The sequence below is a fragment of the Ipomoea nil genome, unplaced genomic scaffold, assembly GCF_001879475.1.
Source record: "Ipomoea nil cultivar Tokyo-kokei standard unplaced genomic scaffold, Asagao_1.1 scaffold3162, whole genome shotgun sequence".
NCBI lineage: Eukaryota > Viridiplantae > Streptophyta > Magnoliopsida > Solanales > Convolvulaceae > Ipomoea > Ipomoea nil.
The window spans coordinates 1,713,554-1,782,177 of NW_017619590.1; the positions used below are offsets into that span (position 1 = coordinate 1,713,554).

The following is a 68,624-nucleotide window of genomic DNA, read 5'->3' on the forward strand; positions in this document are numbered from 1 at the left end:
TTGGTTTCCACCTCCCTCCTTAGCTAGCTACAACCTCCTTCACCTCCTAAACATCTCAAACAAGCCACACAACCAACCTTAACCTATGAACTCAGAGAAGGATGGAAGCAAAGATGAAATGAAAGGCTACGGTTGAAAGGTAAGATGATGAAAACTTACTGTCTTTCTTGGTGTTCTTGCAGGGGGAGCTCAAGGGTGGAATGTTGGAAACAAGGAGGCAAAGCTGCTAAGTGTCCAATTTATAGGAGCACAAAACCCTAGGTTGATTCCATATGATTGGTTGATGGCAAAAGTGTAATAATTTCTTTGGCTAAAAGATGAATCAGGAAAGGCTTTGGATGTCTAGTGGTCCACCATACTCCATGAACCAAGGGCTAGAATTCCTATTTCAAAATACTTTGGGGTTGAAAATGGAATTTTTCCAAAATGTTTTCTAGATGATCACTTGGTTTAGCCTTCTCAGAATTCTCCCGGTTTCACTCAGATAGATTTCTCAGTTCAAAACGTGGCATGCAATGTACCCGGAAAATTAGGATATTGGAATTATTAAATCCATTCTTGGTGTCAAATTAAATTTAAAATGGCTCAAAATATTTTATTCAACACCGCTTTCTTTGTATTTTTTTTTTTGGAGTGAAAATTGGCTATTTTGGGTTTCCTTAAAACCGTATTTATAAAATAAATTTTTGGGTTGTCACAGCACAGGGCCTCCAAATTTTAGAGGGCCCCAAATTTTAGAGAGTCCAATATTTAATTTTTACCTAGCTAGTTTAGAAATAAAAACTTAAAGTTTTCAATTAAACTTAAAAGGCTCCATGGAGGAATGGTAGGAACATGTGTTTATTGTATATTTCAACTTGGAGGTTAGAGGTTTGAAACTTGAGTGTTATTCCAACTTTGAGCATCTTGTAATTTATTTCAAAATATGTTTTTTGTTTTTTTTTTTTTTTCCTTTTTTTTTAAAATTCTTTTGAATTGCGAGTTTGCGCACACTATTATTATTATTATTATTATTATTTGCACCCGTGCGATGCACGGAATGTACTCGTTATAATATATGAATTATAATTTGCTTCATATTCGATAGTGTAAATTTTAACGTTGAATTAAGGTTTGTATGAATGTTTCGGAATTAAATTAATTTATCACATTATCTTTATGTGTAGTAATTTAGCTATAGAAATTTGTGTAACGGAATATATACGTAATATGTGGATATGTAACAATTTTGTTATATTGGTGCAAGAAGAATAGATATTATAACTGTTTTGAATTACACATTGTTGAAAACCTCTATGTAGACGACATTAGTAGTAATAACAGAAGTGTGTCCATCCTCATCTAGATCTAAAACCTTAAGGCCATCAAGATGAGTGACTCGGGAAAAAGCCACGTACAATTGACCGTAATTAAAGACTGGTTTTTTCAACAATAAGCGAACGTGAGTTAGTGTTTGACCTTGGCTTTTGTTGATAGTCATTACATATGCTAGCATCAACGGGAATTGTTTACGTTGTAACTTGAACGGCAATCTCGTATCAGAAGGGGTGAGAGACATTCGTGGTATAAGAACTTTGTTTCCTTGCTGCGTTCTATTAACTATTCTTGCTTCGACAATATGATCTGTCAATCTTGTAACGATGAGGCGCGTATCGTTGCAAAGACCAAGAAAGTGGTCTATGTTCCGCAGTAACATAACATGTGCACTAACCTTTATTGTCAATGAATGATTAGGAAGTCCAGACAATGTCAAGCTATTTAAAAATTCAGGAGTGTGTACTTGTGAGAGATTATCACCATCTGATTCTACCTTACACAAAGAGTCACAACTTAAATACGTCTGACCTTCTGCAGTGTTCATGTCACACATATACTGATTAATTTGATCAACATCTAAAGTCAGTGAGAGGATCGCTCGTCCTTCTAGGTGCGACTCTTCTAGCATTCTATACTTCGCTGTTGGGAAGATGCTTTCAACTATAGTTGCAATTGGATCAGGTCCACACTTCAACATAAACCTTGGTGGAATATCGATCTCAAACAAACCATTGTTTACAAACCATGTAATCCCATCTCCGATGTCTGCAATCCATCTTGAGAACCAATCAACCGTTTGTCTATCTTCGTTTGAAGCTAAGCTCTGTAGTCTCAGGTTCTTCGTGACTCTCAATACCTTGCAAATCCTCTAGAGGTATGAAGAATTAATAGTGGATCCCACAACCAGTGGTCTCGTTGCTTTTGGAATAACTGGAAGAATCTGTCTAAAATCACCGTCCAATACTACTGTCCTTCCACCAAATATTTTCTGATCACTACCAGGTATGGTGAATCTCAATATATCCCTCATGGTTTTTTCTAAAGGCTCAAAATAGTATTTCTGTGTCATCTGTGCTTCATCTCATATTATCAATTTGCTCCTGATTATAAGTTCGCAAAGGTCACTACCTTGCGAGATATTGTAGGTAGAATCTTCATTCACTGAAAGTGGTATAGCAAATTGAGAATGCGCCATCCTGTCACCCAGCAATAGCAAAGATGTTATTCCACTTGAAGCAACGTTTAGAACAATAACGGTTTTTTTTTTATTTCTTTTTCCATTTTCCGTGAATTAAGGATCTTTTTTTTTTATTTTCCTATTTTACTACTAACTTTTTTACTGATTATTATTAGTATTATTAATTAGAACGGAGTAACTTTTTTCCTTTTCTATTCCTTGGGCAAGAATGCAAGGAAGTATCATTTTGTTTTTAATAAGAGTATATATAGACTATAGAAATTTTATAAATATATATATCTTAATAATAAAACATCAATTACATCATATGGTCTTTTGTTTGTTTGTTGTTGTTGTTGTTGAATACTATCACCTTCATTTTCATAATCATCAATTTTAATTTGTAGGAAATTAGGATAATACTTCAAACTGGAAACTACATAGGAGGATTTTGTTTTTATTAATAGTATACATTATTATTATTATTATTATTATTATTATTATTATTATTATTATTATTATTATTATTATTATTATTATTATTATTATTATTATTATTATTATTATTATTAAGTTAATTCGAGATCCTTATTATTATTAATTAGTAATTTTTGATAGGATTTTTCTTGTTTACTGGTATTCTTATTATGGCTCCCTTTGTTATTGGGACAATTTTACCTTTCCTTTTCCATTTTCAATGAAATAAGGATCTTTTTTTATTTTCTTATTTTACTGCTAACTTTTTTTACTGATTATTCGTATTAATTTATCAGTCAATCTGTTTCCTTTTCTATTTTCATTGAATTACAGATTCTTTTTTATTTTCTTATTTTACTGCTAACTTTTTTACTGATTATTATTAGTATTAATTAATCAGTGAATTTCATTTCCTTTTCCATTTTTTGTGAATTAAGGATCTTTTTATTTTTCCTATTTTACTGCTAACTTTTTTGTTACTAATTATTGTTAGTATTATTAATTATTAATTACTAACTTTTTTTCCTTTTCTATTCATTGGACGGGAATGCAAGGAATAGGGATTTTGTTTTTAATAAGAGTATAGATAGACTATAAAATTTTTTTAAATATATATCTTAATAATAAAAATTCAATTACATTATATGGTTTTTACATAAAATAGAAAAACATGTTACAGTGTATAGACTTTATAGTAAATAGTAAGATATGCTAAAATAAAAATTACCCAATTAAACAAAATGATTTTCTTTCATGCCTCAACACAATCACATATTATTTTCATCTACAATCAAATTCATATTCACCTTTTTTTATACTATCATCTTCATTTTCGTAATCATCCATTTTAATTTTTAGAAAATCAGGATATCACATCAAACTGGAAACTACATAGGAGGATTTATTTTTATTAATAATATACATTATTATTATTATTATTAATTTACTTTCATATCCTTATTATTATTATTAATTAGTAATTTTTATAGGATTTTCCTTTTTTACCGGTATTGTTATTATGACCCTTTTTTTTTCACAATCTTGCCTTTCCTTTTTCATTTTCTATGAATTAAGTATCCCTTTTTATTTTCCTATTTTACTGATTATTATTAGTATTAATTAATCAGTGAATTCCGTTTCCTTTTCTATTTTTAGTGAATTACGGATTCTTTTTTATTTCTTATTTTACAACTAACTGTTTTACTGATTATTATTAGTATTAATTAATTAGTGAATTTCATTTTCTTTTCCAATTTTTCGCGAATTAAGGATCTTTTTTTATTTTCATATTTTACTGCTAGCTTTTTTTATTGATTACTATTAGTATTATTAATTAGTAACTTTTTTCCTTTTCTATTCTTTGGGCGGGAATGCAAGAAAGGGGGATTTTGTTTTTAATAAGAGTATAGATAGACTATAGAAATTTTATAAATATATATCGTAATAATAAAAATTCAGTTACATTATATGGTTTTTACATAAAACTGAAAAACATGTTACAGTATACAGACTTTATGGTAAATAGTAAGATATGCTAAAATAAAAATTACCTAATTAAAAAAAATGATTTTCTTTCATGCCTCAACATAATCACGTGTTATTTTCATCTATAATCAAATCCATATTCACCTTCATTTTTTTTTGAATACTATCATCTTGATTTTCCTAATCATCCATTTTAATTTGTGGGAAATCAGGATATATACTACATCAAACTGGAAACTACATAGGAGGATTTTATTTTTATTATTATTCTTATTATTATTATTGTTGTTGTTGTTGTTGTTGTTGTTGTTGTTGTTACTATTATTATTATTATTATTATTATTATTATTATTATTATTATTATTATTAATTAGGAATTTTTTATATGATTTTCCTTTTTTACTTGTATCCTTATTATGACTTTTTTCCCACAATCTTGCCTTTCCTTTTTCATTTTCAATGAATTAAGGATCTCTTCTTATTTTTCTATTTTACTAATTATTATTAGTATTAATTAATCATTGAATTCTGTTTCCTTTTCTATTTTCAGTGAATTACAAAATTTTTTTATTTTCTTATTTTTACTGCTAACTTTTTTACTAATTATTATTAGTATTAATTAATGAGTGAATTCCATTTTCTTTTCCCATTTTCGTGAATTAAGGATATTTACTTTTATTTTCCTATTTTACTCTAACTTTTTTTACTGATTATTATTAGTATTATTAATTAGTAACTTTTTTCCTTTTCTATTCTTTCGGTGGGAATGCAAGGAAGGAGAATTTTGTTTTTAATAAGAGTATAGATAAATTATAGAATTTATATAAATGTATATCTTAATAATAAAAATTCAATTACATTATATGATTTTTACATAAAATAGAAAAACATGTTACAGTATATAGACTTTATAGTAAATAGTAAGATATGCTAAAATAAAAATTTCCTAATTAAAAAATAATTATTATTTTCATGCCTCAGCACAATCACATATTATTTTCATCTATAATCAAATCGATATTCACCTTCATTTATTTTTTTTGAATACTCATCTTCATTTTCCTAATCATCCATTTTAATTTGTAGGAAATCAAGAAACTACTTCAAAATGGAAACTACATAGGATGATTTTTTTTTGAAAACTACATAAGAAGATTTTATTTTTATTAATAGTATACATTATTACTATTATTATTATTATTATTATCATTATTAATTTAATTTCATATCCTTATTATTATTAATTAGTAATTTTTTATTTGATTTTTTTTTACTGGCATCGTTATTATGACCTTTTTTTTTTTGCACAATCTTGCCTTTCCTTTTTCATTTTCAATTAATTAAGGATCCTTTTTTATTTTCCTATTTTGCTTATTATTATTAGTATTAATTAATCAGTGAATTCTTTCCTTTTTCATTTTCAGTGAATTGCATTCTTTTTTTATTTTCTTATTTTAGTACTAACTTTTTTTACTAATTATTATTAATACTTATTAATCAGTGAATTAAGGAATTTTTTTTCTATTTTATAGATTATTAGTAGTATTATTATTTTTCATCTATAATCAAAACCATATCCACCTTCTTTTTTTTCTTTTTTTTTTTGAATATTATCACCTTCATTTTCCTAATCATCAATTTTTATTTGTAGGAAATCGGGATACTACTTCAAACTGGAGTATGTATTATGATATGAGAGTACCATTATATTCTGCAACATTTATTATACATTAATTACACATGGGATACTAAATAATATGTTTAATGTATGCTTGGACCTACATGTGCAATAGTGAACAAACTCAAGAGTTAAAGATAGATGAACACAAGTAAATTCGAACTCATCATCTGGAAAAAAAAATCACTTTCCGATTCGGCAAAGCGCTTCGTTGCCTATGAGGAGAAGAAGAGTTTGATTTCTGATAAGGAAAACGCCGACCCTTCCTTGCTATCGGAAAATTAAGAAATCAGCTTTGTAGTCAATGTTACCAGGGTCTCCATCAACACCCAATCCATTGGATCCTTCGGCACTAAAAACACTTCAAGCTACAATTGCAAAATAATAATAATAATAATAATAATAATAATAATAATAATAATAATAATAATAATAATAATAATAATAATAATAATAATAATAATCTTGAAAACTGTAAAAAATAATAATAATAATAATAAATTACGTTTTCATGAGTGCAACACCAAGATATGGATCCACAGAGAGAACATGAAGAAGATGAAAACAGTGCAAAAGGAAAAAATTATGATTTCCAAACTCACCAATCCATTGTATTTATAGGTAGAGAATATGAAAATTAGGATTATATTAACCTAATTTACTACACATAATTTACTTTATATAATGTATGTATACACGTAAATTTATTTTACTTTAAATAATGTATGTATACACATAAATTTAGTACACATAATATATAATTTCTATATTTGTGTAATTAATTAACATACACGTAAATTTATTTTACTTTATATAATGTATGTATACACATAAATTTAGTACACAGAATATATAATTTCTATATTTGTGTAATTAATTAAATTGAAAAATTATGATATTACATAAATACCCCTAAGGTTTGTGGGGAAAATTTGTGAAGTAGGATTTTACTTTTATATATATATATATATATATATATATATATATATATATATATATATATATATATATATATATATATATATATATTTTGAATCAGGTGCACACCCCCCCTTTAGCCGAGCACATGGGAACTCTTTTTAATCGTTGATCTGTTATTTTGAATGGTCCAGATTATATATAATATCAGTACACGTGCGTTGCTTTTATTTATTGGACAGGGGCGTTTGTGTAATTGCATATATGGGGTGATTATTAAATACACCAATGTTCGTCGGGTTTGGTGCCTGTGTGTGTATTAAAAAGGATATTTTAACCATTCTCTCTCCGCAGTCAATTTTTGCTTACCGTAGACGATTCCTCTCTCGACCCTTCCTCTGTCTTCTCCGTTTCTTCTTCTCTTCGTCTCTCCGGGAGCTCTTCGATCGGCGACTGGTAGACATGGCAGGGTCTTCTAGGAGACTATCCAAGCGGCTTAGGAGACTATCAGCTTCAAGTTCCGATAATCCTCACTCCGATTCGTTGTTTTTCTTTTTAGTTTTGTTTTGTTTTTTTTTGTTTTTATTATTATTTTTGTGGTTTTCTGCCATGGGTATGTTGTTTAGCATTATTGTGATGAGTACTTCCAATCTAGGGTTTAGGTATGCTTTAGGTTGCAGTTTGATTTTTCTGTTTTTTCTTCGATGTCCGGTGATTCATTGCGGGTTTGGGGGGGGGGGGGGTGCACGGCGTGTGCGTTTGTGGTGTTGTCCGGTTGATGGGGCAGTGCATGGCGTGTGCGTTTGTGGTGTTGTCCGGTTGATGGACTAGGGTTGTTAGTTTTTTTTTTTTTTTTTGGTAAGTATTGCGGGGGGTGCGGTTGGACTGGTGTGGGTGTGGGGGGCGGAGTAAATAATGTTGGGGGGGTGGGGTGTGCGATTGATGGGTTAGGGTTTTGTTAGTTTTCCTCGTTTTTTTGTGTTTTTTGTTTTGTTTTTGTTTTTTTTTTCTTTTCTGGTTCGCCTTGGGTTGGGGATTTAGATCGTTTATGGTTGGTGGGGGTTTTGGTGGGTTTTGGGTTGATGGTGTGTGTTTGGTTTTTATGGGTTTCGGGTGTTTGTGGGTGTTGTGTTTTTTTTTTTTTTGTTTTTTTTTTTTGTTTTTTTATTTTATTTGTATTTGTGGTGTTTCTTGTTCCAGGTTGGATTTTCATTTGCAGTGGATATTGTGTGGGGTTTCATTTGTTTATCGTGTGTATTATTTAATTCTTGTGGTGTTGGTTTTGATGCCAAAAGTGTTTTTTTGTATTGTTTGGTGCCTTTTATTGCCCTTTTTTTGTTCCGTACCTTTATGAGGTGGGGGGGGGGGGGGGGGCTTAGTAGGTTGGTTTGTGCGTAATTTGCTGTGTCTGTGTGCTTACCTGTTTGATTGCATATTATATTTGTATATATTGTTTGATTTGTTGCCTTTTGTATGCTTCGTTAGGGGTTAGTGCGTCGTTATATTATCTGTGTGCGTCATACGCTTTTTATTAGTTTTTTTTTGTTGATATCTTAAGTTTGGTATTATAGCTCATTGATGTTTATATTTAGGATGTTTGGGTTCCGGTCTATGCATACGGGTGTCCCACTGTTTGTGTGGGATATAAACGGGTGGCATTTTTACGTTGTTTTGTGGTGATTGGTTAATGTTGGGGTTGTAGATAATGTATGTTTATGATTACGTTGTTTGTGATCCGGTCTATGCGTACGTGTGTCTCGTTGTTTGCGTGATAAGTAACGGGGGTGAGTGATATGGGCCTTTTTAAAATTGTGTTCATGGTCTGTGCTTATAAGTTTAACACTATATGCACGTATGGTATTCTGGTTAGTGGGAAATTGGTGCTCTGCATTGTTGGATGTTTTTGTGTCCTTGATAAAGTTTCAAATGCTGGGTTCCCGGTATATGCGTACATGTTCATTGCGGTGTGCATTTGTATGCATTTGGTTTTTTATTTCTTTTTTTTTTTTTTGTGTCTTGCGTATAATTTTTGGAACCCCCTAGGTGAGTTTGTGGAGGAGCCTATAGGTGTTGCTGTGGGGGAGCCAGAAGTTGTTGGCGATGGCGGGGTACCTGTGATGCCGCCTGAAGTTGCCCAATTGCCACCGCAGCCAGCACAACCAACTGTGGATGCCGGAGGATCGCCCGAGATTCCCGATCAAGTTGATGAGACACTTTTTCCCCCTCTGAAGATTCATGCTACTCCAACGCATTTGGTTAAACCGATGAAGAGGTTTTCTGCGTGCCAAAAGAAGGCGGTCGTGGAGTTGGGTTTGGGGGAGTTACTGAATCTGCAAGTCCGGGACATCCCGAAGTCGTTGGCCAGATGGTTGCTTGTCAATTTCAACCCCAAGGATATGTGTTTGCGTCTTGAGGATGGGGCTGTGGTAAAGGTTACGGAGGGTGATGTTCATTCCATCTTGGGACTGCCGGCGGGCGAGACTGTGATTTATAAAAGGGTGAAAGATGATGTCAGCGACGCTTTGAAGGATTGGCGTTCGCAGTTTGACAAGACCAATCATAATGTTATTTATGCTCTTGCTTTCCCACAGAGATTTTGTTTGTTTCTATTTTGCACGGCAACATTACGTTTTACACTTGTAACCCGAATTTTAGTACTACTATGTGGTTTCTTTTTTGTCCCTTCAATTTTTTAAAGTTTGTTCTTTCATGGGGGTCAGTCAGGGCCTAACCTTAGTTGAAATATGCAAGGCACACACTTTACAACCGCTATGCTATTGAAATTATCTGGTTGTTTACCTTCTTTGCTTATGTTGTGGGTTCGATTTGTATGTCTGTGCGCAATGGTCGCTCACTAAATGCGTGTCACGGTTACGATCCGTGCGTATTTGTGGCCCATCATTACGGTTTGTGCGTCATGGTAATAATTTCTGAGACATGCTTGCCTTTATAATTTTCTGAGCTGGTGTTTACTCTTATCGCTTTATTTGCCTTTATAAATTTAGTTTTCCCAATATATCTTCTACGCTTACATTGTTCAATTCTAATAATCGACTAATAACTCTATTGTGTCAAGACATCTTCTATGCTTAAATTGTTCGATAATAATTTCAAATTATTCCCATTCCCATTTTTTCCCGACGCAGTACTACCCCTGTGCGTCGTCTCGTAACGGTTTGTGCGTCATAGGAATAAGTTGTGCACCATGTTTGCCCTTATAAATTTCCGAGCTAGTATTTAATCTTATCGCTTTACTCGTCTCTATTATTTTAGTTTTCCCAATATATCTTCTACGCTTAAATTGTTCAATACTAATAATCTACTAATAACTATATAATGTCAATACATCTTCTCAGCTTTAATTGTTCGATAATAATACCAAATTATTCCCGTTTCCATGTGTTTCTACACAGTACTACCACTGTGCGTCGCCTATTATCGGTCTGTGCGTATGTTTGTATGTATGTCTACTATCACCTCAACTCACGTGTAAACTGTATTTTTTCTGCTTCAGCTGTATACTGGTTCTCGCACATGCATGCTGTTTTTTTTTTTTTTTTTTTTTTTTTAAAAAAACACAATGTAATGGTAAGAATTAAATACATGATCCAGTTGTCCAAATATAATAGTTCGAATTAAATCTTAACGAAATGACTATTTTTTTCAAGTGTAATGCCAACTTTATTTTTGTGGACAACTCCTACTATTGTGGCCGGTTGCTAGTCCACAGGTCTTGCATGTTCGTTTCTTCTTACTTTGCTCCTTCATTGCTATCTCTTTAGCAGTCCTCATGCGTTTTCCTGACCCTTTGTTGCTTGAAACGGGTGGTGGGTGCACATTGACTTCCTCAGGTTGTGGGACGCCGCAGTATGACTCCATAATCACTTGTTTGCCTTGGTTGGTGCATCACTAACAACCGGCCCTGTGTTTTTGGTTTCCTTAAAACCTTCACGTGAACAAACCATCTTTTTCCTCAAAATGGCCCCATACCTGTTCTTCTTGTCGGAACTACGACGCACATCAAAGCCAGCTATAGATGCATACTTCATATAGAATTCAATACCGTCGTCTAACTTTTTAAACATTTGACCTTGTGTCGGCTTAATGTTGGGGTCGCACTCAGTTAACCAAGTCTCGTTGCCGCCTGGTGATACGTCCATAACACATTCTCACTGCCCGACATCATCTTCCATGGGTAATGGACCTGACAAACAACATACATTAATAAACTGGTAGTCTGTTCACGAACCACTGTTAGCCCAATATGCACCAACTACTTATGTACCACGCACACGTCACAATATTATGAAATCATGGAGTTTCTGACTGCTACGAATACACCTACACGCACACACCTGTTACTACGGTTACTATGCACTCTCACACTTCCTCACGCGTTTTATCTCTTACCCGACATATGCACATTTATATGACCTATAATATCTTCCCTAATATCATGCTTAAGATTCCATAAATATAATGTCCATAATTAAACAACTAAATAGAATTACATTATGATCCTTGTGATTTCCAAATCTCATTACTTTATTACAAAATCTCATCTAATCTTGATCATTCATGGAAATGTAATCAATGGATATAAAGAGTTCTCATGTGCCCATGTGTCATGGGGTGTGCACCGGATTCGAAGCCTATATATATATATATATATATATATATATATATATATATATATATATATATATATATATATATATATATATTATAAAAATCATCCTATTTTATTTTTCCGTCCAAACTTTTGTAATAAAGCTTATTTGGTAAGTAAATCTCAAATCAAAATTAAATAAAATCTATTAATTCGTAAATAATAATAATAATAATAATAATAATAATAATAATAATAATAATAATAATAATAATAATAATCCAAACAAAACTATATACAAACTAAAATTAAAATTTAAAAAAAAAAAAAAGAAGAAGACAAAGGTGGCTCCCCTTTGTAAATGATGTAGGATCATTTTGATCCCACATTGAAAATGTTTGGAAAGAGGATCATTGCTCTTCTTACAAACATATAATTGTTTGTCCATCAATGTGGGCAAGTATTGAGAAGTCCAAAGACTTTTTTTTTTTTTTTTTTTTTTTTTTTTAAGTACTATTGACCCGACAAATTATGGTGTGGCACCGTGTCCACCTTGCAAAGTAGACACAGTTCAAAATTTGTTCATAATTATGAATATATAGTTCTATAATTATAAACATAGTGTTGTGAACATAATTATAGACATATAGTTATGTAATTATGAATATAGAGATTCAATAATTGTGAATATGATTCAAAAATTATGAATATATATCCAACCAAAACGATATACAAACATTTATAATAATAATATAATAATAATAATAACAACAACAACAACAACAACAACAATAATAATAATAATAATAATAATAATAATAATAATAATAATAATAATAATCCAAACAAAATGATATACAAAATAAAATTAAAATTTAAAAAAAAAAAAAAAAGACAAAAAGGAGCCACGGGCTCCCTTTTGTAAATGATGTTGGATCATTTTGATCCCACATTGAAAATGTTTGAAAAATGAGCTCTTGAGCTCCTCTATATTAAGTGGAGCATTGCTCCTCTTACAAATATAATTGTTTTGAGTACTATTGACACGTCAAATTATGTTGTGGAATCGTGTCCACCTAGCAAGGTAGACACGGTTCTAAAATTGCTTATAATTATGAATATATAGTTCAAAATTATGAATATATAGTTCTAAAATTATGAATATAGTGTTGTGACCATAATTATGAATATAGAGATTCAATAATTGTGAATATGAAGTTTCAAAATTATGAATATATAGCTTTATAATTATGAACATATAGTTTAGTAATTATGTACATAGGGTTTAGTAGTTGTGAATATAGAGTTCAATAATTATGAATATGAAGTTCAAAGATTATGAATATTTAGCTTTATAATTATGAACATATAGTTCAGTAATTATGAACATAGAACTATGTTCACCTTGCAAAGTCGACAAGGTTCCACATCATAACTATTCGATTCACCGTGTTACATGTAAAGCTCTTATTTAAGAAATCTTATTTTAATGACTTCTTATTTTAGTTTTTTTTTTTTTTAAAAAATTATTAGGGGGTTTGGCTAAGATTAACCCAAAATGTATATGTGTTATTTTAGTTTTTTGCAGTGAGCAAAATTGCTAAGTTATTAAATAATATTTTTGATGTTTTGATTAAATATAATATGTTAAACAGACGAATTTTTTTAAAATTTTGGAGAATTCTCCAAATAATCAAATTACAATAACAACAACAACAACAATAATAATAATAATATAATGATAATCCAAACAAAACTATATATAAAATAAATTTAAAAAAAAAAAAAAAAAAAAAAAAAAAAAAAAAACAAAGAGGAGTCACAACTCCTTTTGTAAATGATGCGGGATCATTTTGATCACACATTAAAAATGTTTGAAAAGATAGAGCCCATCTATATAAGAGGAGCAAAACTCCTCTTACAAATATAATTACTTGCCCATCAATGTGGGCAAGTATTGAGAAGTCAAAAGGTTCTTATTTAAAAAGTTCTAGCGTTGTCTTCTTATTTTAGTTTTTATTAATTTATTTATTATTTATTATTATTAGTGGGGGTTTAGAAAGATTAACCCAAAATGTATGTGTTGTTTTAATTTTTAGCAGTTTGGAGCAAATTGCTAAGTTATTAAATAATATTTTTAGTTTTTTAATTAAATATAAAATATTAAACAGACGCATTTCTTAATATTTTTGTGAATTTGCCAAATAATCAAATTACAACAACACAACAACAACAACAATAATAATAATAATAATAAGAGAAAATTTCAATTTTGGTCCACTGACTATTGCGTTTGTGTTAATTACAACACTTGACTATCAAAATTATTAATTAAGTACCTTGACTATGTAATTCTTATCAATTTTGATCACGCCGATCAAATTACCGGCCAAATGTGACCGAAAAATTTTAATACTTAAAATTGTAAAGATATTTTAGTCTTTTACATCTCTTTTTCTTTCTTTCCCATTCCTTCGATCAGATCTTCTGCAAATTCGCCGGATAAGAAGGTCGCCTGAACAGTATAGCTTTAAAAAAACGCAGATCGGTTGAAACATATTATGGCCTTGTTTGGTAAAAAATTGGCCTATAGGCCAATTTTAGCTTATTTGATCACTATAAATTATTTGATTTAGTTAAAATATCAATATAAATGTTTGGTTAATTAGCTTTTTACAACTCCAAAAGGCTAAAATTAAAAAAGATACTCCTAGCAACTTTTTAAATTAGCTTTTTGAGAAAAGAAATTATACCAAACAGCTATTAGGTAACAGCTAATTTACCAAACACTTTTCTACAATCAACTAATGTTATCAACTATTATACCCTCTAATTAACACAATCAGCTAACAGCAAACAGCTATAAGCTAACAGCCATTTTACCAAACAGGGCCTATATCTTTTAAAGAACACTTTAAGAAGAATGTCGCCTTAATAGTATGCTTTCTATGTCGTCGGGTTCGTGTTCTTCTGGATAGTCGTTTTCCGCTGGTGGAATTAGGCGGAGGATGAGGCCATCTTGGCCGCCCATTCGCGGTACGGCAACCTGTGGGCCACCATTGCGCGATTGCTCCCGGACGCACCGACAACGCCGCCAAGAATCACTGGAACTCCAGACACCAACAACAACAAAAACAACCTCAACCGTATGATATTCCAATGACGGCGGCGGATGTTAACTCATCCATATATACAGAATTCAAGACGGAAAAATCATTGGAACGGACATTGAGAGTCCGAGAGTGAACACTGGTAACAGAAATTGTAATGGCGTCTCTGGGATTGGGCGGTCACAGGTCACTTGAGGTCGGCTGAGAGTTCGCCGGCACTGTTTTGGGATGCCATCGAAAATGTGATTGCCAAGGAAGTGAGGGATTAAATTACGCCGTCATTAGCATGAAAGGGATGATGTTTACTGGTTGCTAATTAATTATTTGTTAATAGTTTTCATTTGGGAATGGAAATCTATGGCCATCATGAGATCATGGTCTGTTATTTGCTGCAAAAATGCAGATCGATTGCAGCAGATCGGCCAAGGAATGGAGAGGAAGAAAGGAGATGCAAAATAACTAAAATATCCTCACTATTTTAAGTATTAAAATTTTCCGGTCATATTTGGCCGGTAATTTGGCCGGCGTGATCAAAATTGATAAAAATTGTATAGTCAATGTACTAAATTAACATTTTTAATAGTAAGTGTTGCAATTAACACAAACGCAATAGTCAGTGGACCAAAATTAAAATTTTCTCTAATAATAATAATAATAATAATAATAATAATAATAATCCAAACAAAACTATATACATACTAAAATTAAAATTAACACACACACACACACACACACAAAATAAAGGGGAGCCACATGCTCCCTTTGTAAATAATGTGGGTTTATTTTCATCCCACATTGAAAATGTTTGAAAAGATGAACTCTTGAGCTTCTGTATATAAGAGGTACAAACATAATTGTTTGCCCATCGATGTGGCGAGTATTGAGAAGTCAAAAGGTTCTTATTTTAGTTTTATTTATTTATTATTTATTAGTGTGGGTTAGGAAAGATTAACCCAAAATGTATGTGTTGTTTTAGTTGTTAGCAGTTTGGAGCAAATTACTTAGTTATTAAATAATATTTTTGGTGTTTTGATTAAAGATAAATTGTTAAAATGACGAATTTGTCAATAATAATGATAATAATAATAATAATCAAAACAAAACGATATGCAAAATAAAATTAAAATTAAAAAAAAAAAAAAAAAAAAAAAAAAGGAGTCACGGGCTCCCTCTGTAAATATGGGATCATTTAGATCTCACATTGAAAATGTTTGAAAAGAAGAGCTCTTGAGCTCCTCTATATAAGAGGAGCAATTGCTCCTCTTACAAACATAATTGCTTGCCCATCAATCTGGAGGGTGTGGTTGAGTGTAAGGGACTCATCCATCCTTAACTAAAGGTCAAGGGTTCGATCATTGGATTTGGGAATGGAGTAGCCTTAAATCTCTAAGCCAGCTATCCCACCCAAAAGATGTGTTTACAATTCAGCGAGGGGATTAGTCACTGTGTCCGACGGTGAAAACTCTGGGTTTACAAAAAAAAAAAAAAAAAAATCAATGTGGGCAAGTATTAAGAAGTCCAAAGTCTTTTTTTTTTTTTTTTTTTTTTTTTTTTTTTTTTTTTTTGGTTAGAAGTAAAGGAAAATTAGAAATGGAAAGGAAATATTTCAAAAATAATATTTTACATCATCAAGTAGTAAAGACATATTTTAAAAAAGAGTAAATACTCAAAATGGTCCCTCGACTATAGCTAAATTCACAAATTGGTCTTTGACTTTCAATTTCAACCAATTAAGTCCTTAACTTTGCAATTTTAACACAATTTGGTCCTCTGTCTATTTGACCATTTGTTGACTGTGACTTTTGAGGATATATATGTAATTTCATGGTCCATCGTCGGGTTTTTAAGGTTTCGGTTGCATTTCCAGACCGCATTATTACATTTGAATCCACTGCCGAAAGCAATCTACCAAATCCGGTCGCCTTTTTTCATCCTCCCTTTGGATTCAATGTAGTTGAGTTCGTACCAGAGCAAAGAAGACGACGTGTTTCCGAACCGGTGCAACGTCATCCTGGAGTCCTCCACGTGCTCCGACGAGAGCTGAAGGTTCTTCTGGAGATCGTCGATCACGGTCAACAAATGGTCAAATAGATGGAGGACCAAATCGTGTCAAAATTGCAAAGTTAAGGACTTAATTGGTTGAAATTGAAAGTCGAGGATCAATTTGTGAATTTAGCTATAGTCGAAGGACCATTTTAGGTATTTACTCTTTAAAAAATAGTAAAGATAAATTAAAAATGAAACGAAAATATTTCATTAATAATATTCTACATTATCAAATTAAAATGGAACGAAAATTATGTAAAAATATCACTGCATCTATATTCTAATTGACTAATTGATTGGAAATAAAAAAGAATAATTGACTGAAAATGAATCTAATATTACCAATTGACTGAAAAATAAAAGTAAATGAATATTAATAATTGACTGCAAATAAAAAATGATCTATAATTGACTACAAAAATGGTCAGATCATTGCATTTTAATTAAAAATGGAATGAAAAATAAAAATTGGAGGAAAATTTTCTAATAATAATATTCTACATTATCAATAGCAAATGCATATTTTAAACAATAGTAAAGGTAAATTAAAAATGGAACGGAAATATTTCAATAATAATATCTACATCATCAATTAAAAATGTAACGAAAGTTAGGTAAAAATATCACTGCATTTGATATTCTAATTGACTAATTGACTGAAAATAAAAAAGAATAATTGGCTGAAAATGAATCTGATATTACGAATTGACTGAAAATATAAAAGGATAACTAATTGAGTGATATTCTACCATTATATATTTTCACCCAAGTAACCAGTCCTGATGGAGAAGATGTTAGCTCTAAACGAAGATGAACAAGATTGTGTTGTCACTACCAATGTCGTCTTCAAAGAGGTTTCAATAATGTGTAAATATAATTGGTGATATTAATTTTTTTAAATGAAAAAATTGTTATATATCTAGACAAAAAAAATATATCTTACTTCCATACAAATGAATAAGGATAGCAATTCATTTCTATAACTGATTTGTTAGAGAACAAGCACATTTGCCTAATTTATGAAAATACTAAACAATGATAAATAAAATCTTTAAAATTATAGGACCGCATGCGTACATCTAGACATTAGCTATTAATTTGAGCAATTATTTGCACAAATTCAAGCAATGATAACATCAAAATATATAAACAATTCAAATCATATCTTTAATTGCATTATATAATATTGGATGTTCTAATTTAAATAATTATATATCGATTCATATATTTTTAATATATTACAACAAATTCATTCCGTGCATCGCACGGGTGCAAATACTAGTATATATAAAAGTAAAATCCTCCTATGTAATTTTCCCGCTCAAACTTTTATAGTCAAATTAATGAAATATTTTATTGGTCAAATTAATAAAACTTATTTGGTAAGCAAATGTAAAATGGAAATGTTATAAAATCTATTAATTGGTAATATTATGTAATACCAATATATCATTGTGAAATCCAGTAAAGATAAATCTATATCTATCTATATCTATATCTATATATATATATATATATATATATATATATATATAACTCTTTCAATCTCATCCATCATTTTTAAATGAGTTAATGGTTGTGATGTGGCCTCATGATCTCATTTTTAATAGGGACCTCATGGGAACCAAAGCCTATATATATATATATATATATATATATATATATATATATATATATATATATATATATATATATATATATATAGGCTTTGGTTCCCATGAGGTCCCTATTAAAAATGAGATCATGAGGCCACATCACAACCATTAACTCATTTAAAAATGATGGATGAGATTGAAAGAGTTATATCAATTAATTAAGGATAGATTTTAAGCATAAGGAGAAAAGAGTAATTGTGTTAGTGTGGTTATTTTTGGTTAGAATAATAATGTAATAATTAGCATACTAATAGACTAAATATGAATGGTAATAATATAATCAATATATCTTTTTTATTAGAGAATTAGACTACCGCTGAATTGTATTTATTTTGGATGGAAAACATTTGCCTAATTTGATTGTTGGTGTATGCATGTATGTGTTTGGGCTTGTGCATTAACTTGTTTGGTTTTTTTTTTTTTTTTTTTTTTTTTTTTTTTTTTTTTTTTGTAACGTGAAGGGAAACATTTGTAAAGCCATAAAAAAATGGTAATTGGAAGTCTGTGCATGCTGTTGTTATGGTGTGTGTGTGTTTATTCATCCTACCAATGGTAATAATTAGATATACTTTGTATTATGATATTTTAACGTTCAAATAATGAACGGTATTTTACACTCCTACAGAGCTTGCAAACGACGCATAAGAACACAGGTATGTATATTTGTAAATTTTCCTACGTTAATGTTGCGTTAGTGTGTGCATTTGTATAGTAGGGTGTGTGCGAATTTCTGGTAATGGAACTTTGCACCACCTTTTTTTTAGGTAAATACTACGTAAGTCTGTGCATTGTTGTGTAACGGCATGTGCAAATTCGCAAACGGTAGATTTTTTTAGAGTAGGGTGTGTGCATTTATGGTGTATGGCGTGTGTTTTTTTTTATTTAGGATCGATCGCACAAGCCACAATGTCGTGTGCATTTAGGGTCGATCGCACAAGCCACAATGTCAATGCACAAACCCAATAAATCCAATGCACAAATCTCACCCCCCAGAACTATTTTAAAAACACCTCAAAACTATTAAAATGACAACCATTTCCCACACAGAAATGCACACACCATACCCTCCCTCATCACAAACCCACCTCCACACCCACTAACAGGTCCAATAACAGAACGAATACCAAAGTTAGAAATTACCGTAAGAAACTAATACGGAGTAGTCAATATTAAGAGTGTTGAGATTAGATCCAATGGTTGATATCTCATCTTGAGTAGAAGCAATCCTTGCCTATAACCAATAAAACCGTAGCCATAATACCTTGAAGACTTTGCGGGGGGAAAAACATATGATACTATTCTAAATTTCATTTTCCTCACAAACACCAAATTCTGGCGACAAATTAAATATCAAATAATGAGAACCGAATCACTGAAAAGACCTCCAGGGTTTGGAACGAAGCCTCGTTCATGGCCATCTCGACTTCATATCTTTTAAGCTCTTGCTCTATTGATTCCTTGATCTGCATAGCTTCTTCGATGTTCGCAGTCGCAGCCTCGATCTCGGATCGAAGCTCTCCAATTCGGTTCTTCAGATTCGAGATTCTCCACTTTGTGAGTTTAGAAGCATTCGTATACACAACTCAGTCGTCCAATCCTAAAAAAATTTCACTCACATTTACTTTCTCGAACAGATTTTAGAGAAAAATTCAAACGTCAAGTGTATGAAAATTAGCGATATCACCTCCTTAAGATTTTTCAAAAGCAAAGTCACGAATCAGAGTTAGCAGTTGCTTCTGCGAATCGCTTCTCGCCATCTCCGTTTGAACTCCGAACTAAGTGCTCCATTTCATTTTGGTGAAGGGATAATCTGCGAGCCGCTGGAACGCAATGTTTGCGAGAAGAATGGCGTGCAGCGAGCCGCTGGAATGGGATGTTTGCAAGAAGAATTGGCCTCACAGCTGCAATACGATACAAAAGAATAAAATGAAAGGCAAAATGGTTGCCGTATAATTTGCTGCTAACCAAGAAAATTGCCTAGAATTCTTTGTTGAAGCCAATGAGATCTACTCGCAGCCGCACCAAAAGCTACTGCCCAAATTTTACTCCGTTAACCGCCGGAAACAATGAACCACCGCCTGTAATTTGAAGCACACCCCCACAAACCCAAAACCCCCACCGGGAACCCAGACCCCCGCCAAAAAACAAAAAAAAAAAAAAAAAAAAAAAAAAAAAAAGGCCACATAAGAATAAAATAAAAATAAAAAATAAAAAAGAAATACCCAGAACATCATCAGAAGAGCCAGTCATGGAGAATCCAAGAAGAAAACCGATAACAGGGAGGGGCGGCGGCAGAGAGCGACACTGGAAGCCTGGAATACAAGGAGTTCGTGCAGCTCCGATTATTGTTAAGAAGAATACACGCACAAGGAAATCTCCTAAAATAACTCATAATTCAAATTGGTAAATAATTAATGATAATGAGAAATTATTTTCAAAAAAAAAAAAAATGATAATGAGAAATTATTACAAAGCCCTCAAACATAATAAAAAAGCTTGATCTGGCCTCTAATCACAATCGCACAAAACCAAAAACCAACGCCTAGGATCGACCATCACCAGACCTCATTTTAATTAGGTACCTCACCTGATCCAAAATCTATATATATATATATATATATATATATATATATATATATATATATATATATATATTAATTATTACCCTAATATCTAATTTATAATTTTGAATTTAAAATTTATATTATTATTATTAACATTAACATTTGATTAGTTTTATAAATTACGTGTAATTTATATATGCACTATGCATAAATTCTAAATTTCCTAGTATAATAATATTCTTCTTTCCATATATATATATATATATATATATATATATATATATATATATATATATATATATATATATATATATATATATATATTAATTGTATATAATATCTATTTATAAATGATAGATGATATTACATAAATGTCCCTAAGTTTTGGGATGAAAATTTGGGTAGGATGATTTTATTTTTAATTATATATATAGATAGATTGATTCTATTTCATTTTTTAAGCAAAATCTTCCTAAAGATTAATAGTAAAATAAAGCTAACTTATTATAACCGATTTTATTACATTTTTTTACGCAGAATTTTTCTTAAAGATTAATAGTAAAATAAGGTTAAATTATTAATAACCAATTCTATTCTTTTTTTATGCGAAATCTTTCCTAAAAGATTAATAGTAAATATCTTAATGATTCTTTTTCTTATACTGCTTATTGATTCTTTTCCATTTGTTAGAGTTTCGAAAAAATTCACATGGCTAACATTTCCTTCCACTCATTTCCATTTTTCCATATTATTATTAATTTCCTTCCCAATATTATTCTATATTGTTTTGGCGTACGGCTTCATTCCATTCATTTTCATTTTTTCATATTATTATTAATTATTAATTATTTAGGCAGTAACTTGTAAAGGAGGATATTGTTTTTATTAATTAATATAGAATATAGATTACCAATTAAAATTAAAGTTTTTATTATAATTGAACAATAATATTACCAATTATTATTTGGAGATTTTGTAAAATAATAAGTAAAATTGTATTACGGATATGAAAATATATGTACTTTAATATTAATTTAAATTGTTAATAATTAATTCTATTTTATTTTTTAACAAAATCTTCCTTAAAGATTAATAGTAAAATAAAGCTAAATTATTAATAACCGATTCTATTACAATTTTTTACGCAGAATTTTTCTTAAAGATTAATATGGTAAAATAAAGCTAAATTATTAATAACCGATTCTATTACATTTTTTTACGCAGAATTATTCTTAAAGATTAATTGTAAAATAAGGCTAAATTATTAATAACTAATTCTATTATATTTTTTAAGCAAAATCTTCCGTAAAAGATTAATAGTAAAATATCTTAATGATTCTTTTCCTTATACTGCTTATTGATTCTTTTCCATTTTTCAGAGTGTAGAAAACATTCACATGGCTAATATTCCTTCCATTATTTTTCATATTTCCATATTATTATTAATTTTCTTTCCAATATTATTATTAATTGTTTGGGCGTACCGCTTCCTTCCATTCTTTTTCATTTTTTCATATTATTATTAATTGTTTAGGCGGGAACTTGTAAAGGAAGATTTGTTTTTATTAATTAATATAGAATATAAATATAGATTAATATAGAATATAGATTACCAATTAAAATTATATTTTTTTAATATTATATTTGAACAATAATATTACCACTTATTATTATTATTATTATTATTATTATATTATTATTATTATTATTATTATTACTACTACTACTACTACTACTACTACTACGGAGTAATTATGACGATCCCATAATTACGCCAAAAAAGAAATACACGTTTGACCTATACCATGAGGAATTAAGCATGGACTTCATAACTGTCAAAACCGGCACCATGAGAATAAAACAACTTAACAAATCAGAACTTCAGAAATCCGATTATTTCAATAATCAACGCAAAGAACTAAGAAGAATATAATAATAGTCAATTGGTGTATTAAAGACGATTCCTGTTATATCTTGTCGTGTATATTACAATAGAAACTTAACTACTCCCCATTCTCCAATCACCCGTGAGTCACACATTTTATTGTGTGGCACTTTAAATTCTTGATCAATGACAGTATAGCAAAAAAATGAAGAGAGAGATTAGAGGAGTCAACACTCAACATCCCTTTAAATTAAACAGGCAAGAGTAGGCACCACTCAAAGCGAGATTCACATGAAGCTGCCTTTCATCAATGATAATGAAACTTCAATAAAAGCAAAAAATCAATATATGAAATGGACTTGGAGTAACCAGAAATATTCAGAATAAATCATAATCTAGGCATATGATATGAATAGCTTTTCGCTGAAAAAAATATTAAATTTAGACAATACAACCATGAAAAACGTATTGTATCCAATCCAATCAAACTACTTGGATGCTAAACCTACCGTTAATTTCGAAACGCGGCTAAACTGGATGATCAAAGTTGAAGACCTAGTGGGAAAAAAGTGATGCAATATAAAATGAAGACTTATAATTTTTGTAGTCATCAACTCATTGTATTTATAGGTGAAAAATATGAGAATTATAAATTTGTACAATTTTTCAAAAAGAAAGTGTATTTATTTATTTAAGGTATTGCCCTAATCAATTCATTATATTGATATTCCTAATCAATTCATTATATTAATATTCCTAATTAATCTTATTCCTAATTAATTCATAATATTGATATTACTAAATTTCCATTTTTCATTTGCTTACCAAATAAGCTTTATTAAGTATTTGACCAATAAAATATAAAATATATTTAATTAATTTGACTACAAAGTTTGAGCGGGAAAATGAAATAGGAGGATTTTACTTTTATATATATATATATATATATATATATATATATATATATATATATATATATATATAGATATATAGATATATATATAGATATAGATATAGATATATAGATATAGATTATTCCATAATATGTTTTTTGTTTTTTTTCTTTGCGCACAACAACATTTTATCACCTTATTATTAAAACAAAATAGGATATTAATTTTAAAGATTGTGATTTTGGTAGGGCCTCATTTATTTATCAAAGGGGGCCACAAAAAAAAAAAAAAAAAAAAAAACCGCACTCATCGTCTGTGCTCACTTTTCTTGCCGGAAAATTTTCAGTGATCTACGCATATACTCATACAAGTTATGTTATGTATATAGGATTATAGGTATTATGCTGCATATCTTCTATGGAGTAGCTCGTTCCTCATTGCTAAGATTGGTAAGGGTAGGGTTCTGACTGCTGAACCATTTATCATATTTCTATTCTCTCACGTTTACTTCCACTTTGCGTCAATTGAAATTTTCTTTTTAATCTTCATAGTTCTTTGCTTTCTTGATTTCTAAATGTACACATTTCTGATAATTGATTTCAAAGTTCAGGGGGTTTTTAATGACCTTTTTTTTTTTCACAGAAAGGGGGGAAGAATGGCTAATTCGGATGGCTGGGTTTTGAGTTTTGAATTGAGCTTTGCATTGTTCGATTGTTAAAAGGAGGAGTGTAGAAAAAATTATTGTATATTTTTATAATTTCTGGGCTTTACTTTTGTTGCTAATACAATCATTACAATGTTAGAAAGTTAAATACGGGCTCTACTGAAGAAAACTGTATGTTGTCCCATTTTAAAATCTTTTAGCTTATTTGTTTTGATTGTTGAAATTGGATTTTAAGAAAGTTTGCAGAGATTGTGGGATGTTGATTGTTGAGCTTTTGTGTGAGAATAGAAAAGAATTAAAATTAGAAATGAAGTGGAAAATATTGCAATTTGTATATTTCTGCAGCTTGAATGCAAAACTATACTGTGAAATTTTATAGTTGCATAAAGAACCAATCTACCAGTTCTACTTGGATCATCTGGTACAGTCAAATCCCTCCTGCATCCACATACCTGATACATGCAGACAATCTATAACTAAGTGCTTGGCGGTCTCCATAACTCGCCCACACATTACACATATGACATAGAATTGAACAATGAACATGCTTGGACTGTAACGCATCCCTCGGCGACAGTACAGAGGTAGCTAGTTGCCAACAACAAATATTATATTTAACAAAATAATAATAAAAACACATATTTGCTACAATAAATAATAAAAAGATAAAATAATAAAAATAGGGAGCTTACCCGCCAGCGACGAGGGAGAGGGAGAGGAGAGGAGATGGTCGAATAGTGATGAGGGATGAGGGTGGCGATGGCACAACGACAACAATGGAGAAAACATGAATGACAACAGCAGTGGAGGTGTTTTTTAGAGGAGAGGTGAGGAGAGGAGATGGCGGATAAGGGTGGCGGTTAGTAAAAACAAATTAAACAAATTTTAATTTACATACGTTATGAGGTTGGAAACTGCCCGCCAAGCTTGGAATCCTGGTCAGAGGGTGTGCACACTAAAAGTTCGATACCTGATTCCACTGAGTTAGAGTATAGAACCAAGAGAGTGGTTCGGTGGACAAACAGAGTATTAGGTCGGCTAGATGCCGTGCCCAGATAGGTTCATTCACACTATGATGAAGTTCTTACCTCGTTCATTCAAAGAGAAAGTATGAGTCATTGAGACTCCAAAGAGAAAGAATGAGTTATTGCGACTCCAAACCTAAATCTTCATGTAATAAACACTAAACTATTGATAGTATTGATACATCAAATCTTTCTCCATTTACTCTGTATTATCTTCTATATATTAGTAAAAACAAATTTAAATTTACATATACATTATATTAAAGTAATGATTTTATGTAACTATAGATTTAATTAAAAAAAAATAAAAATCAATGCGAACATCATTTAAAAATCTCAATTAGAATTTTTTAATGATATATTTTTATATATTAATTTTATTTATAAAAAAAAAAAAACAAAAAAAAAAAAAAACAAAAATTTAATTTGAGAAACAAAAACAAGGAAAAAAAAAAATAAACAGATGATCCGTAGACAACTCATACAAGTGTTTACATCTCTTTTCACCCTAAAATTCTCTTCCTCCTTTGCTTGCATCATAAGGAGAGTGAAAGAAGAGTGGTAGAAGGGTGTGGAGTCGACACAAGTGTGCAATAACGTCGCAAACAATATCAGGTTATTTCTTCAATTCATTTCTTTAATCCCAAAACCTTCACTCATTAATTTTTATGAACTATTGGTTGGATCAGAAATTACTTTTGTTTCAATTTATGTGAGGTTCAGATTAATTTGCTCCAGTTTTCTCTGTTTTTGCTTTGTTATTGATTAGCAATCCCACCATGTGTTTGATAGAAGTCTTATGTGGAATTTGTAATCTATATAATTGAAAAAGTCTATTGATTGGAGAAGGTGAGCAGGTTGATTGTACACTAAAAAAAATTGAGTAGATCAGATCAGACAACTAAAAAAATTGAAATTTAACCTCAACAACATGACAGAGTTCCCTTCCATTCCCCTCAACTTGATCCTAGCTTGTCCTCAATGATACAGAAGTCCCATATAGCCTCCATTTTCCCCTATTCAAGTGCCATTAGAGAAAACCCAGCAATTTGCAGCCACAAAAGAAACATGTTATAGTACACCATTCATTCCTGTAAGTCAGTAACAATAATTCATTTTCTCCAGTGGTACACCTTTTTGGTGTTTCCTCATCAGCAAAACAAGAAGTGACAGACAAGCTAAGAAGCTATGGATGGTCACAATATAATATTTATTAATAACTCAATTCTGAGGTGCACCACCACCTTCATCCACTCTAACCTTCTTCCTCCTCCCACCTCTTCTAGGCCGGGGGTCGTTGCCCGGCTCTCTGCGCCGCTCACGGCGAGCATCATGCCTTGGCGGAGCACCACCACCATTATCATCATCATCCTGTGGCCGGATGTCATCATTGGGTTGAATTTCAACTCTCCTATCTTCCCCTATGAGGGTCAAAGCTTTAACACACGCTTCCTCAATGGCAGCATAGCCTTCACCTGCATTTCCAGCTTTCTCCAAACCCTCTCTGGCCATCCCACTTATCTTATGCGTAACCCTCACCTGCATGCATATATTGATCAAACAAATTAAATTTTTCTTGGACTAATAATATATCTTCAGAATCAATATATTGAATTCTGATTTGCCAAATTTATTATTATTATTATGTTAGTATTAACTTACCAAGTGTTCTAGCTTTGACGCTAAAGGCATGAATCCTCTTTCAGGACGGTGGACTGGGTTGGTAATGACACGACGTGCAATCAAGCTATACCATCTCTCGTATTCTTCTAACCACGTTTGGTCATTATCATCATCAGCCACCGCATTCACGACATTTTCTTCGCGGCTTTCCCATTCAAACAAGTATTTCATGTGCCTAGTGCTCCAGTCTGTGCCCCTTTTCCCTCTCCCATCAATCTTGTGCAAGTCTACTCCGGTGTCAAAGTTGGCCGGGGGCGGCTGCTTGAACTTCCCAAACTGGCGGAGAACTCTGTCTGGTAAGTGCCACTCTACAATCTCATACATGATCAGAGGAGACTTCGTCATCCAGACGTGCTTCCCTGCTTTGCAATAATCTGGTAACTCATCCAACTCGTTTTCATATGGTCTCCATTTAAACTGCACTCAAAAATGCAATTGAATTATTAATACATTAAGTGGTTTGCATGTTTCAGTACTGTGTGTATTAGAATATAAGTATCTTGGTACATACATGACTGTCCTCTTTCATATTGTCAATTTGATCCCTGTAAACTTTTAATACATGACTGGCTACATCGCCAAATTCTTTAGAAGTACACCACCTAAAAATAGCATAGTAAGTAGTGGTTAGTGTAGTGACTAATAATTTTACCTGTCAGAAAGTAGAAACTAAGAAACATGGTCTTGGATTAGTATAATTTTGAAATAAATTAGTATAATTGTTTTATTTTTTAAAAAATTTTATGTTCCTGCCTTTTTGATGAGCGGTACCTATTGGACCATTTTTTTTTAACACATGGTCTTAGATTAGTATAGTTTTGAAATAAATTAGTATACATATATACCTGGCAGCTCTAGGTCGATCTATTAGGTCCTGAGGGAGGGAGTGTATGTTCGGAGAGAATAAGGTGATACGCTCCCAAACCCACAATTGAAGAAGAATGAGTGCACCGCTAATTTGATTAGCATTACCCATGGCTGCCCTGCACATGCTTCGATACAAAAAAGCAAGAACAGCACTTCCCCAACTGTAGTTGTTGGCACTACGCAAATCTCTGATGTGGTCTAAGAAACATAGTCTCACCATGTTGTTTGACTTGTCAGGAAATAACGTTCCACCTAGTAATTGCATGATATGTAGTCGGGCCATGCGTTGCACGTCTTCATCAGTTGAATGCTCTGTTAGTGGTGTCGGGTTCTTTAGACATGTCATTACCAAACGAGAGCTCCCGGAAATTGAGTTACTGTTAGGCCTAATGCCGAGGAGGTCATGACATATGTCAGACCATTCATCTTTTGTTCTCATTTGGACAGTTGTCACTGGCATGCCATCAATGCGCAGTCCTAAAAGAATCTCCACATCTTGCAATGTGATGGTGACTTCCCCAAATGGAAGTTGGAAACAATGAGTTTCTGGGCGCCATCTCTCCACCATTGCAGTGATCAAAGACCAATCCAAATGTATCCTTTCCAATCTCGACAACCCATCAAAACCTGCCAATTGAATGTATGTCATAACCCTATCATCAAATTCGTTTTTTGCGCTCCAAAATGAACTATCATATCTGCAACACTTTAAGGATTTATTTATTCGACGAGATCCTTCCCAAACTCGAGTAGATCTATGAAGCTGTTGTCGGTTAAGAACAGAATTGCAAATGGGACCTGGTTCAAGTTGTGCCATGTTCTACAAAGCCAAACAAAAAAAAAATGTTGAAACATAAACATTGTTATACCTCTACAATACACATGGAAACTAGAAATTTTTGGTAATTCTATGTGTCCTTAATACAACAGGACTAGTTGTTTATATGGGTAAAACATCTGTGGGAAGACAATGGAAGAGAAAATATAAGAAAAGGAACATAGAGATAGGATGGGAACTAGTGAAAAATAATTTATCAATCTTATTTTATTTATTCAGTTCAAATTCGAGTTATATGTTTACAATTCAATTTTTATGTATTAAATTTATTGTTAATGAAAATTTTTGTATATTTAGATGTTATATCTGTATTATTAACAATAAAAACAAAATTTTGAATTTAAAAATTATCAAAACAATATTTAACAAAATAAGTGGATAACTTCTTTTATCCTTATGTTATTCTCATATTATTTATCATTCATTTTCCCTGACTTTCTTCTCAATTTTTGAAGGAAAGAATCTTCAATAAAACATAGGATTGGGTTGTTTTATCCAAATTCCTAAGCGCATTTTCTCCTCAAAATATCTTCATACACTTTCTTTTTTCTATTCTCATCCAAATAAAATAAGCAAATTAAAGTTCTCAAAGACTTCTATAATGTTTTTTTTCCCTTTTTATTATAATATCTTCATCTTCTACCCAGCCCAAGCACATTGACAATGCCCATTGTACCACTAGTTGAACAACACCCAAACAAAATTCAACCATAAATAACATGCATATTTTCATCACAAGCATTTTTATTAATATAAGATCATATATATAGTTATTCATTCAAAGAAGTATAATATATAGCTGATTAGATTAAATTGCTTTCTGTTATTGTAACAAATTAAAGGATAATAGACTTTCTAAAATGGTACAAATCACTTATATATCTAGCATTTGCACTCTTCACCTATGTAAGACAAAGTAATGTGAGTGAAATAGAGTAGAATTACCTTAATGGAATGTATTGATAATTAGAAATTCGGTCTTCTTCCCTGGAGTGAATGAGTTCACCTGCTGAAATAATAGAAATCACTTGTAGATTTATAGTTTGTTATCGATCTATACCTGTATAAGACAAGTAGTGAAAAGTTAAATAGAATATAATTATCTAAAAACAATGTGAGCAGTGATGATAAATCGAAATTTCATAATTAAAAAAAATGGGTTCACTTGCTTGAAATTGTAAAATTCCTTAAAGATTAGAGTATAATTACCTAGAAGGAAGGGTAAACAATGACAGAAAAAGTTAGTCTTCGTTGGTGGAAACAAGTTCAATTGCTTGAAATGCTAGAAATCGCGTTATGGAGAAGATGATAGGTGTTGGATGGAACGAAGAAAAGTGGGTATTAAAAGCGGGTTAGGGTTGCGAGGGCAACACCCGATACAGTACGTGGGTAATTTTGTACATGTACAATTTTAGGGTTGCATACAAATATTTTGCTTGTAACCCTAGAGGTATGGTTAGAGCTTGGCGGAGTGGGTAGCAGAGCGTTGTAGTAAAAAATCCTTACTGATTTTGTGTTTTCTCTTTACATCCGTACAAGAATGCAAACGAAATAGCTATAGTTAAATTACCTTAAAAGAAGATGAACAATGAAGAGAAATTCAATCGCCCTCGGAGGAAACCAATTCACTTGCCAGAAATGGTCAAAATCATTTACAGATCTTTGGATTGCTTTCTATACATGTGCAACACTAAAAGTAACAAGTTAAACAGAGTAGAATCACATATAAGGAAGGTGAACAATGATGAGAAATTGAATCAAGATCTTAGCGAAAATTGAAGAAATAGGTGAGAAGAAATTGTGGTGAACAGTAATCAATTCCGATTGAAATCTTAGTAAAACTAGAAGAAGATTGGTGAAAAGCGATGAAACGGTGTGGATTTTAACATTTTGAGGTCCATTAAATGGATTGAGTCATATATAGTGGCAAATTTTATTGTGGACCATGGTCCAAAACGGTGCCGTTTCCTTTAATGAAAAGAAACAACACCCGTTCCGCGTAATTTCTTCTGATTTTCTAACATATTCAGTTTCATTTTATATACATTGCAGTTTCATCTCAACACAACTAGAGTTTAATTTTGCTTCAATTACAGTTTCATTTGGACATTATTATACATATAGTAGTCTTATTACAGTCAGACCTGTTATTGAATTTCATTTTATACACACCATAGTCTTATCACAACACCACTAAATTAGTATTCTAATTTAACTATGGCTTCATTGGACAATATGCACTCAAATATGTGAAACTGTTATTCATTTTCATTTTATATACACTGTAGTTTCATTACAACACAACTAAAGTATCATTTCGATATAACTACAATTTCATTTGATAATATACACTCAATATGTGAGACATGTTATTTAGTTTCTTTTTATACATACTGTAGTTTCATTTCAGCAAAGCTAAAGTATCATTTCAATTCAACTAAAGTTTTATTTGACAATATACACTCAATATGTGAGACATGTTATTCAGTTTCATTTTATACATACTGCATTTTATTTTAACACAACTAAAGTATCATTTTAATTTAATTACAGTTTCATTTGATAATATAAGCACAATATGCGACACAATTTCATTTTAGATACACTGTAGTTTCATTTTGTTCTGAACACACAAAAAATACGGGATTTGTTAAAATTTAACGGCTGCCGTTTCTTTACTTAAAGAAATGGCGCTGTTTTCGGACCATGGTCCACAGTATGACAACCGCATATACAATTGGACCAATTAATTTGTCAAAAATTGATGGTTTTGTTAATTGTATAATTTAAATGGTCAGAATATTTATGTTTGGGCCATGATTTTATTTTATATATTTATAACATATAAAAGAACTTAACTTGTTTATGCTATCAATTTTAAGGAGTCTTCTACCAACATATTTCAGACTTTTTAAAAAGTTGAAATTTATTTATACTAGTGAGTTAATACCTAAAATGATTCTCGACTATAATGGTTTTTCTCAACTTCGTGCTAAACGACTTTGGTGACCTAATGTAGTCCCAAACTTTTATGTTTTTGCTCAATTTAGTTCCAGGCTTTTGTGTTTTTTCTCAATTTAGTCATCTGTTTGGTGTTCCGTGCATTTGGTGTTAAATAGATAGACAATTCAGTAATTTCAATATTGACATCTCTTTACTCCTAGACCGGCGAAGTGCGAAATCCCTCTTTTTTTACGAATTACTCCCAAACCTACGAATATAAACCCCTTTATTTAACACCAATTTGACAGCATAACAAACGGAGGACTAAATTGGGTGAAAACACAAAAGTCGTTTTGGACGAAATTGAGAAAAACCACTATAGTCGAGAACCATTTTGGGTATTAACTCTTATAGTAGTTCAACCCCACATACTTTTTTAATGTATAACAAAGACTCTTTAAAAGCCTTTCAAAACTCCATTTTACTAATTTAATGGACATACTTTGAGAATCAATTTCTCATTTACCTATTATCTATTTTGAGTGTATACTTATACAAAATTCATCATCTCAACTAAGAGAATCCAAATCTACTCTGACCCAACCTAAATTAGAAGTGGACTCCACTCAAATATTGCCTCAAAATGACCACTTTGAACGTTATTTTTAGCAAAATTTTCCAACAATGATTTCTTATTTGTTCAAATGAAAAAATATGCATGTATAATTTATATTTTTTATAATAATCATTATCGTTACATACGAACTTTGGTTTCACATATTTATCTATTCCTACTTTAACTTGCTTGGGATTGTCCATACATTGGTTTGAATTTCTTTTGCAGTTATCTATACGGTGGAATTTCAAAAGCATGGATGGCCTCATGCTCATATATTGTTGTTCCTTGAGAAAAGTGACAGGGTACTATTATAGAAGAGATTGATCGAATAATATTTGCTGAAATTCCGGACAAAATTTTAGATCCTTCATATTATAATGTTTTTGAGGAGTTTATGATACATGGCCCATGTGGTGAAGCAAGAAAGAAATCCCCATGTATGACGAATGGTCATTGTATAAAGTATTTTTCAAAGAAGTTTGTTGATGTGTCATGCTTTGATGAAGATGGTTATCGTGTGTATAGGTGTTGAGAAGATAGTCGAATTGTGAGCAAATGTGACATTGACCTCGATAATAGATACGTGGTTCAATTCCTCACAATCGTTATTTGTTGTTGAAGTATAGAGCTCACATTAATATAGAGTGGTGTAATCAATCACAATCAATAGAGTTCCAGTTGTGTTTTACAAGAGCACAATTGATGAGGAAACTGGTAAAAACATTGATGAGATCAACATTTACTATGATTAGCAATACATATCTCATTGTGAGGCTTCAATTCATGGCGTCATTTTTGATTTTGAAATACAGTATTGAATGCTAGTTGTTGAAAGCTTGAGCTTTCATCTACCGGACCAACAATAATCTATTACTACGTATTTTTTATGATGATGAAGGCCGAATTGATGTTGTTTTAAACAGAACCACTGTTGGTTATAGTAATAATATTATGTTCCTTGGTTTGAAATAAAAAGTATCCAAAGGCGAGAGTGTTAACGTATGTGGAGATGCCGAATAAATTTGTGTGAAAAAAAATTACACGAACGGCATCCTAGACAAAGAGGATATTGAGTGAATATTTTATGTACCTCTAGGGAGTGGTGAGATATATATATTATTTTAGATGTCTTTTGAATATATATAGTTCATGGTGCAACATGTTATGAAGATATTAAAATTGTAAACGGTGTCTAGTATGATTCCTATTGAGATGCCTATGACGATGATAGAGAATATATTGATGTGACCAATGAGTCAAGCGATGATAGAGAATATATTGATGCAATCAATGAGTCAAGTGACTAGGCATCTTCTAATTCATTTAGGAAATTGTTTGTGACACTACTGACTTCAAATTCTCTAGAGAGGCCAGAAGTGGTTTGGGACGCTGTGTGGCATCATCTGTCACACGATGCGCAATACAATTTGTGTCGATAACATTGTGATCAAGGTGTTGTATTACTACTTGATATGATTATATTTTTCCAAATTCTAATGTTGACCAATAGAGCCGTATTTCCTAATATTCAATGGTAATATGTTGTGACGTCTAAAATAAACAAACAAATTAGTATTGCTTAATAAAATATGTTGTCCCATTTTAAAATCTTTTAGCTTATTTGTTTTGATTGTTGAAATTGGATTTTAAGAAAGTTTGCAGAGATTGTGGGATGTTGATTGTTGAGCTTTTGTGTGAGAATAGAAAATAATTAAAATTAGAAATGAAATGGAAAATATTGCAATTTGTATATTTCTGCAGCTTGAATGCAAAACTATACTGTGAAATTTAATAGTTGAATGACTTGTGTAGCCCATGGAGTGAACTAGTTTGGCTTTAGTTCTATAGTTTGCATTCTAAGTTAAAAAAGGTAGGATCCAATATGCAAGGCTCCTGCATCATGCAGTTTTCATGGCTTCAAAAAGAATAATTATGCAATCTTACTTTGTTTTGATTTTGATTTTGATTTTGATTTCTTTCCTCTATGACTTGAACTGGCAATGCAATATACAATGAATGACCATTGGCTTCTGCTTCAAATCCAACCATTAGAATTTAGGTAAATAAATTAGTGTCATTTTGTCCACTAGTCTCTGGTTAATAACTTCTCTATGATTATCTAGTACTGTGTATCCATATTGACAAGTGGTTGACATTGATTATATCATTTTGTTGTTCACCAGAGGCACTTCTAAATCCATTTTAGGCCCTGTCATCTTGAATAGTTCCACTAGCTTAAATTTTTAATTGGCAGTAATTAGTAATTTGCTTAGGGCAAATATGATTTGATTTATTTAACGCAATTAGGTCTATACTCCCTCACATAACCTTTATTTGTGATGAGCACAGAAAGGGTGTGTAATATTGCTATGAGTCTTTAAAAACTTTCTTTTCCACATTAAGGAATTCCAATTTTCTTGTTGAACTTAGAGAATTAGGACTTGATTTGCAATATATTCATGACTTTGTGTTACTCATTACAGAGCAAGGGATTCTATGATAAAGCAGTCTGGATAAATGATTCTGCAGTAGCTTAGAATAATTCCTCAACAGTTGAATCCAGAAGTTGACTTCAGTGGTTTGTGGATCGTTAATCAGTCAGAGTTACCCCCCAACAAGGGACTAGCAGTTGAAGGGTATTACTGTATTAGTAGTGCCTTGTCAGCTACTAATGCTTTTAGCAATTCAAATGAACATTCACAATCCTCAGGGCTCTCTTTCAAGGGCGTTGATAATAACATGATGTTATTAGCACTCAACAAAGTGAATGTTGATTAATTTTCAATCAGCTACAGATTCTAGGAGAGTATGTGTTCTTTGTCAATTAATTTTTCTCTCATTAAGGATGCAATAAATTTTGCATCACAAGGGCTAACCTTTACCAGAGAGGTCAGTAACAGTACATGTCAATCATTCAGGAATAATGCTGCTATTTTTATTGGGCAGTCATTCCGGCTTGATTGAGAGCTCAATAGATAATGGGTAAATCCTCAATATATGATTTTCTGATCATTTGTTGTTTACACGAGAGTTAGACTCTTCCATCTTTTGGTCTTAGTTGTTCTCTCGGCCTTCTCTTGATCTTCTCTTCTTCAAGTATACATAATTCACTAAATACAACTCTGATTCGTGTAAGTACACAAACTGCATGGTGAGTTGTGACTAGTTTCGTCTAACACGAAAGATGCAAAATAACGAGATCAAGAGAGGGGTCTACAATCCTAGTTAGTTTGGTATCATCAAAATCTAAATACACTTGTTCATTCACCGGGCTTGGTTTCCTGTCTCCATAGAACTCAAGGATACAGAGGTACAAGCCTATAGAATAGATCTTGTTCAAGTAAGGCCATGATCAAGTCTTAGAAATGGAACCTTATATTTTGGTTTCCAGATTCTTAGTTCCCCGATGTGGGACAGTTTGCCATTTTTGCTGTTGAACTGAGACTATTAGACTAGCGCAAATGGAAGCAATAAGGGTTCAAATTTTTGTTTCAGTTCAGATTAAGTTGCTCCAATTATCTCTGTTTTTTCTTTGTTATTCATTACCAATCCCACCATGTGTTTGATAGAAGTCTTATGCGGAGTTTGTAATCTCTATATAATATCAATAATTTGCTTCAAAAAAATCTATTTATGGGATGTAATATGAAGGTGAGCAGATTGATTGTACACTAAAAAAAAATTGAAATGTAATGCGCTAAGAAATGAAAAAGTACACTAATTTATTTTCTTTAGCATCATGTTTCAACTGGAAACATAATAGAGACTAATTCGACAACATTATATTCAGTAATTGAACCCGGAGCTTTTCAAAGATAAATGGAAGCTTGAGCTTTCCATAGCAGAAACAGAGGGAAATATAGAGAAGAAAGTAGGGAGAAACTTTTTTTAGAATTTCATATTCAAAATCTGCATAATCTGCCAAAAATCTTGTGGTCAAGCGATATAATTGTGACTCTCCAAAATGGGAGGTCACAGCACTACTGGAAATTATGGAATTTCCGACCACCTGAAAATAATCTTAAATCAAGTCGAAAGCAAAAAGTGGTCGGAAATAGCAACAAAGTTTTTTCCGAATACCAAAAGTGGTCGGAACAAACCTTTCGACTTGATTTAAGATCACTTTCAGGTGGTCGGAAATTTCATAATTTCCAGTAGTGCAGGTTCGGGTTCGAACTCCAATGGGGCCAGTGACTCGTGTAGATATCAGCGTGGAGAGATGTTGTGAAAAGAAAAAAGGCAGCACACTAGACATCCAATATTACACACACTCAGTTGAACGATCACATTTAATACATAAAAACAACAAAGTAACCGGAGTGGATGACAACAATATAAGCCATGCACTTGATTGATTTTGTTAACGATAGTTTTTTCTTCTCCCTTGACATTTCTAAAAGAAAACCTTTGAAATAACTCCATCAATCTTCTTGTTATAATGTGATCTCCATTTGTTGGACATCAAAAGTGGCACAAAGATCCCTCCTAGACCCGCAACAAATCCTAATGCAACACTGATGTAGATATCAACATGGAGAAGAAGCTTCCTATTTCGTCTTAGATCAAGACAATGTCTAACTTGAAAACTAAATTTTACTTTTAATCATATGATTAATTACCATAGTATTTTTATATTTAGTCATCAATTATTAATTTCATCATATTTATTCTGTTTGTTAATTAATTAAAAGGAATATGTCAATTGTTAACTTCATATCAGTGGATCCGTGGCGCATGGTACCGCATCTGACTCCAGATCAGAAGTTTGCGTGTTCGATTCACGTCGGGTTCAATCAATGGTAGTGCGTCTGACTCTAGATCTCAACTAAAAATTATGTTTAAAATTTAAAATGCAATGGTTGTCCACTTGTAGGAGCTTCAGACTGCAACCTCAATCCCCAAGAATAATGGTGTCAGTCAAATCTCCAGAACAAAAAATAATGATAAGTAAAATAAACATACAATGAAAACCCCATTGTTGAAAAAACCCAAAAATGAAATAAAAAGTTACAAACTGTAGCAATGATGAAATTAAAGTGGGAACCAGAATATTCTGGGAGGAAAGCAAGGATTATAGCAAAAAAAAAAAAAAAAAAAAAAAAAAAAAGCAATCCTGTACTTGTTGGGTATGTTTTTGAGCATGATAGTGGTTATGCTTCCTTAATTTCTTCTTCATTTATCATGAAACGAGTATCTTTTTGTTTCCACCCACGTTTGATTTCCTCCATAGTATCCCGGTTACCGTCCTTCCACGAATCTGCTTCGACAGTTCGAAGACGACGAAGAACACAAAAAGTGTTGTCAAATTCTTTTAGGGAATCTTCAATTGAAGCACACACACAGCACCATCCTTGCACAAATCTTGCATTGAACTTCACAAACGGTGAGTTTGTCAAATTTTTGAATTTTTTTTGCTTGAAATACGTGTCAGTATATACAACTTTCGTTTCTCGTATGTATTACGGCACACGACAAACTTTCGTTTCTCGTATGTATTACGGCACACGACAAACGTAAGCGACACTTTATTCTTGATACCTCCTTGACCCTTGACCAGTACTTTGGCTACTTGGCTAATGTTGCTATATTTGTGAGAGTTGATTGGCATATATGCAGCAAACAGTAGTGTTGCTTGATACGATTCATTATACTTATTTTCTCAGACTCAAAACCCTCTTGTCCTACCCCATAGAATGTATAGTGAAGCTTTTTACGGTGACCTGTAATCCCGGCCTGATCCAAAAGCCACTATTTGTGAAGTTCAATGCAAGATTTGTGCATGGATGGTGCTGTGTGTGTGCATCAATTGAAGATTTCGTAAAATAATTTGAGGACATTTTTTGTGTTGTTCGTCGTCGTCGAACTGTCGAAGTATAATCAATAGAATGGAGGCTATATGAATTTCAGCATTAGGCATTTAATCACACATGCAATACTTGATAGGATGGAGGCTAGAGTTAATTCCCAAAATGATCCTCCAACTATGGCATTTTCTCAAATTGGTTCCTTGACTTTTAATTGCACCCAAATTAGTCTTTCGATTATTAAATTTTAAGCCAAAATGGTCTTCCGTTAACTTTGGTGTTAAGTAGTGTTAAAAAGAAGGGCAAAATGGATACTTCATATTGTTCTCCCAAAACCTCTAAAAGCAACCTCCTGCGTCACGTCGGCCAAGGATTGTACCACCACCGCATCTTCCTTACCCTCTTTAGCTCCATAATTCTCATCCTATTCCCACCCATGTTTGTTGAAGCACCAAGCAGGTAAACAGTGCAAAAAAGGCAAGAGAAAATTAAGGAGTACTACTTTTTAAATAGTCAACAATTTACAGCAAATAGTACCAACTAAAACTCAAAGCAGACTATGAAGTCATGAAGACACCAAAACATTATTTATTTGCAGCTAATTTGCTGGATTTTCAAGTTTGATATTGGTCATCCATTTTGTTAATGTATAAAACAAAATTACAAATTGATCTAAGCCTTACTGAACACTAGAGAAAATGTATATATTTAAACCTTAACATACACTCAGAATTCCTCAGAAGAAATCAACAAGCACGAAATGGATGAATATAATTTTTTTAGGAAGACGATGAAGAGGATGAGAATTATGGAGCTAAAGAGGGTAAGGAAGAGGCGGTGGTGGGTACAATCCTTGGACGACATGATGCCGGAGGTTGCTTTTGGCAGTAGGTTTTGGGAGAACAATATAAATTGTCTGTTTTGCCCTTCTTTTTAACACCCATTTAATACCAAAACTAATGGTTGACGATTTTGGCTTAAAATTTAAGTCGGAGGACCACTTTGGGTGCAATTAAAAGTCTAGGAACCAATTTGAGAAAACGCCATATATAGTCGGAGGACCATTTTGGGAATTAACTCCGGAGGCTATATGAAAATGACTTAGATGAGTTACTAGATTATTGCTAATCAGGGGAGCACGTTTGAATGACGAAGTCTCCTCTCATTATGTACGAGATGGTAGAGTGTCACTTTCCTGACAAAGTTCTCGGTCAGTTTGGTAAATTCAGACAAGTGTACTAGTTTCCTCCAACAAAGACCCTTTTATTGTTCTTTTTTTTTTTTTTTTTTTTTTTTTTTTTTTTTTTTTTTGTGTGTCATTTTCATCTTCCTTTTAGTTAATTATTATACTCTAGCATATAACTTGCGTTAATTTTAGTCTTGTAGGGGAACATGGAACAAACCCTAGATTTGTAAGGATTTTTACTATTTCAATCAAGTGAACTTGTTTCTTTCTATGGGGACTAAATTTATCATCGTTGCCCACATTCTTTTTAGGTAATTGTATTTGATCTATTTAATTTTGCATTACTTTTAGTCATACAATGGTGCATATCAAGACCAAACCATAAATAATCTATAAAAATTTTCTACCATTTTAAGCAAGAGAACTCATTACTCCAAGAAAGATTAAATTTATCATTCCTTTAAGGTAACTCTGCTCTATGTCGCTCAATCTTGCATTGGTTGACAACTTTTTAAAACATAACTATGAGATTTTATTTTTCCTTCAATTAAAAATCTCATTCCTTAATTAAAAACGGTATCATTATATTTTATGGACAATCTAATTTTTAGGTTTGAATTTAAATTTTTGTTTTGATTTTTTTTTTTGTGTTCATATTGATATTTTGGATGTCATTATATTGGGGATCAATTGCCTTGAATTTTTTATTTTGTATTTTTAAAACCTTTATTCCCATTATAGGGGTCATACACAAACAAATATCATTATTACTATTTTTACACGCGCATTGCGCGAATGAGTTAATGTCCAATGTTTATAATTAAATAAATATTTGAAAGTATATCAATACAAGATTATATATGAGAAGTTCATACCTAAGTAATTTAATGTCGAATTTGTTTATTTAAATATGTAACTCATAGTATATGAATACAATGTAATGTATGAGATTCATTATTTTTTTGTCATCGTATGAGATTCTTTTTTTTTTTTTTTTTTTTTTGAATGCGTATGAGATTCATTATAATTGTTACTAAACTTTTTTTAAATAGTAACCAAGTATTTTTGTTGCAAAGGGTACGGTTCTAATATATTTAATGAATGCACATATATACAAGATCAACGGTACCAGTCCTTTAGGTGTTTTCCTCAGTGCTCATTTAGTTCAACCATTATTGTGGAATAAATTATTATGGATAAAGAAATTCCTAATTTAAGGAATTTAGATGAAGTAGTAAAAATTTAAAATTTTTAATTATAATGTAACCCAAAGATATTGAACGATTGGTAAATATGATGTAACCCAAAGATCAAAATGCTAAAGAAAGTGTTTGGTTATTCAACAGTTTGAAGCAACAATTTGTTCCAAGCCACTAAAATTACAAACATTGCAATTTCCAATATTTTCACTTATCGGTTTTGAGAATGATTTCCCCAAAACACCTTTATATTTAAAAAAAAAAAAAATTTACTGTAGAGTCATTTCGACTCCTTGAATAACAAGTTTAATTTTTAAATTGGAGCATTAAGGCTCCTTTTATAGGAGCCTCAAGGCTCCCATGCCACTTTTCCCACCGATGTGGGAAAAGTGGCAAAACTAAGGGGAGTCGAACGTTCGGCTCCCCATATGTTTTTTTTTTAATTTTATTTCTTTTATTAAATTATTATTATTATTATTATTATTATTATTATTATTATTATTATTATTATTTAAAACAATTATTATTATTATTATTATTATTATTATTATTTATATTTTTTAAAAACAAGTACTATTATTATTATTACTAGTAATTCACCCGTGCGATGCACGGGAAAAAATTATGTTATTATAAATATCAATAAAAAATAGAAAAACTAAAATATTTTAAATTATTTAATATAATAATATTTTTGAGCTTTCATTGGTCAAGTATTTATTATTTTTATAGAATACAAAATTACAATTAAAATTAAAATTATAATTTTGTATGGTTAATATAATCTCTAATTATGTGCATATTCAAATAAATTTATAGAGAGAATTTACATAATTACATTGATTTATTCTTAATTGTATTTCATCTATATTATAATTTTCACAATACGAATAATAACTAAGATAATTACATTTGGAAAGCAAATTTCAAATTTTGTAGGTGTAAATTTAAACTCTAATTGAACACATTTTTTATATGATTATATAATATATAGCTATTTTATTTTTCAAAAGTATATTTTTTTATATGATTATATAATATATAACTATTTTATTTTTTCAATGTTGTGTTTTTTTTTTTTTTTTATAATAAAGGATGTTGTTGCATTAATTGTAACATTAAATATTTCCCAAACCATATAGCTTTATTATATAAAGGATTATTATTATTATTATTATTATTATTATTATTATTATTATTATTATTATTATTATTATTATTATTATTATTATTATTATTATTATTATTATTATATCATTTTACATGTTAATCTAAACAGCTAATTTTTTCAAATGTCTTTTTACCAACCGTTGATATAATTTGCTGGTCAAATCCGCTAATATAATCCGCTAACATTGCGAGATAGTTTCCCACTTCAATTTGTTGTGTGATTTGAATACTCTCTTTGTCAACAAATCCCTCAAGTAGTTAATATAATTGGCTTAATTATATATTTTTTTAAATTTTTTCATGGTATTAATAAAATAGTTGGTAAATAATGGGGTAATTTCAATTTTGGTCCACTGACTATTGGAGTTGTGTTAATTGCAACACTTGACTTTCAAAAATGTTAATTTAGTACATTGACTATGCAATTTCTATCAATTTTGGTCACACCGGCCAAATCTCACCAGAAAAATTTAATGGATCAAATAATGGGGGTATTTTAGTCATTTTACTCACCACCCCTCTGTTCTCCGATTAGCTTCTCTCCCTTTCCGATTGGCGATTCTGGAGGGTATCGAACTCTGCTGTCACCACATGGTTGGAAGCATTGCCATAGGAGTTGGTTTCATTGAAGAGGCCAAAATATGGGTACGGAAATGCGCCAGGAAGACCTCCTAGTGGTGTAATGGCAAAGGTAAGGCCATAGCACAAGCTTGGAATCTGGGTCACCATAGCATAGACAAAGGTGGTGGAGAAGGAGAAAGCAGAGGCGTTGGGTGAATTCTTGAAATTGATTGGCATGGGGTAAAAGGCACGGCCTTTCTGCATCATGGTTTCATTTGTTAGACTGAGTAAGCCATCGGGTGTGATCTTAGCTATTCCGTCGAGGCTCAGATTGGCTGATTGGGCGACCTGAATCCGTTGAATGTGAACTCGAGGTCTCGAGAGCATAGCTGAGCAGCAAAGATGGCTACTAGCACTATAAGCTTGAGGCACATCATTGCATTATTGCACTATGGAGTGGATGACCATCGAAAAATTTTCTCCTTTCTTTGATTCTGAAACACCCTTCTGGTTGTCGCCGGAAATGGAAATGGAGAGAACTAATCGGAGAAGAAAGGGGTAGTAAGTAAAATGACTAAAATACCCTCATTATTTGGCCTATTAAAATTTTCCGGTGAGATTTGGCCGGCAATTTGGCCAGCGTGACCAAAATTGATAGAAATTGCATAGTCAAGGTACTAAACTAATATTTTTAAAAGTCAAGTGTTGCAATTAACACAACTCCAATAGTCAATGGACTGAAATTGAAATTTTCTCATATTATTTTATATTATAACTTTGATATTTAATTAAAAAAATAGCGCATAGAAAAGATAATAGACAATGTAGTGAATATAATCAATTGAAGAATTTGAATGTAAAGAATTTTTACATTGGAGAAAAATAAAGATAATATAACTAATGAAATTATTTCTCTTAATTAATTTATTGATACTGAATAAATTTTTTTGAATAAAGGCATTGTAGACCCATAATTCTAAACTTAAGAAATGCATATTTATTATTTTTTGTTGTAGCTACTAAATTATTATTTTAATTTAATAAGAGTAAAATAAAGTACTAATTATGCCAACTTTGATTGGGATGGGGTTCGAACCTAAGACCTTTTTTTTTTTTTTATTTAAATCAATGAGTAAGTTAACTAACAGAAATTAACGGAGAAGATAATATTTAACGGAAAAGTTAACGGATACTCATATAATTAAGGATAAATTAGTAAATCTCAAGGAAAAATTAAAATTTGATCAATCCGAGTCATTCATTTTGGTTAAATAATTTAATCGTCATTTTTTCTAGCCATTATAGGTCTAACTCTCTTTGGCTCTTATTAATATAGTAGATTATTGGTAATCATTCCAATTTCACCCGACTACCAAACATGCAAAATACTTTCACCAAAATCCATTACCATTACCAAGTATTTGATTCCCATTCCGATTCCGATTCTCATGTGTAAACAAAACATACCCTACGTATGATTTATAGTTTTTATACCATTTTAGTAAGTGTAGTATCTGATCTATTAATTTGTTGTGTCACAATAGTGGAAAGAAATTTAATCTAATGTGTTATATATTTGACTACTTAGAATGTAAAACTATATATATATATATATATATATATATATATATATATATATATGATCTTACATATATAAACATACTTGTGATCAAAATATATATGCATATATTAGTTATATATGGTTCAATTTTGTTTGGGTGTTGCTCTATTAGTGGGCATAGTGGACATGGTCAATGTCTTTTGCCTGGGGTAGAAAATGAAGATATTATAAGATAAAGGGAGAAAACATTGACGTTGTTGAATATGCATTTGTTGGTGTAGGTGTTGTTGCTATTTTCTTAATTTCTTCTTCTTTAGTGGATGGTTGTGTTTTAGCTGTGATTAATTTATGTGCCTTCAATGTTGGTTGGGTGGTGCAGTGTGTGCGCATCAATGGAAGATTCCCTGGCCTCTTTTGGTTCGTGGGAAATATTTCAGAGGTAATGAAATTTCATGGACAAGAGATTACCAGAAGGTTTATTTAATTGTTTGGTTGATGAAAAAGAAATTACTGAGAATATTGATTCCGTTGTTTTGGTAGGAGTTTGAATGGTGATGAATAATGAGTATAAAGACTAAAATGCTCTTATACAAGTGACGGATATATTATACACACGACCCGACCCGGAGTAGCAACGCGGACCCGGAGCACCACGTTGGAACCCAAAAGCACCCCGGCCCACGACACCTTGGAGGTGCCCCAACCCGAGCCGAGTGATGTTGGGCTGGGGTCTGGTAGCTCGACCCTACCCAAGCTCGGGCCATAACGAGCTCGGGGTAGGGGAGCTTGGCACTACCTGAGTCCGGGGACCCGACCCGACCCAGTCCACCCGGGTCCCCGGTCAAAGGGCGATCTAACCGCCACCCTCTTTAGGGGGAGCGGTTGGGGGGTTTGTTGCATATAAAAACTCCCCACCTCACCTTGTTAGGACAACTACTTCCAATTCTACACACTTTGTCTTATTAAATCCTTGTAATATCCAATTCTACGACATTTAATATAATATACGGTCTCACGGCCTTTACGACACCATTCCGTATTATTTATTTATTATTTATATTACGTTCTTATCCGGATTTATTGATTCGGGTCTATCCCGGGTTAATTAAATTATCATTGGTGCTCTGGTTGAGAGCTGCTGTACCAGCTCAAGCGTGTTCTATATTCATTGGTCTACCGCGACCAGCTACTATGGCAAGATCGAGATCCAACTCTCGCCATACCAACGGTTCCCGCAGCACCCAACTTGTCTATCAGCCGGGAACGGCCCCAACGGGGTCCCCAGCCTTCAACCGGCCACCTCTGCCAGGTCGAGGGGAGACATGAGGGATCGCCTCACCATCCACCGCAGCGGCGGTGACCCACCTCCAGCCGCCCCCGTTCCGCCCCTAGCCCTTGTCCGCAAAGGGGTGGAGGTCTTTGAGCAAGCCTCCACGGTGCTAGCCCGGGTCGCGCGGGGCCTCCGAGCAAGTGTGCTTGCTGAACCAGGCGTCAACCAAGGGCTACCGGCACCTCTTCCACCTCCTCCCACCCGGGGGCGCAGCGGTTCAAGCACCCGGCCATCCCAGGCACGCATCACCCAAGGGGAGGTCAATTCGCCCCACCAGACGAACACACGGGACGGTGGACTGGGTTGGTAATGACACGACGTGCAATCAAGCTATACCATCTCTCGTATTCTTCTAACCACGTTTGGTCATTATCATCATCAGCCACCGCATTCACGACATTTTCTTCGCGGCTTTCCCATTCAAACAAGTATTTCATGTGCCTAGTGCTCCAGTCTGTGCCCCTTTTCCCTCTCCCATCAATCTTGCGCAAGTCTACTCCGGTGTCAAAGTTGGCCGGGGGCGGCTGCTTGAACTTCCCAAACTGGCGGAGAACTCTGTCTGGTAAGTGCCACTCTACAATCTCATACATGATTAGAGGAGACTTCGTCATCCAGACGTGCTTCCCTGCTTTGCAATAATCTGGTAACTCATCCAACTCGTTTTCATATGGTCTCCATTTAAACTGCACTCGAAAATGCAATTGAATTATTAATACATTAAGTGGTTTGCATGTTTCAGTACTGTGTGTATAAGAATATAAGTATCTTGGTACATACATGACTGTCCTCTTTCATATTGTCAAGTTGATCCCTGTAAACTTTTAATACATGACTGGCTACATCGCCAAATTCTTTAGAAGTACACCACCTGCAAATAGCATAGTAAGTAGTGGTTAGTTTGGCTCAACTAATTGTACAATGGCTTTGCCTTAAAAATTAAATATGGTCCTACTACTCTACTAGTGAGTGTAGTGACTAATAATTTTACCTGTCAGAAAGTACAAACATGGTCTTGGATTAGTATAATTTTGAAATAAATTAGTATAATTGTTTTAATTTTTTAAAATTTTATGTTCCTGCCTTTTTTTTAGCGGTACCTATTGGACCATATTTATTTTTTTTAAACACATGGTCTTGGATTAGTATAATTTTGAAATAAATTAGTATACAAGCATATATATATATATATATAGAACAAATTGCACTTTTGGTTCTGTGAGTATTAGGGTACTGACAATTTGAGTACGTGACTTTCAAAACTCCCAATTTAAACCTTTAACTATGCAATTTTTGGCACATTTGGTCCTCCGGGCCAAATTGCCGACCAATTTTGGCCGGAAAAAGATTTAATGTTTCGAATTAATTTCTGATGAGGGTAAAAATGTCATTTCACTCTCTTCTTCTTCATTCACCCCTTCTTCTTCGTTCTTCTTCTTAAATTGGGAACAAAGACACATTCTCTCTTCTGCTTCTCCTTGGATCAAGAAGCACTGAGCTCTGTTACTGTGAAGAACGATTCTCTCTTTTCTCAGTTTCAATGGACACAAATCCAGAGCTTTCTTGTAAATTGCTACCGCTTCTGCAACTTTCCTGCCCAGAATTTCTGGTTCCCTTCTTTCTTCAGCATGGAAACCATTACTCTCCTCTGCTTTAATTCCTTTTCAGATATTAATTCGTCTCGTTTTCTTCTTCCCACCTTCAAGTCCTCCCCAGATGGAGCTCAGTTGTGTCAGGAATTCTTGGTTGCAGATCAGATTGATTGATCTTTTCTTTCTGCAAATTCAGAGGAGTTCATAGTGTTGGAGCCAATGATGTGAGCTGCATAGTATGGGATGGACATATTATTGCAGTTTCTGTCATTGATGATGAGCTTAGCCATGCAAGGGAAGAGCCCGAGGGCCGGGAACTCGGGGTCATCAGGCTTAGCCACAGCAATTCTCCAGACACCAGTTAGGATGATCAGAAGCTCTTTGTCATCTCTGAGAGGCAATTCTCTGAAGCATTTGGCTATTCTGGATCTTCTTGCAGATGGATCTGGTTCAGCCATGGTGCAGAAGAAACACCCAGGATTATTACTATTGTTGTTGTAGTTTTTGCATGTCTTCTGGGCTGTTTGGATCATATCTTTAAGAAGTGGTGATATGATTGGGGCTGTTGTTGAAGCTTTGGGACAAAGTTAAAAAAGATGTGTTTTTTTGTGAACAAAGTGCTCTCACTGCAACTCTCTGCTCAACCCAGCTCATCTTCCCTCTCACATCCACGCCAATGGATTACGCGGCAAATAAATCTTTGTTCTTCACTCCCAATTTAAGAAGAAGAAGAACGAAGAAGAAGGGGTGAATGAAGAAGAAGAAGACAGTGAAATGACATTTTTACCCTCATCAGAAATTAATTCGAAACATTAAATCTTTTTTCGGCAAAAATTTGCTGGCAATTTGGCCCGGAGGACCAAATGTGCCAAAAATTGCATAGTTAAAGGTTTAAATTGAGAGTTTTGAAAGTCACGTACTCAAATTGTCAGTACCCTAATACTCACAGGATCAAAAGTGCAATTTGTTCATATATATATATATATATATATATATATATATATATATATATATATACCTGGCAGCTCTAGGTCGATCTATTAGGTCCTGAGGGAGGGAGTGTATGTTCGGAGAGAATAAGGTGATACGCTCCCAAACCCACAATTGAAGAAGAATGAGGGCAACGCTAATTTGAGTAGCATTACCCATGGCCACCCTGCACATGCTTCGATACAAATGGGACCTGCATTATCTATGAAGCTGTTGTCGATTAAGAACAGAATTGCAAATGGGACCTGGTTCAATTTGTGCCATGTTCTACAAAGCCAAACCAAAAAAAAAAAAAAATGTTGAAACATAAACATTGTTATATATACCTCTACAATACACATGGAAACTAGAAATTTTTGGTAATTCTATGTCCCTAATACAACAGGACTAGTTGTTTATATGGGTAAAACATCTGTGGGAAGACAATGGAAGAGAAAATATAAGAAAAGGAACATAGAGATAAGATGGGAACTAGTGAAAAATAATTTATCAATCATATTTTATTTATTCCGTTCAAAAGCGAGTTATATGTTTACAATTCAATTTTTATATATTAAATTTATTGTTAATGAAATTTTTTTGTATATTTATATTATGTTATATCTGTATTAATAATAAAAACAAAATTTTGAATTTAAAAATTATGAAAACAATATTTAAGAAAATAAGTGGATAACTTCTTTTATCCTAATGTTATTCTCATATTATTTATCATCATTTTCCCTGACTTTCTTCTCAATTTTTGAAGGAAAGAATCTTCAATAAAACATAGGATTGGGTTGTTTTATCCAAATTCCTAAGCGCATTTTCTCCTCAAAATATCTTCATACCCTTTCTTTTTTCTATTCTCATCCAAATAAAATAAGCAAATTAAAGTTCTCAAAGACTTCTATAATGTTTTTTTTCCCTTTTTAGTATAATATCTTCATCTTCTACCCAGCCCAATCACATTGACAATGCCCATTGTACCACTAGTTGAACAACACCCAAACAAAATTCAACCATAAATAACATGCATATTTTCATCACAAGCATTTTTATTAATATAAGATCATATATATAGTTATACATTCAAAGAAGTATAATATATAGCAGATTAGAATAAATTGCTTTCTGTTATTGTAACAAATTAAAGGATAATAGACTTTCTAAAATGGTACAAATCACTTATATATCTAGCATTTGCACTCTTCACCTATGTAAGACAAAGTAATGTGAGTGAAATAGAGTAGAATTACCTTAATGGAATGTATTGATAATTAGAAATTCGGTCTTCCCTGGAGTGAATGAGTTCACCTGCTGAAATAATAGAAATCACTTGTAGATTTATAGTTTGTTATCGATCTATACCTGTATAAGACAAGTAGTGAAAAGTTAAATAGAATATAATTATCTGAAAACAATGTGAGCAGTGATGATAAATCGAAATTTCATAATAATAAAAAACGGCTTCACTTGCTTGAAATTGTAAAATTCCTTAAAGATTAGAGTATAATTACCTAGAAGGAAGGGTAAACAATGACAGAAAAAGTTAGTCTTTGTTGGAGGAAACAAGTTCAATTGGTTGAAATGCTAGAAATCGCGTTATGGAGAAGATGATAGGTGTTGGATAGAACGAAGAAAAGTGGATATTAAAAGCGGGTTAGGGTTGCGAGGGCAACACCCGATACAGTACGCGGGTTATTTTGTACATGTACAATTTTAGGGTTGAATACAAATATTTTGCTTGTAACCCTAGAGGTATGGTTAGAGCTTGGCGGAGTGGGTAGCAGAGCGTTGTAGTAAAAAATCCTTACTGATTTTGTGTTTTCTCTTTACATCCGTACAAGAATGCACACGAAATAGCTATAGTTAAATTACCTTAAAAGAAGATGAACAATGAAGAGAAATTCAATCGCCCTCGGAGGAAACCAATTCACTTGCCAGAAATGGTCAAAATCATTTACAGATCTTTGGATTGCTTTCTATACATGTGCAACACTAAAAGTAACAAGTCAAACAGAGTAGAATCACATATAAGGAAGGTGAACAATGATGAGAAATTGAATCAAGATCTTAGCGAAAATTGAAGAAATAGGTGAGAAGAAATTGTGGTGAACAGTGATCAATTCAGATTGAAATCTTAGTAAAACTGGAAGAAGATTGGTGAAAAGCGATGAAACGGTGTGGATTTTAACATTTTGAGGTCCATTAAATGGATTGAGTCATATACAGTGGCAAATTTTACTGTGGACCATGGTCCAAAACTGTGCCGTTTCCTTTAATGAAAAAGAAATGACACACGTTCCGTGTAATTGCTTACGGTTTTCTAACATATTTAGTTTCATTTTATATACATTGCAGTTTCATCTCAACACAACTATAGTTTAATTTTGTTTCAATTACAGTTTTAGTTGACATTATTATACATATAGTAGTCTTATTACAGTGAGACCTGTTATTGAATTTCATTTTATACACACCATAGTCTTATTGCAACACCACTAAATTAGTATTCTAATTAAACTATGGCTTCATTGGACAATATGCACTCAAATATGTGAAACGGTTATTCATTTTCATTTTATATACATTGTAGTTTCATTACAACACAACTAAAGTATCATTTCGATATAACTACAGTTTCATTTGACAATATACACTCAATATGTGAGACATGTTATTCAGTTTCTTTTTATACATAGTGTAGTTTCATTTCAGCAAAGCTAAAGTATCATTTCAATTCAACTAAAGTTTTATTTCACAATATACATTCAATATGTGAGACATGTTATTCAGTTTTATTTTATACATACTGCAGTTTCATTTTGACACAACTAAAGTATCATTTTAATTCAATTACAGTTTCATTTGATAATATAAGCACAATATGCGACACAATTTCATTTTACATACACTGTAGTTTCATTTTGTTCTGAACACACCAAAAATACAGAATTTGTTAAATTTGTTCTGAACACACCAAAAATACGGAATTTGTTAAAATTTAACGGCTGACATTTCTTTACTTAAAGAAACGACACTATTTTCGGACCATGGTCCACTGTATAACAACTGCATATACAATTGGACCAATTAATTTGTTAAAAATTGATGGGCTTCTTAGTTGTATAATTTAAATGGTCAGAATATTATATGTTTGGGCCATGATTTTATTTGAGTGAAATCCATTTTTGGTCCTACTGTTATAGGGGCTTTTTTAATTTTAGTCCACCATAATTATTTTTGCCACATTGCGTCCACTATTATTAAAAGTGTTCCAATTTTAGTCCATTTTTAAATTTTTCGTGGACTAAAATTGGAACACTTTTAATAATAGTGGACGCAATGTGTCAAAAATAATTATGGTGGACTAAAATTGAAAAAGCCTCTATAATAGTAGGACCAAAAATGGAATTCACTCATTTTATTTTATATATTTATAACATCCTATCCTATATATAAAAAAGTCAAACAGATTTTGGTGGAAAAATCCCGCCCAACTAATACGACAACGTTTGGAGGGAATGCAATGCAATATTGAAAAAAATTAGAGTCCCAATATGCAAAAGTACAGTAATAAATGCAAAGTACAGTAATAAATGCAAACTGCAAAGTACAGTAATAAATTTAGAGTCCCATGATGCAAAATTATTACTTTACTCACATGTCTAATCCTATTTGAATTCTAATGGAGATCTATAAGTATTCATATTGGCTAAAGTTTTACGGTAGTAATTTTTTAAAAAAATTTATTGATTGCCAAGAAAAATCTTTATTTGTCTTGAGATTTTGGGTTTGCTTTTCAGAACATGCATACAACGTCTCTCTATATATATATAGTTAGAAAGCATTGTTTATATCCACACAAATTCTACATATTCTACCACATCTTCTCTTTGGTACTAAAAAGCTGTTTATTGAAACACCATACTTGGGTTGCAAATACATCCAGATCATATTACGAAAGCCACAGATTGACAAAGATTAGATTATCTTTCAACTCCGATTGGTGATCTAACTCAGCTTTAGCATAGTGCACAGAGGTAAAACTTATCTAACTCAGCCTTAGCATAGTGCACAGGTAAAACTTACTGCATTTAACAAAATTTAAATTCATCACAGTAATTTATTTTTAATGTGTTTCATTTTTATTATGATTTGGAAAACAGTGATACTCATTTCAGTGGTGTGCCTTTAATATTTTACAGATATGTGAAGACATCATTTAAAACACATTTCTAATATGATTTTGAATTTTTACAGCATATAAGACCAACCATCGGTTCCAAACTGCATTCAAAGAGCTTTTCTAAATAGCCTTAGCCTGGGGTAGATACCACATTTTCCAGAAATGAAGCAACTATCAAGTTCAACAGTTATAGGAAACAAGAGGAAGATACCATCATCATCTACCAAAGGTTAGTCAAGAGTACAATTTGCATTCTACATATATATTCTGCTATATCTTAAATCATAAACAGTATGAAATACATAGATAGAAAAGAACACTAAAACATGTAAATATCTTCTACATCCTAGATCTGTACTCAGATCTTACATGCATGTGTTCAATCTTGCCTATACATACAATATAGAAGACATAGAAGTGTAGATCTGTTTCTCGAAAGATTGAAGTATAAATAAAGAACTAGAATCGCTGAATTGAAGAAAGATGTTACCCATCTGCGAAACCAAGTTGAAACAGCTAAAATTGCACAACTGTATCCTAAGAAATATAGTAATGGACTTCAAAAACGGAGTAATGGAGTAATATTCTCGGCGATGACTGGGAATAACACATCTTCGACCCATAAATTTGTTGGAGATTCCGAAATACAAATACAGAACCATGTGAGATGGGAGGCTGTGATTTCTAGAATAAATCAGGCCATCCAAAACCATCCACACAATATATATTATATTATATATGTTATTCTCAAAAAAATATTTATATTATATAATAAATACATATTATATATATATATATATATATATATATATATATATATATATATATATATATATATATATATATAAAATATGTATTTAATATTTTATATATAAAGAACATGTATCTATAAAATAATTATTAGAAAATTACATTGGTAAGTGTAACAAGTTATTGCACATGCATAAGACTGGTATGACTTTAACTAATGTACTATGTTTTTGTTCTATTGTTAGAAAATTCTTCATCTACACCGAATAATAGTGGATCAAGTCCGATGCTCATGTATGGGGTATTTCAAAGATCGCTATTGACTCCTTTGAGTGTGTTGACTAACGGTTAGTATTAAGTTATTTTAAAAAAAAGATATTATGAACAAATACTTCTCTAATCTAATTTTATTATTATTCTTTTAGATCGAAATGTTGTTAATACGACTATTCGTAACACAAACAACAATTCTATATTTTGTGGGACATATCAGACACCAACTTGCAAGAACGAAGCAGGTAAAAGAAAATACATCCAACGTAGACATTAGTACAATTTAATATCAAATATATGTACAAATTTATTTATAATGTATTAATTATGAGTTTATTAGTGAAAATTACTTTTCCTTTGTAGTACAAAATATGAGCTCTATATGCATTGATAAGAACAAGGCTACTGCCTCCAGTAGGCTGAAAGATACGGTTGAACTAACACCTTCTTTGCCTTGTAGTGACGTTACAAATGGTAAGCTTAAACTTTTAAAATTTTTGTAATCATTTTGGTAAAGTCATTGTTATTTAATACACCTACACGTAAGTACATAATAATTTAAACATGTAAATTTTGGATAATATAAATTTAAGACTATAGCATCAATTTTGTAGGTAATGTTAACACTACAGTCGATTTTGCAGGAATGCCTACAAGAAATATTCCAAAACATCCTCTTACACAGGTGGTAATATGTCGGGACTTGAGTCAACAATTTGACGAGGTTCATGAAGATGTAGTAAATTATGGTAATTTATCTTTTCACTAATTTTTTTAAATGTTTATAATTGGAACTATAATTAAGCAGTTCTATATTAGCTCACAAGTCATTTGTTTCAATTGCGATGTAGTTGAATATGCTGATTGTGGTGATCCTATGTATAGTTGTGAGCATTGTTCTGCAACATTTTGGTACAATGAGCGCTTAAGCCAGTCTAGGGTCAAGTCATCTCCAAAATACTCGGTTTGTTGTGCACATGGGAAAATAAAATTCCCGTAAATGTCTATCCCGCCAAAAGAGTTGTATGATTTGTTCTTTGCAATAGGGGAGAAGCGAACATGTTTTTTGAACAACATTAGGTCATACAATAGTATGTTTAGTTTCACATCCATGGGTGGTAAGATTGACCATACAATTAATCGTGGTGGTGCACCACCTATTTTTAGAATCAATGGTCAGAATTTCCACTCAATTGGTAGCTTATTACCCCAACATGGTAATCAACCGAAATTTGCTCAATTGTATATTCACGACACAGAAAATGAGATTAATAATCGTATTGGCTCTGTAAGGTATGTGATTTCCTGACATATACAAAATAGTGTTGGTTAGAAACTAATATTAATTATTACGTAGTAGTTTCTTTTATTAAGGTTATTCATTATTCTTTGTTAATAATTACTTTTTTAATTGTAGGAAGAACAACGATAAAGATAGCATTCATGTTGATGTTGTTTCCGATATTAAAAATGTTCTTGACGAGAATAATGTTTTAGTCAAATCATTTCGCAATGCCAAGACACAAATTGAATCAAACACATGTGTAGAAATCAAGATGAGACTAATTGGTAAACGAAATAAAGATGCCCGAACATATAACCTACCAACAGTGTCAGAGGTTGCAGCACTCATTGTGGGCGACTTGGACCCAACAATGGGCGAACGTGACATATTGGTTGAGACACGGTCTGGCCTCTTGAAAAGGATCAGTGAATTGCACCCATCATACTTACCTTTGCAATATCCAATCTTATATCCATATGGTGAAGATGGTTACAGAGAGGATATACAACTGTGTAGAGATTCCAACATCCAAACAAATGGTAGGCATCGTATTTCAGCAAGGGAATTCTTCTCTTTTCGCATTCACGAACGGCCTGGAGAATTATCAACATTGCTATTCTCTAAGAGGTTATTTCAACAGTTCGTGGTAGACGCATACACAATGGTGGAAACAGGAAGGCTTATATACATAAGGAACAACCAAAAATCCTTAAGGTGTGAAGCTTATAAAGGGTTGTCAGATGCACTTACGCGTGGTGAGATTGATCCTAGCACACAAGGCAAGCGTATTATTCTACCATCTAGCTTCACCGGTGGTGCTCGGTATATGGTACAAAACTACCAGGATGCTATGGCCATATGTCGTTGGATAGGTTATCCAAACCTATTCATCACATTCACATGTAATCCTAAGTGGCCTGAAATTCAACGATACCTATCTCAACGTGATTTAAAAACTAAAGATAGACCTGACACTGTCTGTCGTGTTTTTAAAATGAAGTTGGATGATCTGATAAAGGATTTGCGATCAGGAGAATTATTTGGTACAGTTAGAGCAGGTGAAGTCCTTTTGATAATAAAATAATCAAATGTTACTTTACATAAATATTAGATCAGTACTAATTACTTTTTTTTTTAGTGATATACACTATTGAGTTCCAGAAGCGTGGTCTACCGCATGCTCACATTCTACTGTTTTTAGCAAACAATAATCGGAATGCTGATTCGAATTTCATTGACACAATTATATCAGCAGAGATACCGAACAAAGAAGTGGATCAACAATACTACGACGTTGTAGAAGAATTCATGGTCCATGGTCCTTGTGGACATGTAAGAAAGCAATCTCCTTGTATGGTGAATGGGAAGTGTTCAAAGCATTTCCCCAAAAAATTTGTTGACTCATCCAATTTTGATGAAAATGGTTACCCAATCTATAAGCGTAGAGATGATGGTAAGATTGTAACCAAAAATGGTATTCAATTGGATAATAGATATGTTGTACCACACAACATGCACTTGCTTCTGAAGTATAGGGCTCATATGAACGTGGAATGGTGCAATCAATCAAGGTCCATCAAATACTTATTCAAATATGTGAATAAAGGGAATGATAGGGTCACAGTCGAGTTTTATAAAAGCACCTCTGACGATCATGGTAATGAAGTTATTGATGAGATAAACATGTACTATGACTGTCGGTACATATCAGCTTGTGAGGCTACATGGCGTCTGTTTAGCTTCGAGGTGCAATTCAGAACACCAGCTGTTGAGAGGCTAAGTTTTCACTTACCAGATTGTCAAACAATTATATTTGAGGATGACGACACAGTTGACAACGTTCTGATGCGAGAGACAATTGGTCAGAGTATGTTCAATGGATGGTTTGAAGCCAACAAAAGGTTCCCTGAGGCAAAGTTACTAACTTATATTGAGATGCCAAATAAGTTTGTTTGGAAAAAGGACATCCGAGAATGGAATCCAAGAAAGAAAGGGTTTTCAATTGGTCGTATTTTTTATGTACCTCCTGGTACTGGAGAGTTGTATTATTTGAGATGCCTTCTAAACATAGTTCGTGGACCTACAAGTTTTGAGGAGATCCGATGCTTTAATGGTGTACAATACCAGTCATTTAGAGATGCATGTTATGCACGTGGTCTATTAGATGATGATAAGGAGTATATTGATGCTATTAAAGAAGCAAGTCATTGGTCATCTGCTCAATCTATGAGAAAACTTTTTGTCACGTTGTTGACATCAAATTCATTTAATAGACCAGAAATTGTTTGGAATGAGGTTTCTCATTTCCTTTCTGAAGATGTACAATATAATCAGCGCAGACTTTTATTAATAACAGGTTCGCATTAATTATAGATTTATGGTGAAAGATTTGCTTTTATTCTTATCCAATACTTACAATATGTAATTTGTGTCTTTATTTACAGATTTGGTGTTAACAAATGATGAGAAGGAGAATTTAACTCTAATAGAGTTAGAGAAGTTGTTAGAAGTCTACAACAAATCTTTAAAAGACTTTCCTCCAATGCCTCAACCGATTTGTTCTTCTTCAAGGCTAAATGGTAATCGTTTGTTGTTTGAAGAATTGTCATATGATCGTGCAGCCCTTGCAGATGAGAGTGTTAGGTTGGCAGGGCAACTAACTCAAGAGCAAAGGGGTGTGTATGATACAATAATTGGAGATGTTGCATCTAACGGTGGTGGATTATTCTTTGTTTATGGCTACGGCGGAACAGGGAAGACATTCCTATGGAAGGCTCTATCTTCCACATTGCGGTCGCAAGGTGAAATAGTTATCAATGTAGCTTCAAGTGGCATTGCTTCGCTACTTTTGCCTGGAGGTAGGACTGCACACTCAAGGTTTGCTATACCTATTAATATTAATGAGGACTCCACATGTAATATTAAACCAGGTGGCGACCTTAGTGAGTTGATTGTCAAGACAAAGCTAATCATTTGGGACGAAGCTCCCATGATGCACAAACATTGCTTCGAAGCACTAGATAGAACTATGCGAGACTTGCTGCGCTTCGCAAATCCTCTCAGTGAGATTTCTACATTCGGTGGTAAGACGGTCGTTCTAGGTGGTGATTTCAGGCAGATCTTACCTGTAATTCCAAAGGGGTCGAGGCAAGATATCGTTTCTTCAACAATCAATTCATCCTACCTTTGGCAGAGTTGTAAAGTACTTTGGTTGACCAAAAATTTGCGCCTACATCGTTTGGAGAATGTCCTAGAAATAGAACAGGTAGAACAATTTGCAGAGTGGATTGCTGCTATTGGGGATGGTACAACAGGTGCATCGAATGAAGATTGTGCAGAGGTTGAAATTCCTGACGAAATGCTTTTGTCATCAACTGGTGACCCCATCGCAACCATTGTTGAAAGTACATTTCCTATGTTCCAAAATGGTTCGTGCGATAATAGTTTTCTTGAGAGTCGGGCAATTCTTGCACCAACACTTGATGTTGTGAGCGCAGTTAATGAATACATGAGTAACATGCACGAAGCTGAGAGTAGAACATATCTTAGTTGTGATTCTGTTTGTAGAGCTGAGAATGGAGATGGGGTACTTGCAAACGTACACATACCTGAGTTCCTTAATGGTCTTAAGGCATCTGGTATACCAAATCATTCATTAACATTAAAGGTTGGTTCACCAGTTATGTTGTTAAGAAACATTGATCACTCACTCGGACTATGCAATGGTACTAGATTGGTTGTCACCAGGCTTTCAGAACATGTCATTGAGGCTAAAATAATGTCAGGCAGTCATGCAGGTACACGGGTTTTGATTCCTCGGATGAGTATGACTCCCTCCGATCCGAGATTGCCATTTAAGTTCAGTAGAAGACAATTCCCAGTAATGCTTTCTTATGCCATGACCATTAACAAAAGTCAAGGTCAAACATTATCACATGTGGGGTTGTTATTGAAAAAACCGGTGTTTGTGCATGGTCAATTGTATGTTGCTGCTTCAAGAGTTAGTAATCCAACTGGTTTAAAGATTTTTCTTTGTAATGATTTAGATAAATGTTGTAAGTCAACAACTAATGTTGTTTACAAAGAAGTATTCAATAATTTGTAATGTTTATACTATTGTAATGTTAATACTAATTAAGTATTTTACTTTAGAACAATGATTACAAACTTTTATTACTGTTGTTAAAATAATATATTTAAAATAATTATTAAATATATATTTTATAATAACAATTCAATTGTTTAATTATTTATGTAACATCCTTATAAATATATCCTTTTATTTTTTGTATCTACAATATAATATACTTATAACATAATTGTTTGTATTTTTCATACCGTGCATCGCACGGGTGAAATGCTAGTATATAAAAGAACTTAACTTGTTTGTGCTATCAATTTTAAGGAGTCTTCTACCAACATATTTCACTTTTTAAAAAGTTGAAACGTATTTATATTAGTGAGTTAATACCTAAAATGATCCTCGACTATAATGGTTTTTTCTCAATTTCGTTCTAAACGACTTTGGTGACCTAATGTAGTCATAGATTTTTATGTTTTTGCTCAATTTAGTCCCAGACTTTTGTATTTTTGACTTTCTGCTCAATTTAGTCATCTATTTGGTGTTTCGTCCATTTGGTGTTAAATAGATAGACAATTCAGTAATTTCAATATTGACATTTCTTTACTCCTAGACTGGCAAAGTGCGAAATCCCTCTTTCTTTACGAATTACTCCCAGAATTACTCCCAAACCTACGAATATAAAATTTGATTTGTAGGACTGGAGTAATTCTGGAAGTAATCTGTAAAAGAAAGAGGGATTTCTGTAACACCCCCGATTTTACCATATTTTTAAAACTTAATTGCAAGAGAAAAGCAATCTAATCATTCATTAAACATAAAGCGGAAGCAGTCTAATCGGGAGTATTTTCCCATATCTTACAGTACTAAAGATGCACAGGCGGGAAAACTAAACAGTATAGACAAGACAAAAAGGGTCAAGGCACACAGGCCGCTCAAATGGCTCACAGGCCATCAAAACAAAACGTCTAGGCAAGGTGACTAAGCTATCTATCGCTCCAAGTCTAGCGCTCTCGGGCATCTACTCAAAACCTGTAGAACAAGGAAAGCATAGCATGTGGATGACACCCGGTCAGCGAATATTGCTGGTAACCCATCAATACACATTAAATACCATATATAGATAAGTATAAGACAAAACCATTTTGAAACAGAATACAGTATATATCATTTCAAAGCCATGGAGAGAAGTCAACTTCAAACACTCATCAAACACTCTCAAATAAAAGGGGATTACCATTCTCCCAGCAACGACAAGACATCAAACATGAAAGACAATACAACTCAAGATGCATTCTACTGATCACAAAGTAGAATACATCAAGACATGCTCAATAGCAAAGAATACACATTTACACAGTGACAACTACATGTCACAAGTTGCATAGTCCCAACCTTATGGCTACCCTCGACCTTATTTCAGTTCCAACCATTACCTCCTAGTGCCACCATGTACTTCTGAGTCCAACCTTATACCGCCAGGGACCGTCGTCCCCCCTCCAACAACCTCCAACATACCACCTACATATCAGTACACGAGGGCACGATTCATTTCATTCACACAACCACCTACATGTGAGCAAAGCTCAAGTAACAACCACCCACATTTAATCATAGTCACATAAGTCATCATCATTACCAAGAAGACTAAGGTTCCACAATAACCTTAATCAAGTATCAATCAAAGGGTACACCGATTACATACGTTCATATCATAGGCATCAATCAATGGATCACAACAAAGACATGAAACCATACTCAACAATGAAGGATCACAATCCGACACCAAACGATGGTTAACACAAGTTGCCAATCCCAATAAGAAAGGACAAACCGCACATACTAGCATTTCAACATCAAACTAGCATGCTTATCAAACGAAAAAACCAAAAGTAATTCCATAGAACATTCAAGACTCACAATAGTCCAACGAATCACAAAGTCGGACCTTTAGCACGATTCAAGACACCAAATCCTACATGGAATCCTAACATACCGTTCTAGACATACGAAACATCAAGAAGACTCACAAATAGCCCAATAAAACAACATCGGGAGGTCAAAACATCAATACCAAGTCAAAAGAATCACGGGGAACAAATCCCCGCACATTGCCAACAACGTTCCCCGCGGGTGGGGTGATAGGCATATTTTACACTCATATTTTAGGTACATCTTTATAATAATTTTGCATTAATTATTTACTATTATATATTAATTATTCCATTTTAGAATTTAATATATAATATATAATATATAATATATAGAATATATATTACGTACTATCTTTTATATATATATATATATATATATATATATATATATATATATATATATATATATATATATTTATTTATTTATTTATTATGTACTAGTTTACAGTTTATACATATATATGCGTTATATGTATTTTTTAGTATTTATATATTTATTATTTTAGTATTAGTTTATTCCACTCCCTAATTTCTTAGCATGCAACAAAATATTGAACCTTATATTTTATTTGCTTTGTACATGGCGTGTGGCAAAGAGGAGTCGTCAACATTGTGCGAAGATTGCGGCAAGACTGAGCAAGATCCATTCGTACGGCGCAAAAATAGGAATGAATTGAATGGTAGAATTCTATTTTGAGAATACTATAAATAGAATAAGCTTTCTATTGTAAAATGTTCATTCTTCCCCTCTCGAATATTCTTTAAAGTTGTTATCAATATCCATTCGCGGCTAATTTCTAGTTTGGTTTAGTGAATTGAAGCCCCGGAGTTCATTACGCTGTAAGGTTATTTATTTATTTTTATTATATATTTTTTATGCATTTGAGTATTAAATATTCTTCTAAGTTATTTGAAATAATTGTGTCATTTAATTGCTAGGGAGGCCTACTAGTTATTTATTTGATATAATTATTTGCTATATTAGATAATGTTATGCTACAAATTACTCTAATATTCAGTAGCAACTGGGTTAATTATTGACGGCTTAGTGATAATTGGACTCGGGTAGAATATTTTCCTAAATTAAATGCAACCGCTTGTGCTTGTGTTATTTAGTTTGTCGGTTTTCCTAGTTCCTATTGCTGCTATTAAATTAAATCTATAGTGCTTGTCTTAGGTTATTTAGTAGTTAGGGGTAATTAAACCGCGTGTGCTTTATTTACCTACAACTAAGGGAAAACAGAAATGAAATAATTTCACGACAAATATTCAATTGCATATTAATTACTTCATGAATCAATGATCAGCGTTAAACTCCGGTGGTGGATCTTTACTAACCAAGGTTCTCTATTATAAGCGTTTCAATATATTATTTTCATCTGTTTATTCGTTCGATTAAATTTCTCGTTTATTTAATTTCTCTTTTATTTAATATTTATTCTCGATATATTCCAAACCCCCCCCCCCCCCCCATTATTTCCTTGAGCACAAAAGTTAAACTAGTTACTCCTCGTGGGATCGATCCTTACTCCCGCTACTACGTTTGTAAGGTTTTAATTTGAGAGCCTACGACAGCTCATCAAATTTTGGCGCCGTTGCCGGGGAGATTTTCTAGCTTATTTTGTGTTTGTTTATTTATTTAATTATTTATTTTGTTATTTGTTTATTTGTTTTTAATTTGTCCCAAAAAAAAAATCATCAAAAATATAATTTTCTTTTCTTTCGTTACTTTTACATAATTGCTACACTATCTTTAACGGTTTATGCCTATAACTCGATCTGCTAACAAAGAAGTCTTGCCATACAATCCAGAAATTGAAAGAACTGTACGCAGGTGGAGGAAACAAGCTTTGAGGAAATTAGAGTTTAGTGATCTGGCTACCGATTCTGCCAACTCTGATTTAGAAGAGGAACCCATGGCTCAAAATCGGACCTTAAAAGAGCTTGGAGTTCCAAATTTAGATCAACAACCATTATGCATCACTTTCCCTGTTCTGGATGCTAATGTCCAATTTGAATTAAAATCTGGATTAATTCATCTTCTGCCTTCTTTTCATGGACTTGCAGGTGAAGACCCTCACAAACACTTGAAGGAATTCCATGTGGTGTGTTCAAGTATGAAACCCACAGGGGTTACTGAAGAACAAATCAAGTTGAGAGCCTTCCCCTTTTCTTTGAAAGATTTAGCGAAGGATTGGCTATATTATTTACCCTCCGGAAGCATCACCACATGGAATAACTTAAAGACAGCGTTCCTTGAAAAATATTTCCCAGCTTCAAGGGCGGCCAACATTAGAAAGGAAATCTGTGGTATAAGGCAAAACAATGGAGAGTCATTGTATGAATATTGGGAGAGTTTCAAGAAACTATGTGCAAGCTGCCCACACCATCAAATCAGTGATCAATTACTCATCCAGTACTTTTATGAAGGACTCTTTCCAATGGATAGAATCATGATTGATGCCGCAAGCGGTGGTGCTTTAGTTGACAAGACACCGGACGCTGCGAGAACTCTAATTGCAAACATGGCTGCAAATTCTCAACAGTTTGGCAATAGACTTGTCCAACCGTCTAAGCAAGTGAATGAGGTAAATATTTCTGCTCTTGAACAACAAATTACTGGTTTAACTACTCTTGTTCGTCAATTAGCAGTAGGCAATATGCAAACTGTAAAAGCATGTGGAATTTGCTCGGTAGTTGGGCATCAAATTGATGCCTGCCCAACTCTTCAAGAAGAACCTATTGAACAAGTTAACATGGTTGGAGGTTTTCCTGGACAACCTCAAGGTAAGTATGATCCGTTTTCCAATACATATAATCCTGGATGGAGGGATCACCCAAACCTTAGCTATGGGAACTCACAAGGGAACCAGTTTGTTCAGAATCGTTCCAATTTTCAACAGTATAGACAACCATTTCCTTCAAGACAACAACCGACCCAAAACTTTAGCTCAGGTATGAATCTAGAAGATATTGTTAAATCTCTTGCTACTAACACTTTGCAGTTTCAACAAGAAACACAACTATTCCAACAAGAGACAAGAGCTAGTATTCAAGAAACAAAGGTTAGTATTCAAAACTTAGAAAGGCAAGTGGGCCAACTAGCAACTACGGTAAGTCGGTTGGAAGCACAGAGTTCTGGCAAATTACCCTCTCAAACGATCGTTAATCCTAAAGAGAATGTAAGTGCAATTACTGTGAGAAGTATGTCGCTGGAAAAGAACGTCGATATAAACAAGGGAGTATGTGCAGGTATCATTGTCAATAATAAAGAGACATCCCAAGGTATGCTTTCTTATTTTTCTGATTATGAACCAGTACCCCCATTCCCTCAAGCTCTTTTAGAACCAATAAGAGGAAACTCAAATAATGATTTATATGAGACATTTCGTGAATGTGAGGCTAATAAACCATTTTTAGATTCTATGAAAAAGGTACCTCGCTATGTAAATTTTCTAAAAGAGGTATGCACATTGAAAAATAAACAAAATAAAGGAATTGATGAAGTGAAAGTGCACGAGAATGTCTCTATGGCTAGTCAAGGCAATCGTCCTGAAAAGTGCAAAGATCCAGGTATGTTTACTATTCCGTGCATGATAAGTGGTGTGAAACTTGAAAATGCTATGTTAGATTTAGGAGCTTCTATTAATGTGATGCCATATTCTGTTTATAATTCGTTAAATCTTGGACCCCTGAGTAAATCTAGTATAGTAATTCAATTGGCTGATGGATCTACTACATATCCTAGGGGTGTGATTGAGGATTTGCTTGTTGAAGTTAATAACTTGGTTTTTCCTGCTGATTTTTATGTACTGGATATGGAAAATGATAATAAAATTTCTCATATTTTGTTAGGAAGACCATTCTTAAAAACTGCAAAAACTAAAATCGATATTCATAATGGTATGCTTACAATGGAGTCTAATGGTAAACTTGTGACTTTTAATATATATGATACCATGAAATCTCCTAGTGATGATAATTTTGCAATTTTTGTTGATTCTTTGAAGTTTGTTACATTTGATGAAATTGCTTCTAATGAAAATAAAGAAGAAAAAAATAATAAATCATCTTTGAGTACTAATCTGCATGAAGGAACTGTTTCTTTGAATACTCATAATCATCGAAGGTACTCAAAAAGACGATGGAAATTTAAAGAAATGTCATAAGTCGAGCCAACGACGATAAACAAAGGCGCTGCTTAGGAGGCAACCTAAGGTGTGTTTGTTCCATTCTTTTTCTTTTATTCCCTATTCTCATTCAATAACCCTTATTCTACATGTTTTTATTTAACATTGGGGACAACGTTGATAATAAGTGTGGGGGAGAGAATTTAGTCTTATTATTTGTTTGCTTATGTAAAAAAAAAAAAAAGTTCTATTATTTATTTTTCAAAAATTATTTCACTAGTATTTTATGCAAAATAAGTATTATTTTGAAAAAAAAAAATTTATTATATTTTTTTTTCCCCTTCTTGGAATTCATAACATGATTGAATAAATAGTTTGGCAAATTGTGATTAGTTTGTTAGCAATTCCTGTTTGATATGTAGTAGTTATATTAAGTAAGCAATAAACCTGTGAGTGTTTTGAGCCACTGACTGACACTTCGGTCTTATTCTCTTTCTTTTGTGTGATTTCTTCCATAATTTTGTTTCTCTAGAACTTGCCTTGATTCTCTTTTAAAGCTAATTAGACCGTGCATGATTCAAATGTGATTAAGGCCATTATTTGACTTTGAGCCTCACTAGCCAAATAACCGGTTTGTCCTATGATTTATTTCCCTTTGTTAACCACTTTGAGCTTTATGGCCATTCCTTTCTTTATTTTGGACCACATTACAAGCCTTTTATATCTAAAATAATGCCTTCACCCAGCTGAATAACTAGTGGAGCAAATTTTGGATTATTTTTGTAATCTACGTGAGGTTGGGAAGGATAAGTGTGGGGGAGATCACTTACTCTTATTAATATGATTGAGAGTGAGGTGAGTTGTATCTTCGTTGCCAATATGTCGTTGGTCTTCTATGGAAAAGAAAAGATGAAGCAGTTCTCGATTCAAAAAAAAAAAAAAAAAAAAAAAAAAAAAAAGGCATGAAAAATTGAAAAAAATGAAATGGAAAAATGAAGAATATATGTTTGAAAAAGAAAAATATTGCTGAAAATTTATGAGAAAATGAGAAAGAATCAGCAATTGATTTTGAGTTGAAGTTACTTCTAAATAAATGAAGTAAGGGGAAATTCTGGTAATACTGAGGAAGCATTCTATACTTTTGAGAATGATAGTCATATTGGAGCCTCAATAGGAAATGCTTTGAGTGAAAAATTGAGGGTGTTGAGCAAGTATCTTGGATTATTTGCTTATATTTTGCTCCTCTAGTTTGAAAGTTATATTTGAGCTACTTTCCTAAATATTTCCTACCTTAACCCTAGTCCCATTACAACCTGTGAAAAGTCCTTATGATTTGTGTCATGCATGACTCTTGTAGTGGTGATTGAGAAGATATGCAAGCCTATGGTAGATCAATTTTATAGGAATGAACTTGAGTGAAATTTATACCCATCAAACACTTGAGTGATGAGTGATATTCCTGTGAGGGCTTACTTATTTAGTTTTCTCCATTTTCAAACAGGGTGCTAACTTATTAATTGCAGGGTGCTTCAGATTGTTGTTCATGATATGTTATGAGTTTTGGGAATTTCATTTCTATTTACTTCGCAAATAATATTTTTTTGCTTGGGGACAAGCAAACGTTTTAGTGTGGGGGAATTTGATAGGCATATTTTACACTCATATTTTAGGTACATCTTTATAATAATTTTGCATTAATTATTTATTATTATATATTAATTATTCCATTTTAGAATTTAATATATAATATATAATATATAATATATAGAATATATATTACGTACTATCTAAAATATATATATATATATATATATATATATATATATATATATATATATATATATATTTATTTATTTATTTATTATGTACTAGTTTACAGTTTATACATATATATGCGTTATATATATTTTTTAGTATTTATATATTTATTATTTTAGTATTAGTTTATTCCACTCCCTAATTTCTTAGCATGCAACAAAATATTGAACCTTATATTTTATTTGCTTTGTACATGGCGTGTGGCAAAGAGGAGTCGTCAACATTGTGCGAAGATTGCGGCAAGACTGAGCAAGATCCATTCGTACGGCGCAAAAATAGGAATGAATTGAATGGTAGAATTCTATTTTGAGAATACTATAAATAGAATAAGCTTTCTATTGTAAAATGTTCATTCTTCCCCTCTCGAATATTCTTTAAAGTTGTTATCAATGTCCATTCGCGGCTAATTTCTAGTTTGGTTTAGTGAATTGAAGCCCCGGAGTTCATTACGCTGTAAGGTTAATTATTTATTTTTATTATATATTTTTTATGCATTTGAGTATTAAATATTCTTCTAAGTTATTTGAAATAATTGTGTCATTTAATTGCTAGGGAGGCCTACTAGTTTTTTATTTGATATAATTATTTGCTATATTAGATAATGTTGTGCTACAAATTACTCTAATATTCAGTAGCAACTGGGTTAATTATTGACGGCTTAGTGATAATTGGACTCGGGTAGAATATTTTCCTAAATTAAATGCAACCGCTTGTGCTTGTGTTATTTAGTTTGTCGGTTTTCCTAGTTCCTATTGCTGCTATTAAATTAAATCTATAGCGCTTGTCTTAGGTTATTTAGTAGTTAGGGGTAATTAAACCGCGTGTGCTTTATTTACCTACAACTAAGGGAAAACAGAAATGAAATAATTTCACGACAAATATTCAATTGCATATTAATTACTTCATGAATCAATGATCAGCGTTAAACTCCGGTGGTGGATCTTTACTAACCAAGGTTCTCTATTATAAGCGTTTCAATATATTATTTTCATCTGTTTATTCGTTCGATTAAATTTCTCGTTTATTTAATTTCTCTTTTATTTAATATTTATTCTCGATATATTCCAAACCCCCCCATTATTTCCTTGAGCACAAAAATTAAACTAGTTACTCCTCGTGGGATCGATCCTTACTCCCGCTACTACGTTTGTAAGGTTTTAATTTGGGAGCCTACGACAGCTCACCATGGGGCCATGGGTGGACCTCCACCCGTGGGTCCACCCGCGGGTACACACCCACGGTGACCATGTACCCTGCGGGTGGGGCGGCGGGTAGGCCTCTGCCCGTCGTTCCGCCCGCGAGTACGCCCTGTACAACAAATAATCCCTTCGAGGATTTTCAACAACAAGTCCAAGACACCCAAAATCTCACACAAAACAACAATATGACTTGAACCCAAGGAATAGCCAAGCAATGGCATTCAAGAACCCTAAGAACAAGCTCTAAACATGCATCACCACAAGACAATGCATTAAATCTCACAATTCAACACAAGACTCACAAGTAGAAGCCAAGAAATCATCATATAAGTAAGAAAATAGGTTTTGTAAAGTATGGGTTACCTTTGTAGCCTACTAACTTCTTCTTTTCACCCCTAGAAAGCCTCTCTTAAAGCTCCTCTTCCACAACAACTTCATACACAAACCAAAAGACAACCAAGATTCTATCTTTAGAAAAAGACACCAAAAAGGAGGTTAAAAACACCAAAAGACCAAGGATCTTACCCTCCCCTATGCTCAAGTTGAAGAAAGTAGGAATCTTGGAAGACAACTTGCAAGATTTGGAATGCTCAAATGTTAGCTTGGAGAAGAAGCTACACTTTTCTAGATAGAAGTTAGGGGGCGTTTGGTTCAGGTTATATAACATAACCAAGGGAATGTAACATTCCAAAGTTCACATAACAGTGTTTGGTTCATATTATCTTAGGGAATGTGACATTCCCAAGGAATGTCACATTCCTTCCACATAGGATTTTGAAGGGAATGTGATTCCCTTCAAAATCTTAGGTAATGTAAGATAACCTTGGTTATGTTAGTTTATTATATATATATATATATATATATATATATATATATATATATATATATATATATATATATATATATATATATATATATATATATATATATATATATATATGTAATTATATATTTTTTAATTTTTATTATGTTATGTTAGCATATAAAATAATTTTGTTTCTCAAGTTCAAAATTTTAGAGTTAATATTTTAAAATCATGTAATTATATATGATACCGTTATCTTATTTATTTATTTTAATTTTAAAATTTATTAAAATATATGAAAATATGTTAAGGATATTATAGTGTGTATAAAAGAT

At 32.5% G+C, this 68,624-nt stretch overlaps 2 protein-coding genes across 2 annotated transcripts; one reads left to right on the plus strand and one right to left on the minus strand.

The window, feature by feature from the left end:
* Window positions 1–20,182: 20,182 nt before the first annotated feature.
* On the minus strand, window positions 20,183–49,241 carry LOC109167445 (serine/threonine-protein phosphatase 7 long form homolog). Its single transcript, XM_019316461.1, has 8 exons — window positions 49,082–49,241; window positions 28,032–28,873; window positions 27,698–27,788; window positions 27,166–27,603; window positions 26,764–27,042; window positions 26,465–26,519; window positions 20,695–20,784; window positions 20,183–20,373 (listed from the first exon to the last, which is right to left on the minus strand). The coding sequence occupies exons 2-8, from the start codon at window positions 28,868–28,870 to the stop codon at window positions 20,183–20,185; spliced, it is 1,983 nt and encodes a 660-aa protein (XP_019172006.1). The 5' UTR covers window positions 28,871–28,873; window positions 49,082–49,241.
* A 2,935-nt stretch (window positions 49,242–52,176) lies between these two features.
* LOC109167446 lies at window positions 52,177–58,427 on the plus strand. The gene is made up of 10 exons (XM_019316462.1): window positions 52,177–52,243; window positions 53,010–53,111; window positions 53,190–53,282; window positions 53,401–53,511; window positions 53,652–53,786; window positions 53,889–53,949; window positions 54,238–54,330; window positions 54,455–55,380; window positions 55,461–56,678; window positions 56,767–58,427. Exons 1-10 carry the CDS (start codon window positions 52,177–52,179, stop codon window positions 58,425–58,427), a joined length of 4,467 nt encoding a protein of 1,488 aa, XP_019172007.1.
* The last annotated feature ends 10,197 nt before the right edge of the window (window positions 58,428–68,624 follow it).

Excerpts from the sequence above, each read along its gene's own strand:
- LOC109167445 (XM_019316461.1), bottom strand. The coding sequence starts at position 28,870 with ATGGCACAACTTGAACCAGGTCCCATTTGCAATTCTGTTCTTAACCGA. Across the intron at positions 26,520-26,763 it reads GAGGTGGGAGGAGGAAGAAG|GGGAAAATGGAGGCTATATG; the intron begins GTTAGAGTGGAT and ends GCACTTGAATAG. Across the intron at positions 20,374-20,694 it reads CTCTTCTGATGATGTTCTGG|CTGTGAGGCCAATTCTTCTT; the intron begins GTATTTCTTTTT and ends ATCGTATTGCAG.
- LOC109167446 (XM_019316462.1), top strand. The coding sequence starts at position 52,177 with ATGAAGCAACTATCAAGTTCAACAGTTATAGGAAACAAGAGGAAGATA. Across the intron at positions 53,283-53,400 it reads AACTTGCAAGAACGAAGCAG|TACAAAATATGAGCTCTATA; the intron begins GTAAAAGAAAAT and ends TTTCCTTTGTAG. Across the intron at positions 56,679-56,766 it reads CAGACTTTTATTAATAACAG|ATTTGGTGTTAACAAATGAT; the intron begins GTTCGCATTAAT and ends CTTTATTTACAG.